The sequence below is a fragment of the Muntiacus reevesi genome, chromosome 18 (genome assembly GCF_963930625.1).
Source record: "Muntiacus reevesi chromosome 18, mMunRee1.1, whole genome shotgun sequence".
In the NCBI taxonomy this organism is placed as follows: Eukaryota; Metazoa; Chordata; class Mammalia; order Artiodactyla; family Cervidae; genus Muntiacus; species Muntiacus reevesi.
Genome location: NC_089266.1, coordinates 53866367 through 53918933, shown reverse-complemented (window position 1 = coordinate 53918933; position 52567 = coordinate 53866367). Strand labels below are relative to the sequence as shown.

At 42.3% G+C, this 52567-nt stretch overlaps 1 protein-coding gene across 3 annotated transcripts; it reads right to left on the bottom strand.

Annotated features, from left to right (window-relative positions):
- Window positions 1–6243: 6243 nt before the first annotated feature.
- COIL (coilin) lies at window positions 6244–35691 on the bottom strand. Of its 3 annotated transcripts, XM_065909930.1 has the most exons (8): window positions 35442–35691; window positions 15166–16267; window positions 14961–15047; window positions 14437–14484; window positions 11465–11534; window positions 8447–8535; window positions 7511–7597; window positions 6244–7202 (listed from the first exon to the last, which is right to left on the bottom strand). In XM_065909930.1, exons 1-8 carry the CDS (start codon window positions 35684–35686, stop codon window positions 7137–7139), a joined length of 1794 nt encoding a protein of 597 aa, XP_065766002.1. In that variant the 5' UTR covers window positions 35687–35691; the 3' UTR covers window positions 6244–7136. The 3 variants fall into 3 exon arrangements, with proteins under 3 accessions (XP_065766002.1, XP_065766003.1, XP_065766004.1); XM_065909931.1 differs by lacking the exon at window positions 7511–7597; XM_065909932.1 differs by lacking the exons at window positions 7511–7597; window positions 8447–8535.
- Between the last annotated feature and the right edge of the window lie 16876 nt (window positions 35692–52567).

Here is a 52567-nt window from a genome sequence, read left to right as displayed (position 1 = left end):
TATTACCATATTTTTAAGAGTTCTATTTCCTAATAGCCAGTCCCTCATGACTCCAGCCCTTGCTATAGTTAGTAATTATCTGGTTGAATTACTGTGTGTTCTCTCTCTCCTGATTGGATCGAGACTAATACAGTTGGCCTTGCAAGTAAAAGCTGAGAACAGTCACCAGGGAAGAAAACCGAACCATAACAGTCACTGCTGAGAAGAGAAGGAAGCAAGGAGAGCGGCGCGATTCACCGTCCTCCTCGTCTTTGTCAACAGCAAGAGCCCCCAGGGGAGGGGGTGCAGTTTGAAGAAGACAGTTTGGAATAGCTGCTTTTAGATACAAATAAAAATTGAAAATTAAACCAAATAGTACCTACATCTCCAGCAGGCTATTTTTTACCTGTGAAAAGTGTGATGTCATCCCTTCAGAACAGTTAAAGGAGTAGGAAGTCAATGACCCAACCAATTGAGGTTTGAAAGTAACTAAAAAAGAAGTCAACAGGTGATGGACTGACCATCACAGTGTCCATGATGAGGACAGCAGAGAGGAGATCAATCATATCAGTGATCGGGGTGGAACTGGAGAACTTGAAGCTTTCCCAAGTACAGGGGAAAGATCCAGTGTGAAACTGGACCAAGTCAGGATGTTTTTATACAGAGCTGAACACCTGAGAGCTCAGGCAGTTTAGAACTTCACAGTGGGGACTTCCCTCGTGGTCCAGTGGGCGAGAATTTGCCTTCCAAGGCAGGGGACATTGGTTCAATCCCTGGTCGGGGAACTAAGATCCTGCACACTGCAACTAAAGAGGCCCTTGCACAACTAGAGAGGCTCCCACACACAGCACACCCAGAAGAAGCTTCTCACACAGCACACCCAGAGAAGCTCCCCCACACAGCACACCCAGAGAAGCTCCCTCACACAGCACACCCAGAGAAGCTTCTCACACAGCACACCTAGAAAAGCTCCCACACACAGCACACCCAGAGTAGGTCCCTCACACAGCACACCCAGAGAAGCTCCCTCACACAGCACACCCAGAGAAGCTCCCTCACACAGCACACCCAGAGAAGCTTCTCACACAGCACACCTAGAGAAGCTCCCTCACACAGTACACCTAGAGATGGTCCCACACACCACAACCAGAGAAGCTCCCACACACAGTGCACCTAGAGAAGCTCCCTCACACAGCTCACCTAGAGAAGCTTCTCACACAGCACACCCAGAGAAGCTCCCTCACACAGCACACCTAGAGAAGCTTCTCACACAGCACACCTAGAGAAGCTCCCACACACAGCACACCCAGAGAAGCTCCCTCACACAGCACACCCAGAGAAGCTCCCTCACACAGCACACCCAGAAAAGGACCCACACAAAACACACCTAGAGAAGCTTCCTCACACAGCACACCTAGAGAAGCTCCCACACACAGCACACCCAGAGAAGCTCCCTCACACAGCACACCCAGAGAAGCTCCCTCACACAGCACACCCAGAGAAGCTCCCACACACGGCACACCCAGAGAAGGTCCCTCACACAGCACACCCAGAGAAGCTCCCACACACAGCACACCTAGAGAAGCTCCCACACACAGCACACCCAGAGAAGCTCCCTCACACAGCACACCCAGAAAAGGACCCACACACAGCACACCTAGAGAAGCTCCCACACACAGCACACCCAGAGAAGCTCCCTCACACAGCACACCCAGAGAAGCTTCTCACACAGCACACCCAGAGAAGCTCCCTCACACAGCACACCTAGAGAAGCTTCTCACACAGCACACCTAGAGAAGCTCCCACACACAGCACACCCAGAGAAGCTCCCTCACACAGCACACCGAGAAGGTCCCTCACACAGCACACCCAGAAAAGGACCCACACACAACACACCTAGAGAAGCTCCCTCACACAGCACACCGAGAAGGTCCCTCACACAGCACACCCAGAGAAGCTCCCTCACACAGCACACCCAGAAAAGGACCCACACAAAACACACCTAGAGAAGCTCCCTCACACAGCACACCTAGAGAAGCTCCCACACACAGCACACCCAGAGAAGCTCCCTCACACAGCACACCCAGAGAAGCTCCCTCACACAGCACACCCAGAAAAGGACCCACACACAACACACCTAGAGAAGCTCCCTCACACAGCACACCTAGAGAAGCTCCCACACACAGCACACCCAGAGAAGCTCCCTCACACAGCACACCCAGAGAAGGTCCCTCACACAGCACACCCAGAGAAGGTCCCTCACACAGCACACCCAGAGAAGCTCCCTCACACAGCACACCTAGAGAAGGTCCCACACACAGCACACCTAGAGAAGCTCCCTCACACAGCACACCCAGAGAAGCTCCCTCACACAGCACACCCAGAAAAGGACCCACACACAACACACCTAGAGAAGCTCCCTCACACAGCACACCTAGAGAAGGTCCCCATACACCACAACCAGAGAAGCTCCCACACACACCACAACCAGAGAAGCTCACACACACAGCACATCTAGAGAAGGTCCCACACACAACCAGAGAAGCTCCCTCACACAGCACACCCAGAGAAGCTCCCACACACAGCACACCCAGAGAAGCTCCCTCACACAGCACACCCAGAGAAGCTCCCACACACAGCACACCTAGAGAAGGTCCCACACACCACACCCAAAGAAGCTCCCACACACAGCACACCTAGAGAAGCTCCCTCACACAGCACACCTAGAGAAGGTCCCACACACCACACCCAAAGAAGCTCCCACACACAGCACACCCAGAGAAGCTCCCTCACACAGCACACCCAGAGAAGCTCCCTCACACAGCACACCCAGAGAAGCTCCCTCACACAGCACACCTAGAGAAGCTCCCACACACAGCACACCTAGAGAAGCTCCTTCACACAGCACACCTAGAGAAGCTTCTCACACAGCACACCCAGAGAAGCTCCCTCACACAGCACACCTAGAGAAGCTTCTCACACAGCACACCCAGAGAAGCTCCCTCACACAGCACACCTAGAGAAGCTTCTCACACAGCACACCCAGAGAAGCTCCCTCACACAGCACACCTAGAGAAGCTCCCACACACAGCACACCCAGAGAAGCTCCTTCACACAGCACACCTAGAGAAGCTCCCACACAGCATACCCAGAAAAGGTCCCTCACACAGCACACCTAGAGAAGCTTCTCACACAGCACACCCAGAGAAGGTCCCTCACACAGCACACCTAGAGAAGCTTCTCACACAGCACACCCAGAGAAGGTCCCACACACCACAACCAGAACAAGCCCATGAACAAGACCCAGCAGAGCAGCACAGCCAGAAAAAACAACAACCAGTTACCATGTTTTTGTTATTTACAGTAGCCAAGAAGTGGAACAACCTAAGTGTCCATCCATGAATGAATGGATAAAGAAATGTGGTAGTACATAGAATGGAGTATTGCTCAGCTTTGAGAAAAGAAGGGAATCCTGCCTTATGTGATGACATAGATGCACCAAAGGGCATTCGTTATACTCAATAAACCAGTACAGAGGGACAAATACTGCATGACTTCACTTACATACGATATCTAGAATAATCACATAGAAGCAAACAAACGATGGTTCCTAGAGACAGGTGGTATGGGAAATGAGGAGTTGTTGTTCAACGAGTATGAAGTTTGTTATGTGAGATGAATACATTCTAGAGGTCTGTTGTACAACAAAGTGAACAATACCTATATTGTGTGCTTAAAAATTGTGTTAAGAGGATAGGCCTCATGCTATGTTCTTACTACAAAAACAAAACCAAAAAAAAGGGTATGGAAAACTTTTGGCAGTAATGTTTTTTAACATTTATTTTTAATTGGAGGATAATTGATTTACAATGTTGTGTTGGTTTCTGCCATACAACATGAATCAATGGTGACAGATACATACTACTTTGATTATAGTGATGCTTTTAGAACTGTGTGCATGTCTAAACTCATCAAATTGAACACGTTAAAGATGTGCACTTTTGGTATATAAGTTGTATCTCAATAAAGTTGTTTTCTTTTAAAATTTTTTAATCCAAACCAAAAATATATATAAAAATTTGATTTTTTTAGAAAAGAGAACTTAATGATGAGTGGACAGCCTGAAGATGGATGAAACTGGGTCGTGGGACCAGAAAGGCAACTGGCCAGAAGATTCATCTGAGCTCCCAAGGACAAAGGCAGCAGAGGGGCGAGCACTCAGGTCAAGACAGAGTCGCCTTAGGAACAGCCGTCACTGCTCTGAAACACGAGGCTCTCCCTCTTCTGTTGGGTGGTCTTTGGCAAGTTATTCAATACTGAGTTGAGAAGAGTTAGCTGAGTCCCTATTTTGACCCAGAGAATAATCCTAGAATAATACTGACTGGCATCAAGAACAGTGCTTCTGGGACTTCAGTGGCAGAGCAGTGGTAGAGAGTCTACTTTGCAATGCAGAAGATGTGAGATCCATCCCTGGTCAGGGAACCAAGATCCCGCGTGCCGCGGAGCAACTGAGCCCCAATGCCCCAAGTACTGAGCCTGTGTACTCCGGAGCCCACGTACTGCAACTGGAGCCTGAATACTGCGAGGAAGACCCCTCATGATGCAACTAAGCCAAATATATAAATATTAAAAAAAAAAACAAAACTGTGCTTCTGGACCACGAGTCAAGGAGCAGTGAGGCAGATTTGGTCCTTAGCATGGACTTTTTGCCTATGTTTTCACCTCTCCTCTTATCTCTCACTCCTAGAATAATTGTTTAGAGTTTCCACATCTGACAGTTATAGCAGATTTCAAACAAGAAATAATTTACATTTTACATGATGATCCAGGGCACACATAAATTGTAAATTGTTTCTTTCATAAAGCAAACTGAAATTTACGGAATGTGGCACACTATTTTTCTACCCTATTTCATTTTTCAAAATGCAGGTAATGACCCCCTACACTGAAACCATGACTCTTCTGGTAGACTGCTATTCACTTTGAAAACCACCACCATAGAGGAAATGGTGACTCATGAACTGATTATAATCCAAAGAAAAGACATCCTGAGGTCTTTTTTATTTTTAAACTGAGGTCTAATTGACACATAGCATTAGTTTCAGGAGTATAACATATTCAATACCTACATACATTGCAAAATGACCACCACAAAAAGTCTATAGTCACCAGACAGTAACATTTTCTTCTTGTGATGACAACCTGTAAGATCTACTCTCTGAACAACTTTCAAATGCAGTATGCAATACAGTATTATTATCTACACCACACTGTATATTGTACCCCCAGGACTTATTTTATAACTCGAAGTTTATACTTCTGACTTTCTTTACCATTTTGCCCACCTTCAGCCCATGCCACTGACAACCACCAATCTGTTCTTTTAAGTTTGTTTTGAAATTCGATAGGTGAGATCATATAGTATTTGTCTTTGTCTGATTTAATTCATTTAGCATAATGCCCTCAAGATCCATCCATATTATCACAAATGGCAAGATTTCATTCTCTCTTATGGCTGAATAATATATGTATACACACACCACTTCATCCATTCACCCATTCTTCATCCATCCATGGATATCAATGACTCCATATCTTGACTATTGTAAATAATGTTGCAATGAATATGGGGATACAGCAATCCTTTTAAGTCAGTGTTTTTGTTTTCTTTGGATAAATACCCAGAAGTGAAACTGCTGGATCATATGATAGTTTTATTCCCAATTAAAAAAAAAAATTGGGGGCACCTCCATACTGCTTTCCATAGTGAATCTACATTCCCACCAACAGTGCACAGAGGTTTCCTTTTCTCCACACCCTCTCCAACAATGACTATTTCTTGTCTTTTGGTAAGAGCCATCCTAACGGGTGTGAGGTGATGTCTGGTTGTGATTTTGATTTCCCTGATGACTAGTGGTGCTGAGTACTGTTTTCATGCACCTGTTGGCCTTTACTACTTGTCTGGTTTCCAAACCATGGAAAGAAAGTGTGCTTACACCAGGACCCCAGTACCAGGATTCCATCATTTATGTTAATCTCACTCTTTCTGGAGTCATACTTCTCATTTAAAAATCAATAAATACCCATTTTGACAACATCTCCTTTGATCCAGTTGCTCCCAGATCTCATGAACTCCACTGAACTAAACCTTGCAACATCGAAGACTTTAGTCAAGGCAAACCTTCTTGTTATAGAAAATTTTAAATCTTTTGCATTACAAGGTAATAATCTGTAAAACTCAAACAAGATGACTCAGCACCGAAGTTTAGTTCAATATGATTTTATTTAAAAATCTGCAAAGCCAAAGGAGGGATCTGATGTTTTGTTAAAACAATTTTCACAGTATATATTTCAGCCTTTTTAGCTTTGTGTTGAATAACAACAGAAAAGGAAGTTTCTGTTCAAGACCCTCACTCCAGCACAGCACACTCAGCCAGGCACCCAGGATCGAGTGGCTGGGCGGGTCACCCTGGCCTGAGCTCACAGTGAGTCCTCCCCCTTGAATGGAGCCCCAGTTCTTCCCCAGGTACACAGACTTATTTTCACTGCTCTCCATAGGCCCTGAGAATCCTTCATCTTAAAGTTGAGAAAAGTGCGAAAGGATTCCTTAACTCATTGCCTGTAACAAACCCAGCTACTGGTTAACTCCCGACGATCACAAGTATAAAATACTTGAAATGTATAAGATGTTCCACATTGAATGGAACAACTTAAATTTTAAAAAATTAAGTCAAGTAACATGCTTTCATGTTTTAAAACGTTACTTAATAAAACTTACTGAGACAAGATATACAGCACTTTCTTGTATTTGGTATTACAAACTCCTACTGACGATAGCTACTTGATGGTTGAAAAAAATAAAAAAGAGAAGAAACCGTACATATTGTTTTATAAACAATGCCTGAAGGAATGTCATGTTGTAAATTTTGTTACTAAGATTAAGCCTGGAAAAAAAAGATCTACAAAAGCAACGCCCATGTTCTTTTAAATGATGAGGTAGATTTTTTCCTATGCAGCAAATGGAAGATAACTGAAAATGCACACAACTCACAAATCTTCTTTAAAAAAAAAAAACAGTTCAGGTTATAGTCACTTTCACAAATAAGACATTTATAAACCACGAGGTGGAGAGGTCATACTCGGGGAAGCTCCACACTTTATGTGTTACTCGGAGATTCGATAATCAGTCTTGGATCTATTAACTCTCTCCAAAAAACGCTTATCTGAGGAAAAACAGAAAATATTCAGTTTAGAGATGTCATTTTGAGGTCATATGAATTTTAGTCAGTTAAAAACTTCCATTTTCATTTGTGAAAAATGCTTAAGGATTGGAGGTAATTTGAGTCCCAGTAAATTCAGTTCAATTAAGGTAGAAGGCCTTGTTTACCTAGAACACAGCTAAGTTTTATATTAAACATATTTCATCTTTCTTTGATTTAGAGCATGAGCTGGGGCCAGGTGGTACCAGCTGGTTACCAAGGGGTCAGAAGGATTTGCCCAACCAGTCTCTATGGACAGGCAGTCTGCAGACCTCTTGGGAGGCAGATACGGTCCAGAGGGTTATCACTAGGCTGCTGACGCCCTTTCGTGCAGCTCTGTAGTTCTTTTCCTGTGCTGCCTAAAAACAGAGGAGTTATTTCGCATTTTACCAAGAGAAAGCAAAGCTAACGAAGGCCATCTGCATGAATAATGAGAGCCATCTAGTGTCCAAAAAAGTAATTACAGGCCCTACTTCAGGCCTCAGTTTAATAAGGCCTCCAAGAGGAAAGCCTCCAACATTTAATTTTCCAGTGTAGTTTCCAAGAATACATTTCAACAAAAAAGTGGGGCTGCATATATTGCAAATAAAGAAGTACAGGATACGGGGCCAAATCTGCACAGCCTACCACAGACCCTAAAAATGTGCTTTTGGAGTAAATCCCTGAGTGTCATCTATCCTAAAGACAAAGCAAAACATACAGTCTGGTTAGGGTTTCCACAAGTTTACATTTCAGATAAAACGTGACTTTGCAATACTAAAACTTCAGAACAATATCATAACATTTCAAGTATAAACACCTTAAGAAGCGGTTTCTTAAATATAAATTCTATTCACTTCAATGCTACCATACTCTAATGAGACAGCCATTCCAGCATCTCTGGAAGTCTGGCTGCCAACAAAGCTCTAAACCATATACTTCCTAAAATGGCAATTTAAGGACTTAAGCAAAATCAGAAGACAGATTCATCACTGTGTGTCATTCTTCAAAATTATCTGCACTATCCTAAGTCAGAATCGTGGTAACTCTTGGGAGGTAGCAGTGACTGTAAGGAGACGTGGTGGAGACTTCCGGGGACCCCCCAATGCTGGGATCCTCTCTGATTTTATATAGGCAGTGCAGAAAGCTGCAGCGTCACCTTCCAGACCACCACCAGCCAGTCAAGCGAATGGACGACCAAGCAATCCCAAGAAGAGAAGCGTGCCTACCCTCTTCTCCTGCGTCACAGCGTACTCCACTACCTCAGCTCCATTTTCGTTGTGATAAACCAAATCAAATTTCCCAGGTTCTTTCATGGCTGAAACCAGACGGTAGGAAGGAGAGACAATAAGTCATTTCCCAGTAGTGAAAAAGATCCTCTACAGGGAATTCATATCGTTAGAAAAACCACCACAAACAAACTGTCCATTGACGTGGAGGCTGGGTACACACACGAAAGCATGGAGTGCTCAGTGACAGGAGATGCTCTGAAAATCCTGTGTCAACACACAGAAGCTTCTCAGGTATGCATCAGGGACGATCTTTCCTTCACAGAAAAGCAATGAGCTGATACACTATCACTAGTAATCCCAGAAAAGAATGTGCAACCACAAGATAATCCCCCCAAAACTGGTTTGTTTCAACAAGAGAAGGTGATGTGAATTCTGCAAAATTCTTGCATCTTGTGTCTGCAGAAATTATACATGCTTACTTGGTAACACAGCAGTCCTCATTTTACATGGTAGGGTGGGGCTATAAAAATGACCACACAGGTTGAAATCATGCAAAACAATCTTAATCAATGGGGAAACTTATGACTGTCTCATGATCTTTAAAATTTTTTTGTCAAAACATTCAAACCTTTACTGTATAGGGGAATGAAAACACAGTAACACTGCTATTTATGTAGGACACTGACCTAATGTAAAGCAGAAAAAATGAGAATTAGAGACTGCTCCGTGTCCACACACACCCAGGGTGGTTTGAACAGTGCTCGCCCCTTTGCCATCTAACCACGTGCTGAGTGAGGATCTTTTCCACGCCTGGCACAGCCGTCATACTCCTTTCTGTTTGAGTCCACTTTCAGCACGTTACCCTTTGAGTTTTGAAGGTTATGAAATAGATCTGAGAGGTTTTTTTCACAGTTTTGTCCAGTTTTTTGCTTATGTAATTTCTAGGACATCCTTATTTCTTTCATCATGACCACTTTCCTCACTGATGTCAAGAAGTTCACAGAAAGCTCAATGTCAGCATTTCCACAGTGAGTTATTTCTTCTATGATTTCACTTAAATTAAACTTGGATGTTACTTTTCGCATCATCACTTGTTGTTTCCTTGTCACGCTGTCATTTCTGTTGACCAGTTCCCTACTTGATTGCCCGCTTTTGTAGAGTGACACGTGGGTTTGTCACTGAGGCACGGAGGCACCACAGCTACACACTTCGCTGTGGCGCGGGAGCCGAGCACCAGGTCACAGCACCAAAACACTGCAAGAAGCAAGGTGACTGTCACCCATCATAATGGGCACCTGCTACCGTGCAGCGATCTGTGGGCTGGAGAGCTGGTAGTACTTCACAGTTACTCACAGCTCACAGGGCCTTCCCTGGTGGTCCAGTGGCTAAGACTCCACACCCGCAATGCAGGGAGCCCAGGTTTGATCCCTGGTCAGGGAACTAGATCCCACACGCTACAATGGAAGATCCTGCAACTTAGATCTACAACTAAGACCTAGTGCAAAGAAATAAATATTTTTAAAAAGAAGAGTTAATATACCAAGTCACTGGAGACTGGTTTTATTTAACAAAACCATGGTAACTGAAATTCATGTATATTAGAACAATGCAAAGTGAGGACTGCCTGTATTTCTGCTAGAAAACAGATCAACTGTTTCTTGATGCTCCCAAAAAGAAAAGTTCTAATTGGATATCATCACTGTCAATCACCTGACAAGAAGTGATCAGGCTGTGTCCACAGAATTTGACCACGGACAAACCTCTGTCCAACATTCTTAAGGAGGATTTCTTCAAATGAAATCTAATCAGAAGAAAGCTGGAAAACCAGTGTAAGGTTTATTGTTTGTGTTTTTTCTGCGTGCCCTCATAGTTTGCAGGATCTCAGTTCCCCAACCACAGACTGAACCTGAGCCCCAGCAGAGAAAGTGTCAAATCCTAACCACTGGACCACCAGGGAAATCCCCTGAAAAATCTTTCTGAATGATTTCAATGTACTAGAGTCTTGAGTCTTTTACTATCTTATTTAAACATGAACAGAAAATAATTAATTCCTTAGAGTCTGCTAAAGAAAAAGGGATCTCCTCTATTCTCTGGCCAGGGACCCCTGCAAACACAACCCGAGTTAAGCCACACACAATAAAGGTCCTGTTATTCCAGGGTTTCAGAACCAAAAATGGGTGGGGTGATTCAGGGATAAAGCAGGGAACCATTTAAAATAATGCATGAGAGTATGGCTACACTTATATTTCAGACATTTTACTTTAACACAGAGAAGTATGTTCATTTGCCAACCTTTTCAAACAGAGCTAGTAGGTCTTATGAGTCCACTGACTGGAGCTGTCTTTCTTTTAGAAACTTTATCCCTAATGCATATATGCAATTTCCAGTTTTTGAGTTTTGAGGGGTTTTGTTTAGTTTTGTTTTCTGGCCATGCCACGCAGCATGGAGGATCTTAGTTCTCCGACCAGGGATCGAACCCACACCCTCTGCATTGGGAGTATGCAGTCTTAACCACTGGACTGCCAGGAGAAGTCCTGAGGTTTTTTGTTTTTTAAGTGGATGCAAGAATATAAGACTTGCAACACAATTTATGTGCAGAATCTTCTCAGATTTTTATCAAATTCCTCTCAAACTCTTATAGCTAACCCATCACATGTAATTCAATTTTCAGCAACGATCCTGAGTCAGCATTCAATTTAGGTTTCACAGACATAATTTTTTTTGCCATCAATTTTCATTAATTGATGTAATTTTATGAAATTACAAGTTACAATAAAAAGAACAACGTGCTTAACAGTTTGGGGAACAAACCCAACAACTCTCAGCAGACACGCAGCCCCACTGGTGGAAGCGCAGCGCAGCCCACCCCCAGGCCCTCTGCGATAACAGAGGCAGCAGAGAGCACCGTAACCACGGCAGCCGAGGAAGACAGCGCCTCCTGCATATAGAAGCTATTCAGAAACCAGTGCAGACGTGAAGAGCCTACGTTTTCAAATTTTTTTCTAGAAGACTCACCAGGTAAGGATGAAAGAATTTCTATGTCTACTTGCTCGGTCTCTGGGTTATGGCTTAATATTCTTCCTTCCTTTCAAAAAAAGAAGTCCAAGTCAAAAATCAACATGTGAAATATAATGAGTGTACTAAAACCACTTAAAAATAGTTAAGATGGTGAGTTTTATGTGAATTTTATTTCGACAAAAAATTTTTTAAATAAGTCAACATGTATTTGGAATAAAACTCCCATAGCAGACCACATTTCTCTGGTCTAAATTATCCCCGGAGCAAGCACTACACAGCTAGGAAGAACCCTAGAGCCCACAGCCTCTAGTTATCCAAACTAGCCTGCCCTGAGCTGTCTCCCTGACCTGCCCTCCAACCCCAAGGAAACCCGGATGGAAGCTCCTCACTCCTGCCCCTGCCTCCCGGCCACAGCCAGGTGCTAGCATCTGGAGTCCTGCCTGGCGTGGCATTCTCCTTTCTCTTGGGAAATGTAAATAATACTTCTCTTCAGTAGCACTGACTCTGCTGTGTTATCACTCAGTCGCCTCCATAAATTAAAATCCTATGGATACATATTAGACAGGGTCAGGGGGCTGGGGAGACTACATTCTTTGAAGATAGCTTTGACTTTAAAGACAAGCTTAATGAATAAAGCTAATGATCTAGCTGGATAACAGCAATTGACATCAAAGCAAAAAAGTAACATTGATTTTCACTCTTGAAATGGTTCTGAAAGCAACTTCAAAAAAGTCCTAAAAATACTGGAAACAAAGTAGCAAACAGCTTTCCAAAATAATAACTATAATGACCAATATCTATTTAATATGCATTTTAAAAAATCTATATCATCTAGCATCAATGATTGATACAGGTTGTGGGACATATAAATTCTATGTTTATTTCCATTTCCTCACACACTGCAGAATTAAATTAATCATCTGCGGTAGGGTGAAAAAATATCCTGGTTTGCTCAAGACAGGCCCATTTATGTTTCCTTTCAGTATAAATTATCAATACAATAGTAATCCTTTTCATTTGCAAGTGTTCTGATGTAGATGATAAGTTTGGCGGTCACCTATATTAAGGGACTAAGATGAAAAGGTGGAAATACACCAACTACTCAGAACTAACCAAGCAAATCCCTTCATGAACTGATTCTTCTTCTAGCCTGCTTTTGAACAAAGATTCTTACCAAGATTTTAAAAGACTTCCAAGGTATCAATTCAGATTGACTCACTGTTGTACCTTATCTATATTACTATGTTAACATATCAATTATTTCCTTTAAAAATGGACTTACATTCTGAATCTCACATCAAAATAAGAAAGTATGCATTTTAACAAGATTTTAACAAAATTTTGAATGGGTAAAAAAAGGAAAGACAACATGTAATTCTATAATCCCACTGAGTCACACTTTTGCCAAACTATGATGAAGCTCATATGCCAGTATTAAGTCCCACACAAATATTAAAAGAGGAAATTCCGAGGATAATATTTGTGAATTACCTATGGTTAACTGGTAAAGCAAAAGAAACCATATTAGATCATAGTAACCAACAGGAATGCCAGGCTGGATGAAGCACAAGCTGGAATCAAGATTGCCAGGAGAAATATCAATAATCTCATAAACGCAGATGACACCACCCTTATGGCAGAAAGTAAAGAGGAACTAAAGAGCCTCTTGATGAAAGTGAAAGAGGAGAGTGAAAAAACTGGCTTAAACTCAACATTCAGAAAACGAAGATCATGGCATTGGGTCCCATCACTTCATGGCCAATAGATGGGGAAACAATGGAAACAGTGACAGAGTTTGTTTTCTTGGGCTCCAAAATCACTGCAGATGCTAACTGCAGCCATGAAATTAAAAGACGCTTGCTCCTTGGAAGAAAAGTTATGACCAACCTAGACAGCATATTAAAAAGCAGAGACATTACTTTGCCAACAAAGGTCTGTCTAGTCAAAGCTGTGATTTTTCCAGTAGTCATGTATGGATGTGAGATTTAAGACTATAAAGAAAGCTAAGCGCCAACAAACTGATGCTTTTGCACTGTGCTGTTCGAGAAGACTCTTGAGAGTCCCTTGGACTACAAGGAGATCAAATCCTAAAGGAAATCAGTCCTGAATATTTATTGGAAGGACTGATGCTGAAGCTGAAACTCCAAAAGTTTGGTTACCTGATGCAAAGAACTGACTCATTTGAAAAGACCCTGATGCTGGGAAAGATTGAAGGCAGGAGGAGAAGGGGACGACAGAGGATGAGATGGTTGGATGGCATCACTGACTCGATGGACATGAGTTTGAGCAAGCTCCAGGAGTTGATGATGGACAGGGAAGCCTGGCGTGCTGCAGTCCATGCGGTTGCAGAGTCGGACACAACAGAGCAACTGAACTGACTGAACCAACAGGAATTCATAAATAGATGAAATAGATTCCCACGCCGAGAATAATCAGATTTCCTGGCTGAGTCTGTACGTGCGTGCTCACCCAGCAGGCTCCACTGTCCACGGGACTCTCCAGCAAGAATACTAGAGTGGGTTTCCATTTCCTACTCCAGGGGGTCTTCCCAACCCGGGGACTGAACCCACATCACCTGCATGTCCTGCACTGGCACATAGATTGTTTACCACTGAGCCACCTAGGAAGCCCTTTCTTACTAAGAGCTATTTTATTTTCTTTCAAAGATGAGGATCATAGGGGAGGGATACTCAAATAACTTTGTGTATCTAAGCTGATTAGAAAAAACTGAGTAAAAAAAAAAAACTTGTCATTCTCCTATATTCCTCCTGGGTATTAAGAAAAGTTACACTGGGAGACTTCAAAGTGATATTATTAAAAAGTTTACATTTTGATAATATTTTTATTTTCTTCTTTACGGCACTGTTCACTCCATAAAAATCTATGTTATTTGTAATTAGCAAAATTAAACATGACGTTAGCTTCTTTAATGTACTGACATTTGATTATTTGTAAATAAAGACCCTTACCTTGTAGTCAGAGACATCAGGAGAATAATCGGATGTTAGTTCCAAAAGCTAAAAAAGAAGAAAAAAACTCACAAATACAGATACCCCATGTTTCCTTTTCCTTACTCCTGAGAAAACAAAACATGCCATGTTCTGGGGCTTACTCCACCACTCAGGAAGCCCTGCCAAGAGCCTGTAGCAAAACAGGGCTTCAAGTAGGAAAGGTTCTTTGTGGGGGTTTGGGAGGTCTGGAGGTGACATGTAGAGTCTCTTTTTATTGAGCAGTTACTATGTTCCAGACACCAGGCTGAGTCATTTTTATTCACTCAGAAAATAACTACTGGGCACCTACTACATGCTTGGCAAGAAAACATGAAAGATATAATTCAGGAAGAGTTTTTATACATGTAAGTTAGTTTAATAATTCATTAAATTTTATTAGCATAAATTATATTAACTTACAAATGTAACCTAATGTGCTAATGAATAAGTTTATTTGGAAGAGGAATAAACTCCTTTGTTGTAACTGTTTTCTGAATATATACCTTAAATGCAATCCTTTCTCCAACTTGAGGGGCAGCTGCTAACAGTGGTAAGAGACTGTAGTCCTTCTTGTGTGTCTCTATGGGATTCTGAAAAACAGGGTTAGTCACGAGATTCTGTTACTGGTGGGAAAATGTGAACCCCGACATCAACTCCAGACACATAACATGAGGAAAGGGGAAGACATAAGCTCACAGTAATACTTGCCTGGATAATGGTAGATGAATTTGTCACCATTTCATTCAACTGTTGTTGCTTCTGACAGTCGGCGTTTCTATTTAAAACATAGGGAACAGCATGCCCTCGTCCTCGACCTCTCCCCCGCATACCCCGGCCCCTCGCTCCTTTCCAGGAAAGAAGGTCCTCTCCTCTACCCCAACCTCTTCCCAAACTGGCAGGGAGAGTCACGTTGGGAGGAGGACAGAGGACCTGTCTGCCACTGTTTGGGTCCGACTGCTTCCATCCAGCGGCGTTTGGAACCTGTGATGATGGCCCTGGACAATTTCTTCCTACAAAGAGGCCTACAGTCTTTAAGAACCCTGCAGTACACTCGGGGGTGCTCTTCGGGATCGCGCATTGATCGTCTGACTCTGAACTAGAGTCTGAACTAGAAGATGATGTTCTGGAGGTCTTGCTCTTGACGGGGGCAGAGGTAAAACCAGTTTTTGGAGCCACTTTGTTTGCAGCTGTGGTTTTCACAGAGGATCCATCCTTTGACATGTCAGTCGAGATTTTCTGTGAGGAATGTCTGACCTCCAAGATAACGTTGCTGACACCATCACTAGTTGATTCGTGGTAAGACTCAGACTCCGAGGAGGAATCAGGACTGTCTTTCGTACGGACGACCATGCCACCTTTCTGGTTGGCTTTCACAAGGCTGTTTCGAGCAGGAAGAGCTTTAGGGCTGCACTTCTGGATGGTCCACTCTTTCACAGACTGTGCTTTAGAAGACTTGGGAGTCTTGGCATGCTTTTTATATTCACGTTTCTCCTTTTTCTTTGGCAATTTTTTTTCAGCCTCTCCATCATCAACCTCCACCACATCACACGTGGCTTTGTTCTTCCTCTTGTTTTTTTTACCCACACTCTGCTCTGTGGCGGCTTTCGGTTCTAAATCCAAGGTCTTCTCACTGTTATTGTTCTCATGCCTCTTCCAATGCTTCTTTGAATTTTTGTAATCTAGTTCGGTTTCTTCATCTTCGTCCAACTTAAATGCCCGCTTCTTTGCTTTTCTAGGTAATAAACGAGTACTATCCCCATTACTAACTGTTACAGGACTCTCAGCAACTCCTGTCTCTTCTAATTTAACTCTGTTAAAAGAACAAGAGGGAAAGCTTTAGTAATTCATAAGCATGTCTCCAGGACATAGTTATAAGCTAATATGATTACATCAGGCAATGAAAAAAAGGTTAAATCACTTCAAGATAAAAGATTCTTTTTAACAAAATGATCTATGGCATCACTTATGGTCAACTTTCAAATAACTAGTTTTATTTATTGATCATCTACTGCATCCTAAAATTAGATTTTCTTTCATCTAAACACCATCGTGAAGTCGGTTTCTTTTCATTTTAAAACTGATCACAAAATTACAGTTCATACAAGTAATTGCCCAGGATCCACAGCCAGTAAGACACAGAAATGCAACTCAAGCTTGTCTGTCTAATTCCAAAGTTCACAACCTTTCCACTATGTTATGTGCCTACCCTAAATGGTGACAATGCTGATTACCCATTTTGTTTTGTAAGCTATTTTTTAAAAATCAGATTTCATTTTTATTTTGTTTGAATTTAGGAAAACACTGAACATGTTTTAAACTGTACTGACAGCCATTATAAAATTCTGTAACATTTGGTGATTATTAATTTCATGCTCAACCTGGCTTCCCTGATAGCTCAGTTGGTAAAGAATTCGCCTGCAATGCAGGAGACCCCAGTTCAATTCCTGGGTCAGGAAGATACCCTAGAGAAGGGACAGGCTACCCACTCCAGTATTCCTGGGGTTCCCCCTTGGCTCAGCTGGTAAAGAATCCACCTGCGATGTGGGAGACCTGGGTTCAATCCCCAGGTTGGAAAGATCCGCTGGAGAAGGGACCGGCTACCCACTCCAGTATTCTGGCCTAGAGAATTACATGAACTATATATATCCATGGGGTTGCAGTCAGACATGACTGAGTGACTTTCACTTTCACTTTCAATCTGACTAGGCCCTGGGGTACCCAGATATTTGGTTAAACATTGTTCTGGGTGTGTCTGTGGGGGTGTTTCAGAATGAGATTAACATCTGAATTTGTACACTAAATAGACTGACTGCCTTTGTGAGCATGCGTGTGTGCTAAGTCGATTCAGTCGTGTCCAACTCTTCGTGACCCTATGGACTGTAGCCCACCAGGATGCTGTGTCCATGGGATTCTCCAAGCAAGAATCCTGGAATGGGTTGCTGTGCCCTCCTTCAGGGGATCTTCCTAACCCAGGGATCAAACTCCCATCTCTTAGTCTCCTGCATTGGGAGGCAGATTCTTCACCACTAGTGCCACTGGGAAGCCCACCTTTGTGAGCAGATGGTCCCAATATGAATGGGACTGAGAATAAAAGGCTGATCAAGAGGGAATTCCCACCCCCTGCCTATCTTTGAGCTGGGACATCAGAAGAACTTCTCCTCATTTAGACTAGGAATCAGACAGAAATATACCATCAGTTCTCCTGGTTCTCAGGCCTTTGCACTTGGGCTGGAAGTTTATCATCAGCTTTCCCAGGTCTCCAGGTTGCCAACTGCAGATTTTGGGACTTCTCAGTCTCCATAATCTCATGAGCCAAGTCTTTACTGAAAACCTCAGTTCTACATCTGCAGCTATAGCCATGTCTGTGTCATCTCGTATTGTTCCTGTTTCTCTGGAGAACTCTAATACACAACTCATCCAAAAGTATTTTACTGTGGTAAAGGAATTCTGTTCCTCCATGAACTGGCAACAGTTGACTCTAATATGCACAGCCAGAGTGACAGAAACCTGAGTGAGCACACAGTGCTTGACACTGTGTGTCAAGCACACAGTGGGTGCTTAAAAATGCCCGCGAAAAACAAACATTATTCTTTCAATATATTTACATCCAGCTGTACCTTTCATCAAGTACTTTTAGTGACCAGGGAACAATGCAGACAATCATATTTAAAAATAAAGTACAACCAGTGAGTAATAAAATAGATTATAAGCATTCTTTAAATTTTTGAAGGTACATTAATCCTAAGGATTTATCTCAATGTGATAGTTGAAAAAACTCTTCAGTTATTCTTTAGAATACACAAATATACGGACACATAAAGATAAAATAAAAGCTACTGATACCAGAAGGAGGACACAGAGAGAAATAAAACTCTGAAATAGCAGGGGCTTACATAATAAAAACTCATTACGCGCTGTTCTCAGTCATGGACATCTGCACCTAGCAGCAAGGAAGTAACCCTTAAACTGGCAAAGGCTAGTCTGGCACACCGTGAATCTAAGAACTACTGAGGAACTTGCAGGATATGGAACTTTCCACAACATCTTTGATCAATTTCTTTTCACTTGTAGCAATGCAATGATTCAGGTTTCAATTCTGAGAAGATGATTAGTACCAAACTTTTCATCACACTTTGAAAATAGATGCAGGAAATCCACGCACCTATGGACACCTTATCTTTGACAAAGGAGGCAAAAAAATATCATGGAGAAAAGACAATCCCTTCAACAAGTGGTGCTGGGAAAAGTGGTCAACTACATGTAAAAGAATGAAACAAGAACACTTTCTAACACCATACACAAAAATAAACTCAAAATGGTTTAAGGATCTAAATGTAAGACCAAAAAACTATAGAACTCTTACAGGAAAACACAGGCAGAACACACTACGACATAAATTACAGCAAGACCCTCTATGATCCACCTCCTGGAATAATGGAAAAAAAACAAAAGTAAATACATGGGACCCAATTGAACTTAAAAGTTTTTGCACAACGAAGGAAACTATAAGCAAGGTGAAAAGACAGACCTCAGAGTGGGAGAAAATAACAGCAAACGAAACAACTGACAAAGAATTAATCTCCAAAATATACACACAGTTCATGCAGCGCAATACCAGAAAAACAAACAACCCAATCAAAAAGCGGGCAAAAGACCTAAACAGACATTTCTCAAAGGAGACACACGGACGGCTAACAAACACATGAAAAGAAGCTCAACATCGTTCATTATTAGAGAAATGCAAATCAAAACCATAATGAGGTATCATCTCAGACCGATCAGAATGGCCATCATCAAATAGTCTACAAACGTTAAATGCTGGAGAGGGTGTGGAGAAAAGGGAACCCTCTTACATCATTGGTGGGAATGCAAACTGGTACAGCCACTATGGAGAACAGTGTGGAGATTCCTTAAAAAAAAAAAAAACTGGGAATACAACTGCCATGCAACCCAGTAATCCCACTGCTGAGGATACAACCCAAGGAAACCAGAATTGAAAGAGACATGTGTATCCCAATGTTCACTGCAGCACTGTTTACAATAGCCAGGACACGGAGGCAACCTAGATGTCCACTGGAGATGAACGGATAAGGAAGTTGTCATACATATCACAGTGGAGTATTACTCAGCTATAAACAGGAACACATTTGAGTCAGTTCTAATGAGATGGATGAAACTGGAGCCTATTATACAGAGTGAAGTAAATCAGAAAGAGAAAGACAAATACTGTATATTAATGCATATATGTGGAATTTAGGAAGATGGTACCAACGATTCTACATGCAGGGCAGCAAAGGAGACAGACGTAAAGAACAGACTTTTGGACTCGGTGGGAGAAGGAGAGGGTGGGATATTTGAGAGAATAGCATTGAAACATGTACATTACCGTATGTAAAACAGACGACCAGTGCAAGTTCGATGCATGAAGCAGGGCACGCAAAGCCAGTGCTCTGGGACAACCCAGAGAGATAGGGTGGGGAGGGAGGTGGGGGGGGTTCAAGGTGGAGGGGGAACACGTGTATGGGACACGTGTATACCTATGGCCGATTCAAACTGATGTATGGCAAAAACCGTCATAATACTGTAACTATCCTCCAATTAAAATAAATAATAAGTAAAAAGAAAATAGATGTAAGATGTTCAGTCACTGTGGCTCATTAATTCACTGGAACACCACACATGCTGCATCCACTGCAGGCAGGACCCCTGGTTTTCAGAGGAGCCTTCAAGAGCAGCTTGAGCATCACCTCACCTATTCTCAAGACCAAGGATCTGTGGGTACTTGACCTGTGATTGCTGCAGCCTTGCTATCTGCTGCTACTGAAGATAATTTCAGTTTGGAATACACTAAGATTGAGAAACTAAATGCCAGCCGGGGAACAAGAAACGGCCCACTAGCCCAGCTACCCTTCTTTTCAGGGTGGACACTTTTCTTGGCAATGCTCTTCATTTCTCCACTTTGCTCACAGACAACGAATGTAACTGTCCGCTTACAAACAAAAGTGAATGAAGCTGTCCTTTTACAAAGAAAAGTGAACTACCTGTATAATCAGCAGTGAAAGCAGACTACCTGGATAGTTACCTGTCTTTGATTCCAAGAAATTTTTAAGACAGACTCCCTGTTCACTCAAACTCTTTGCAGGGCAAACTGGGCAAAACGTATTAAAATGTAAAGTATTCCCTTTAAATCTCCAAGTTCACTTTGAGGATTCTATCATATATAAATAAAGACTTGACCATTTGTACTGCCTGACACCTCCCCACTCCCAGTAGCCATTGCCTGCCAAGGCCAAAGTGACTGAATTCAAATCTTCTTCTGCCTTTGGTTAAAAGTTTAAAATATCATTACTTCAACTTTTCTCATCTGTGAAAATGAGGGTAATAACTATAGCACTCAAATGAGCTACTATATATGTTTAGAGCAGTGCTGGGCTAAAAGCAAGGGCTATCTAAATGTTAGCTCTAATTTTTATTAATACAATGAATGTTATTAGTCCTCTGAGGACAGGAGTTGGTGGGTTTTTAATGAACTTGTCCCATCAAATGGAGGCGAAATTCAAAAAAGTGGGTGTAAACAGGAATCTGCAATCTCTTGGGGTCCCATCTGTCTCCTGCATCACCACCTACAGAGAAGTAAGTTATCTGAACAAGGGCACACAGTTAATGAGTCGCAGAGCCAAAATTCGAATCCAGAGCTCTGAATCCAGACCCTGGTCTCTTAATCACTCTGCTCTCTATCACTCTCTTACCTTTCACACAATATTGAACAAAGGTAACCCACATATTCTTGGCATAAATACAGACCTGTACAACTTTTCTGGAGGCCAACCTGACAGTACTTATCAAATTTTAACATTTGACCAAGTAGTACCCCTTCTAGGAATAATCTTACAGAGTCATTGCTCAAGTACACAAAGATACAGAAGAATATTCACCATAGCAGTATGTATGAAATATGTATGAAATACTTTCATAGCAGTATGAAAACCCAAGGGCATTAGACAAGCACGCTCCTCAATATGACAGAGAAGAGCGCCCGGCATTCTACATTCCTCGAACCATCAGCATGCCACAAAATGAGATTTAGCTTCGAGAGACCCAGAGCTGCACAAGGAGCAGCAGCCTTAATGGCAAGGGCCTTCTCTGGCATCTGAGATTTCAGGGAACCAAACTGCTCTCAGCCTGGCTCAAACACTGTCTTCTCTTCTTCACTCTTACTGCCAGCCTCACAGACATGTCAGAGGGGCTTGGATGGCCATCCAAGGAGCTACTGATCACAGCAACATGAAATGAGAACTCGCCTCTAATGTTCTGTATTTAATAATAAGCATCACATGTCACAGGGTCCAAGAGCGACCGAGGAGAGAAGACACTTTTGTTTTCTCACAGAATGACTCTTCAACAGAGAGATCTCACCTCACCTGGTCGCTCTCCAAGCCAGGGACCGTGGCCAGGCCCCTGTGAAGCTCTCTTCAGGGAGAGTTATAGGCTAAATTGCGTCCCCTTAAAATTCTTCTGTGAAGCCCTAACCCAGAGTACTCTAATATGACTGTATTTAGATACACAGCCTTTGAAGAGGTAATAAAATTAAGATAAGGCTGTTAGAGTGGGCCCTAGTCCACTGTGACTGGTGTCCTTATGAGAGAGAAAATCTGGACACACAAAGAGACATCAGGTCATGTGCCTTTTTGTGACAACAGAGAAAAGGCCATGTGAAGACACAGTAACAGAGATACCCACGAGCCAAGGACAGAGGCCTCAGTAAAAACCTAAACTTGCCAACATCTTAATCTTAGATTTTCAGGTTCAAGAATTGTGAGAGAACTTTCGGTTGCTTAAGCCTGTGGTATTTCATTAGAGTGACCCTCACAGACTAAGGGGGCTGCAGGCAAATGGCAGTACATCCTCTTCCCAGGGGAGATAGAGACCAACTTCAGGAGGTCACTGTCAGCAGCCTGGGGGCAGAGGAAGTCAGATTCTGGGGGTTCAAAAGAAGGGGCTGTGAGGAAGTGACCGTGGCAGACAAGTGTGGTGATGCTCTTGAGCCTCTGGGGTTATTTCTCAGGATTCCCACAACCAGACTCCACGTTCCCTCATGAGAATTCTCTGTGCACTCCTGGAAATCCCAACAAAGCCCTTCTGCTGGTCAAACTCATCTATTCACCAAGTTAGTATTGCTTCTGTCTCCACAACTATACAGGGCCATCCAACATTTCCCTACCTACCCTTCAGGTTACTGCTGAATTCCCTGATCATTTGTGTTCCATAATGATCTCTCCTTTCTCAACCATCTTCTGCACTTAGCAGCAACATGTGGTATAATTACCCAGTCCACATGACACAAGAATATAATATACAGAAACACAAAATTATTTTGCTCTACTCCAAAAATACTAGGTACCTTTGAGAAAAGAGACTTTCTTCTGTAGCTCTGAAGAAAAGTGAGTCTGTCAGAGGAAGACAAGCAAATGACTGGGGACATGAAACCACAAAAACATACAGGACTTTTCCAAATTCAACTTTTTCCTAAGGTCTGCCCCATTTACCACTGAAGCCAGCTGCAGAGATATTTCTTGACATATGCAACTGTGCATTTTGGTGTTGAGGAAGAATTCTGCCTGCCATTGGTGCTGTATTTATTTCCTATAACAGCTTTCATAGTTTGCTTGACATTGCTAACTTCATTATAAAGAGTCTAATTTTCAGATGATTCATTAAATGAAGTATAACTGCAATTAGCTATCAGCAAGTTATTAATTCATGAAGCAGAAGAGAGATCAGAAAGTAAACATAACAGGAGAGGATGCAATATTTATAATAAATTGTCCCTGAACTGCAGAGAGAATGGAATGAATAAAAAAGAAAAACAACTTTTTTTGAAACCTGGACTATTTCAAATTGTCATTGGAAATAGCTAACAATATTAGTAAATCATAGTGTTTCTGCTTTTATAAGAAAAAAAGATACATACATGCACTCAAAGATACAATTGTTCCAAATTAAATTCCCTGATGCTATGAAAAAATCGTATGAATCTGACATACTCTGGGAAAACATTCAACATTCAGCAAAGGGCAAGCAGAAGAAAGTAGCCTGGTTCACAACACTAATTTTTTTCCACTATAAATGAAGCTTTCAAAATGAAGCCTTAGATTTTGTACATACAAAATCAATACACAGAAATCACTTGCATTCCTATATACTAACAATGAAAAATCAGAAAGAGAAATTAAGGAATCAATTCCATTTACTACTGCAAAAAAAAATAATGAAATACCTAGGAATATACCTACCTAAGGAGACAAAAGAACTGTATACAGAAAACTGTAAGACACTGATGAAAGAGATCAAAGATGACATAAACAGATGGAGAGGCATTCCATGTCCCTAGATTGGAAGAATCAACATTGTGAAAATGACTATATTACCAAATGCAATCTACAGATTTAATGTGATCCTTATTAAATTACCAATGGCATTTTTCACAGAACTAGAACAAAAAAATCTCACAATTCATATGGAAACACAAACGATCCCAAACAACCAAACAATCTTGAGAAAGAAGAATGGAGTTGGAGGAATCAACCTTCCTGACTTCAGACTATACTACAAGTCTACAGTCATCAAGACAGTATGGTATTGGCATAAAAACAGAAATACAGACCAATGGAACAAGACAGAGACAAATCCATGCACATATGGGTATCTAATTTTTGACAAAGGAGGCAAGAATACACAATGGGGCACAAATAGTCTTTTCATAAGTGCTGCTGGGAAACTTGACAGCTACATGTAAAAGAATGAAATTACGACACTTCCTAAAACACCATACACAAAGATAAACTCAAAATGGATTAAAGACCTAAACGTAAGACCAGAAACTATAAAACTCTTAGAGGAAAACACAGGCAGAATACTCGATGACATTTATCACAGCAAGATCCTACATGATCCACCTCCTGAAGTAATGGAAAGAAAAACAAAAATAAACAAATGGGGCCTAATTAAACTTAAAAGGTTTTGCACAGCAAAGGAAACTATAAACAAGGTGAAAAATCAATGTTCAGAATGGGAGAAAATAATAGCAAATGAAACAACAAAGGATTAATTTCTAAAATATACAAGCAGCTCATACAACTCAATACCAGAAAAACAAACAACCCAATTAAAAAGTGGGCAAAAGACCTGAACAGACATCTCTCCAAAGAAGTCACACAGATGGCTAATAAACACATGAAAAGACGCTCAACATAGCTCATTGTTAGAGAAATGCAAATCAAAACTATAATGAGATATCACCTCACAATGGTCAGAATGGCCATCATCAAAAAATCTACAAACAATAAGTGCTAGAGAGGGTGTGGAGAAAAGAGAAAACTCTTTAACTGTTGGTGGGAATATAAACTGATACAGCCACTATGGAAGATGGTAAGAAGATTCCTTAAAAAAACTAGGAATAAAACCACCATATGACCCAGCAATCCCATCACTAGGCATACACCGAGGAAACCAAAACTGAAAAAGACACATGTATCCCGATATTCATTGTAGCACTATTTACAACAGCTAGGACATGGAAGCAAGCTAGATGTTCACCTACATACACAAAATGGAATATTACTCAGCCATAGAGAGGAACACCTTTGAGTCAGTTCTAAAGAGGTGGATGAACTAGAGCCTATTATACAGAGTGAAGTAAGTCAGAAAGAGAAAAACAAATATATATTAACGCAAATATATGGAATCTAGAAAGATGGTACTGATGAACCTATTTGCAGGGCAGCAATGGAGACACAGACATAGAGAACAGATGTACGGACACGTGGGGTGGGGGAAGGAGGAGAGGACGGGAGGTAAGGAGAGAGTAACATGGAAACATACACACCACCATATGTAGAACAGCCAGCCAGTGGGGGGTTGCTGTATGACAGGGAACTCAAACAGGGGCTCTGTAACAACCTAGGGGGTGAGATGGGAGAGAGAGGTGGGAGGGAGGTTCAAGAAGGAGGGGACACAGGTATACCTATTGTTGATTCATGTTGATGTTTGGCAGAAACCAACACAATATTGTAAAACAATCATCCTTCAATTTAAAATAAATAAATCTACCATTAAAAAAAGGAGGCCCTAAATAAATCATTCCAAGATATGAATCTGAACTGAAACTGTTAGGGGAAGCACACTGATTGAAACCGCCCACCCTGGCCAGGCACCATAGTAACCATTTGCATGAGTTGTTTTATGACAGGAGGTCCTGATAAGGAACATGGAACTAATAAGCCACCACCAACCGGAAGAGTTCGGGAAAGGTCAAAAGGAGACACCACCTGTTCGCCCACTTCCCAGAATCCTTCTCTCTGGCATCCATCTTGGCTGAACAAGGCTACACCACCAGGAAGGACGCTGAGTCAGAATGATTGGCTAAGGACCACCTGGAAACTAATCCCATCACCATAAAAACCCAAGACTGCAGGCCATGAGACAGAGCTGTTCTCCTGGGTTCCCTTACCCTCCTGCTCTCCACCCGGGTGCCCTTTCCCAATAAAATCTCTTGCTTTGTCAGCACATGTGTCTCCTCAGACAATTCATTTCCTAGTGTTAGACAAACCCACTTTCAGGCCCTGGAAGAGGTCCCCCTTCCTGCAACAAATAGCGACTCTGGTGGGACTCTTCTTCGCTGAGACTGATATCCTGACCACTCGGGGTACTCAGGGGCCAGCTTGCCTGCCAATGGACCAGACCCAGTAGCCGCAACTGGGACCCTTTTGTCCCTGGTCTCCTCCTGATGCAGACAACTGGCCAGTGTGCCCCAACCAGTAAGGAAAAAGAGACTTTACTGACCTCTCTCCCCTTCCCTCTCTCTTTCCTCTCCTTAACCCTTCCTATCCTTCCCTATTTTTCTAGTCCCCTGGTACTGGACGCAGGAATCTGGTCGAAGGGCCTCAGATTGAGCTGAGGATTGGAGACTGATCACCTCCTCTTGGCAGAGAACTCAAATTCTGGCTCTGGTCTGGTCTGATTTCTGGTAGGGCCGAGTCCCAGTCCTCCCTTCTCTGGAGGTACAGGGTAAAGTCCCGTAACGCCTGGGTATCTGCAGGTGGCAGGAGACATCTGTAAGGCCACCCCTTTTGTCCCCTTCTCCCGCCTCCTCCCCCTTCTTCTTTTAACCTGGCTTTCTTTCCTCCCTTTGAAATCTTTGAAGACCTGATATATTTTCCTTTACTCTGTTAGTACTTCGATCTGAAGTTCTGTGTCTCTATAGGAGGTTTTCTGAGAGACTGTATTCTTGTATTTAAGGGAGTGTCTGATGAGGACTGCCAGGTTTATATATGTGTGTTTTAACTCTGTGTTCTGTGTTGTGATTTTTGACGGCCATGTTGCTTTGTCCGGCCACCATTTGATTTAGACCTGCTGCCATTTTGTTAGAACTTGATTTTCTTTCCCTGTGCCTTGAGACTAGGGCTCTCAGGAACACTTATCTAGACCATCTCTAACTCCTGAGATTGAGGAAAAAATGGGGAAAACCCTTTAAAAATTTTATTTATTCCAACTGTTTTTTATAAACTAGTAAATTTTACATTGTATTATCTAATTCATGACTAAACTTAGAAAAGAAGCTAGATCTTGCACTGTGTCTGTCTAAATATGTCTTGGTATGTCTTTGAGGTTAATTTGTAAATGAGCTCTATTTAATTGGCTTAAAGAAACGTTCAGTTCAGTTCAGTCACTCAGTCATGTCCGACTCCTTGCAACCCCATGAATCGTAGCACGCCAGGCCTCCCTGTCCATCACCAACTCCCAGAGTTTACTCAAACTCATGTCCATTGAGTCAGTGATGCCATCCAGCCATCTCATCCTCTGTCGTCCCCTTCTCCTCCTGCCCTCAATCCTTCCCAGCATCAGCCTTTTTGAATGAGTTAGCTCTTCACATGAGGTGTCCAAAGTATTGGAGTTTCAGCTTCAGCATCAGTCCTTCCAATGAACACCCAGGACCGATCTCCTTGCAGTCCAAGGGACTCTCAAGAGTCTTCTCCAACACCACAGTTCAAAAGCATCAGTTCTTCAGCACTCAGCTTTCTTCACAGTCCTACTCTCACATCCATACATGACCACTGGAAAAATCATAGCCTTGACTAGGCGGACCTTTGTTGACAAAGTAATGTCTCTGCTTTCTAATATGCTGTCTAGGTTAGTCATAACTTTCCTTCTAAGGAGTAAACGTCTTTTAATTTCATGGCTGCAATCACCATCTGCAGTGATTTTGGAGCCCAGAAAAATAAAGTCAGCCACTGTTTCCTCATCTATTTGCCATGAAGTGATGGGACTGGATGCCATGATCTTAGTTTTCTGAATGTTGAGCTTTAAGCCAACTTTTTCACTCTCCTCTTTCACTTTCATCAAGAGGCTCTTTAGTTCTTCTTCACTTTCTGCCATAAGGGTGGTGTCATCTGCATACCTGAGGTTATTGATATTTCTCCTGGCAATCTTGATTCCAGCTTTGGCTTCCTCCAGTCCAGCGTTTCTCATGATGTACTCTGCATATAAGTTAAATAAGCAGGGTGACAATATACAGCCTTGATGTACTCCTTTCCCTATTTGAAACCAGTCTGTTGTTCCATGTCCAGTTCTAATTGTTGCTTTCTAACCTGCATACAGGTTTCTCAAGAGGCACGTCAGGTGGTCTGGTATGCCCATCTCTTTCAGAATTTTCCACAGTTTATTGTGATCCACACAGTCAAAGGCTTTGGCATAGTCAATAAAGCAGAAGTAGATGCTTTTCTGGAACTCTCTTGCTTTTTCGATGATCCAGCAGATGTTGGCAATTTGATCTCTGGTTCCTCAGCCTTTTCTAAAACCAGCTTGAACATCTGGAAGTTCACGGTTCATGTATTGCTGAAGCCTGGCTTTGAGAATTTTGAGCCTTACTTTACTAGTGTGTGAGATGAGTGCAATTGTGCAGTAGTTTGAGCATTCTTTGGGACTGAAATGAAAACTGACCTTTTCCAGTCCTGTGGCCACTGCTGAGTTTTCCAAATTTGCTGGCATATTGAGTGCAGCACTTTCATAGTATTATCTTTTAGGATGTGAAATAGCTCAACTGGAATTCCATCATCTCCACTAGCTTTGTTCGTAGTGATGCTTTCTAAGGCCTACTTGACTTCACATTCCAGGATGTCAGGCTCTAGGTGAGTGATCACATCATTGTGTTTATCTGGGTCGTGAAGATCCTTTTTGTACAGTTCTTCTGGGTATTCTTGGCACCTCTTCTTAATATCTTCTGGTTCTGTTAGGTCCATACCATTTCTGTCCTTTATCGAACCCATTTTTGCATGAAATGTTCCCTTGGCATCTCTAATTTAAAGAAAGGTAAGCGCTTACAAATCAGATAATTCTAAATTAAACAATAAATTCCAGATTCATGTGAACTGGTAAACATTCAGTATTAAATACCTGATATTAATGTTTGTTTGTTGACCTATCTAATATAGACATGTCTTAGAGTAATTAATATTAACTAGAACATTTTCATTGTACCTAGGTTTAATATAAGTTAAATATTATCATATCTGTTACAAGTTTGTCAACAAGGACACTACCTCGAGTGAAGAAACTTCTAAAAAAAAAAAAGTAAATGAGATATGAACTTTTAGATAAGCTCTTTACGAATAATTATCTTTAGAAATATCTGCCTAAAATAGTCTCTCCAGATGGGCATAACTTGAATTTCTAAGGGTTGTGCTAAACAAAGTGTTGGAAGTCTATTGAATAGTTAGATCATTTCCAAATAAAATAAGATTTTGAAACATTTACTACTAAACACTAATTTCTTTTTACAGAGAAACAAAGAGATTTGGGACTATAAATGAATGTTTGGTGCCATTCTAAAATGTTCTAAGAAAGCAAGGGTTTTAGAAATTATCACTGGTATTTATGCTCACCAATCTATAAGATGCTAATATAAACGTTCTTGGTTGCTAAAGGAAAGTAGGAAGTGTGTTTTCAGTAAAAAAAAAAAAAAAAAGAAAAAAGAAAAAGAAAAAAGGTATGAAAAATTACTAAAAAGAGTTATGCATGATCAGGATTTTCTAAAATTGGATTACAGTTAGTTAGATAAATGGATTTTGTTAGGAATGATAGGAATGACACAGCATAAGAAAACTGGTTAGAGCCAACTAGGTCCAAGATGGCAGAGCTGACTTTCACTAGACCCTAAGCCTTGGTATTTATGCCCATTGTGACCTATCAAGAAGCTAAATGATACACCCATCAACAATGACTAAATCTGACCAAATGTTCTGCTGCTGCTGCTGATGCTGATGCTAAGTCGCTTCAGTCGTGTCCAGCTCCGTGCGACCCCATAGACGGCAGCGCACAAGGCTCCCCCATCCCTGGGATTCTCCAGGCAAGAACACTGGAGTGGGTTGCCATTTCCTTCTCCAATGCATGAAAGTGAAAAGTGAAAGTGAAGTCGCTCAGTCATGTCCGACTCTTAGCGACCCCATGGACTGAGCCTACCAGGCTCCTCCGTCCATGGGATTTTCCAGGCAAGAGTACTGGAGAGGGGTGCCATTGCCTTCTCCGGACCAAATGTTCTAAACCTTTTTAATTGATCTTTCAACAAAACTTCCTAAATCAAATTCTTTTGAAGTCCTTTTGACCTCTAGCTAACTTTGGGGTGCTTCTGAGGGCCCCTGAAACATCCCAAGAAGAGATATTAAACTGTGTTTATTTGCTTGGTTAAATTACATGAAAAAGATTATCAAATGAGTAATAAATCCACTCATGTTATAATGTATGGTAAAATTACTAATACAGATATCCTAGAAATTACATGGAGTTCTTAACATTTTGAAATGTCCTGGTATTCTAATGGAAAACCTGATGACTTTACAAAAGTTAACAAAAGGACTGAATGAGCGAGCAAATATGCTTATAATTTTTATAGTTTCTATCTGAAAAATTACAGGTTTGAATCTTATGTTTTCTGGGAGTAGGGAAAACTTTCCTCTCAAATTAATTATGACAATACTCTGGTAAAATTATACGTTATAAACAAAACAATTATATTTTCTATCTGATTCCTCCAGAAATTGGAAACTCTTAGGTTTACAGCAAGTTTATCAAATGAGTTAGGAAGGTTATCTCACAATCAGACCTTAAAAAGGCAAAAATTCACCTAGATTTGTTAGACAAAATCTGGGATAAGCCTTTGTTGTAAGTTTCCCAGCCCTGCTTTATTTTAAAAGTTCAGTCTGAGACTCTATAAATGTTTCAGCAAAATATAAAGTCTATGATCAATTATGGTTATATAGATCATCAGACTAAAATTAGTGGGAACAGATCCATTTTGCAAACAAACTAGTCTTAATTTGGTTATATTTGATAAAAACGAGGGTAATTTTAGGGAGAAAAAGATGTTTCAATAAATGTTAAATCCCAGTTTGTTAATGGAGGTCTGCATGTAGTAAGACTCATTTCTTGGATAGTTCTTTACTGTTATGTGGTATTAATGTAAAATTTAATTGAATTCTTAAAGAACACCCTAAGTTTGTTTCTGAAGCTTATCTCAGTAATCTATCTTTGGATGAAGATCAGATGCCTCATGACCTGCAACCAGGACTGGAAAAAGACATAATTTAAGGGACTGTCTCCAACCTGGATGGAAGGACTTTATCAGGTACTCTTAACTAGCTCATGCCCAATGAAACTGAAGGGTAATTAACTCTTAGATTAATTACCACTTCCAAAGGCCTCTACACTGGATTGGTCTATAGGGAAGACAGCTGACCTGATCTCACCTTAAAATGAAGCTCAAACAGAGGAGAAACTACACTACACCAGGATGAGAAGACAATGATATCAGAGGTAGACAGCTTGCCCAAGATGCTGGACCTGATTCATATGATCATTTATAATGTTTTCTTGACTTCTTAGACCTTTGTATATAAATCAAATGCTTTTCTATCATAGGCCTGATCCTATGCTAGTTTTAGAAATCAATCAATTGTTGGCTTTGTGGCCAATTACCTGTGTCTAGTTCTGGGTTACCTTGGTAAATTTCTCTCCTACAAGACTCTAACTGGTTGGCCCTGAGAAACTTTACTTTAAAAAATTATGATCATATTCAGGTCACTATTGATATTACTAGATGGGATCCCCTCACTGGGCCAATTAATAATGCCTGCTCTGACTCTGGCCATAAATTTGAGCTTTCTTCTATTACCCAAGCTCAATCAGAGCAACAAGCAAAGTTTCAACAAAGGAGGAAAAAATCTCCCACAATTATGGGATGGATTTATATAGATAACACCAGGCTATGGTAATTCAGGTTTAAAGTCTCCCCTGTGTTGGAAACAATTAAATCATACTGTTAGGTAGTTAGAATAGGGAAAAGGAGTCCAAAATAGCGGTGGCTAAAAGACAAGGAAGGGAAAAGCCCGGGAAAATAGAGCAGAGCAAGGTCAAAGGAAGGTCCGAGGACCGGAGTGAGGACTTCAGGTAGAACAGCGCTCCTGCCTAAGCCCAATTTGTATAGGACAGGCCCAGGGGGAAGAAAAAAACATATAAAAAGAGAAGCCAAAGGGTTTTCTCTTTCTCTCTCTCTTTCCCACGCATGCGTACGTTCTCTCTCTCTCCCCCGCGCGATGGGGCACTCTTCTATTCGCATCTTTGGATCGACGTGCCCTCACACCTCGAAGATGGATTTTCCTGCTATTACCTAAATAAATAGAGTTGTAACACTGAACTGTAACATTGATTTATTTAAGAGCTATAACACGGTCTGTCCGAGACCCGAAAGCTGTGACCCGCCGAGGGGGTTTTAATGTCCGTCACTCCAAATTTTTGTTGTGACCAGACAAAGAACCGAGGACCATACACTCGCATGACAATACTAAGGATAATCAGTCTAGTAACACTAGAAAACTGGGCTATGTGCCTTATAGATGGTGGTGCCAATATGTAATTTCCCTGGAAGATAAAGATTCTACAGAGTAGACTAAGTCAGATGACCTGAGATATACTGGGCTACATCTAATGGAAGCTCTTAAGTCTTGTGACTTTACTAATACTGCTGGCTATTTGTATTTCACCTATTTTACAAAATTGCTGTTTCTTACACTGCCAAATGTGTGTCTGAGGCCTCTCATATAATAATATATAGTCCCATATGAGATCGATGATGGTAACAGTGTAACTGTAGATATGGGAAGAAGCAACAAGAGGGAATATTTTCCTGGACCAAGAGGCTAGTAAGACAGGTGGTCCAGAGAATTTTGGATTCTATTTTATGGCCCAGTCCAGTAACAGCACATTGAGTGACCTGTCGACAAAATCTTTGCCAAACCTGAGAATGGACACTCTCAGCACCATGGGATTAAAGTGGTCATGAAATGCCCCCCCTCAAAATCACGGTCAAGTTTATGAGCAAAAACGGGCTCTGCCAACTGAAAACTGACACTTGCCATCTACATCTAGCAAGATTAAATCATAGCCACTGCTGGCTTTCAACACCCCTGAAAGGAGTTCAGGGTGAAAATCAGTTATTAGGCACTCTGTGTTCTGGGAAAAAGTGGCAGAACAGGCCTTCAGATAGTTAGATCTTCTCAAGAGAAGATTCTATGAGTTCCAATTCTTGCATCTTCTCATCCCTAGAAAAACACTGATGTCATTAATGGTGAAGTCTGCTTTGGCTATCAAGGGAATTTTTACAATTAAAATAGAGTAGTATGTTTTAGACATCCTGGGAAATAACTAGGTGATACTATGAGTATAATTTCAAATTAGACCTTGTATTGCTAAACACTTGAGTTTTCCAAAACGTGTCAGCCTTGGATGCCACCATTCTCAAAACAATGTCTGCTGGAAGCTAGTAGCTGCAACCTTACTTTTTATAAAACTAGGCAACTGGCTACCTGGCTACAAGTCTCCCCAAAGTGCTAGGTCCAGACTGGGTTTCAGACCTATTTTTCCAAAAAGAAATGAGATTTATTTTGTCTGTTAAAATTCCAATTATCCCTCCTCCAGCTACTTCTAATTGGGTCTGTTACAACAAAACGGCAGACCAAGGGATTGCGATTTTAATCATACAAGGCTCAGATCTAGGACTTGGAATTCAGGAATACTTCCAATTCGGTGTCTATTCACCAAGTTGAGGCAGTCCTATGCCCCATTTTGACAGGAAGTTATCATTGTCATAGTTGCCCAGTTCCCTAAATTAAAACAGCAGGACTCTGTGGGGCTCTGGAATACAGATATGTTCTATGTTCTCCATTTCTTGTCTGTAGGATATAGGTTTCATTCAGCCTCCTTGACCTTCCCTGAGTTCCAAAGGGTGGATTCAAACAATTGCTAATCAGGGAAGGGAGGGGATACAGAAACAGAGGAGAAACAATTAAATGGTGGTACAGCCTTGAGACGGGATCCTGGTTCCTACACAGAGAAATATGCATAACAATGTCTATGAGTTCTTCTACAGAACTGGAACCCCCACCCAGGTGGAGGATGGTAACTTCAGACTAAACACAAGATTCCTGGAGCACAGTTCTTTGCTTCACCACCAACCAATCAAAAAAAAAAAAAAAAAAAGTCACAAACTCTGCAGCCCTCACCCCAAATGTTGCCTCTTGTTTCTGGGGACCAGTGATGACCATCCTATTAGGTCTGTTTGGCCCCCATCTAGTTCATCTCTGAGAGAAGCCAAATGTTTCAAACTAAAGTGCTATCATTACAAGGGTGAATGCTGGTTTCAGTCAAGGCAAAAACTATACCTTGACTTAGATCAGGTAGAGAGAGACTTCCACTCTGCTAGGCAGGCCTACTCCCATGCACAGCAGAAAGAAGTTACAGAAGAAAGAGACCTCCGCCCCAATTCCCAAGAAGTATCTTGAGTATGAAGTCTCTCAGGGGGAGTTGTTAGGGGAAGCACACTGACTGAAACTGCCCACCCTGGCCAGGCACCATAGTAACCATTTGCATCAGTTGTTTTACAACAGGAGGTCCTGGTAAGGAACACAGAACTAATAAGCTTCCACCAACCAGAAGAGTTTGAGAAAGGTCAAAAGGAGACACCACCTGTTCGCCCACCTCCCAGAATTCTTCTCTCTGGCATCCATCTTCGCTGAACAAGGCTGCACCACCAGGAAGGACGCTGAGTCAGAATGATTGGCTAAGGACCACCTGGAAACTAATCCCATCACCATAAAACCCGAGACTGTAGGCCGTGAGACAGAGCTGTTCTCCTGGGTTCCCTAACCCTCCTGCTCTCCACCCGGGTGCCCTGTCGCAATGAAATCTCTTGCTTTGTCAGCACATGAGTCTCCTCAGACAATTCATTTCTGAGTGTTAGACAAGAGCCCAGTTTCGGGCCCTGGATGGGGTCACCCTTCCTGCAACAAAACGACTGTCTTACCATTTTACTGAGACACATGAGCCACACGTGAGCAAGTGACACAACTGCTCCTTGACACTCATTTCAGTGTCTTTTTTTTTAATTTCCAAAAACATATTGAAAACTTTGGTTTCCCAATTCAAACCCAAAAGGTCCCAAACACCTATTTAACTGAAGCCAAATGAGACAGAGAACTAGGCCCGCCAGGCGGTATGGCAGGAGCTCCGAGGCTGGAGAACCCGCACCTGGTGAAGACGACACGCCTGTTGGTGTCTGCTCGCCCGCAAGCCGCCAGAGCAAGGCCGAGTCTGAGGCAGGCCCGCGCCGCGCGCACCTAACAACGGCGCCTGGCTGAGCAAGCGCTCGGCAAACCGAGGCAGGCAGAGACGCGGGCCCTGCCCAGACAGCAGGCCGGGGCTTTTCCACGTTCGGTCCCCCACGCCTGACTAGACCGGCCAGAAGCCCCTGGTTCACAGAAGAGCCGCTCGTCTGGCCCCCGCCCAGGCGGCCCCTCAGCCCCGCGGCCTCCGGAATCGGCGGCGCCCCGGCGTGCGCAGGCGCGCCCCGGTCCCGCCGCGCCGCCCCGCCCGCGCACCTGAGGCAGTCGTTGTCTCGTACCAGGCGCGCGCTCTCGGCGGGGGGCAAGAGCGCCCCCTCCAAGTAGAGGCCCAGGAGGGCCCCGGAACTGAAGCCGAAGCGCTGGCGGATCAGACTGATGAGGTCCGTGACAACTCGGCATCCGTTCAGGTCGATGAGAAGCCAGAAAGACGTGCAGTGCGGGGCGCCGGGCGGCGGGTAATCGAATTGAAGCCGTAGCCTAACCGTCTCGGAGGCTGCCATCTTGCTCGATGCGCAACGGAAGCCGAGAGACTCGACCGGGCGACCGAGAGGCGTGCGCGGGGCCCGCCCCCGGGAGCCTATGAACGTGTGCCCCCTATTGGTGGGAGTGGCAACGACAGAACTCTGTGAAGGGCAACGCGGAGCGGAGGGGATTCCAGTCAGCTCAGGACGACGGAAGAGTATGAGAGATAGGCTTTAATTCCTTTTCTCTTGAGCACTAGGTAGGGGCCGAATTTAGTCCACTGTCTAGACAACCACTGCTCAGCAGTGCTCTTTTTCTAAGATATTTGCTCATATACGTAAAATAATGCAATCTGTTCTGGATTGAGTTATTATTTCTAGTGGGACATGGTTGATCAAAATAGCATGAAACACCACACATTTTGTCACATAATTATTAAACAGGAAAAATAAAATGGACATGGCAATATAGTTATTACCAAATGCAGCCACGTGGGTTTTTTTTTTAATCCCAGTCTTTGTGAATGAATAGTACTAAATAAGACAGTGTTCACCATCAGCTTTGGACCTATGTTTTTGGCCTGTTTTTATAGATGTCAATCTCTGAGAAAACTTGCTGACTTATGTAAGTAGATAAGTATGGAGGGACTTGCATTACTGTCAGTATCAGTCAATTCCTTAAACTCCTTCCAAGGTACATGCTAAACTCACCTAGAGATATGCTTTAAAAACTATTATTTAAAAACTATTATATCTGGATTTTTACAAATAAAGATGGCTATTATAATGGGAAAAAAAAAAACTATTTCCAGTATTCCATTAGCCCATAAACAGAAAATTGGATTAAAGATTTACTGAGCATGGCCCTGTCCATCAAAACAATACCCAGGTCCCCCCTCAGTCAGCCTTTCCCATCAGGAAACGTCCATAAGCCTCTTATCTCTCTTCATCAGAGGGCAGACAGAATGAAAACCACAATCACAGAAAACTAATCAAACTGATCACATAGATCACAGCCTGTCTAACTCAATGAAACTTTGAGCCATGTTGTGTAGGGCCACACAAGATGGATGGGTCATGGTGGAGCGTTCGGACAAAACATGGCCCACTGGAGAAGGGAATAGAGAAACACTTCAGTATCCTTGCCTGGAGCACTCCATGAACAGTATGAAAATGCAAAAAGATAGGACACTGAAGATGAAATCCCCAGGTCAGTAGGTGCCCAAAATGCTACTGGAGATCAGTGGAGAAATAACTCCAGAAAGAATGAAGAGACAGAGCCAAAACAAAAACAACACCCAGTGGTAGATGTGACTGGTGATGGAAGTAAAGTCTGATGCTGTAAAGAACAATATTGCATAGGAACCTGGAATGTTAGGTCCATGAATCAAGGTAAGTTAGAAGTGGTCAAACAGGAGAAGGCAAGAGTGAACATTGACATTTTAGGAATCAGTGGACTAAAATGGATTGGAATGGGCGAACTTAATTCAGATGACCATTATATCTACTACTGTGGGCAAGAATCCCTTAGAAGAAATGGAGTAGCCTTCATAGTCAACCAAAGAGTCAAATGCAGTACTTGGGTGCAATCTCAAAAATGAAAGAATGATCTATGTTTGTTTCCGAGACAAGCCATTCAATATCACAGTAATCCAAGTCTATGCCCCAACCAGTAATGCTGAAGAAGCTAACGTTGAACAGTTCTATGAAGACCTACAAGACCTTCTAGGACTAACACCCATAAAAGATGTCCTTTTCATCAGAGGGGACTGGAAGGCAAAAGTAGGAACTCAGGAGATACCTGCAGTAACAGTCAGGTTTGGCCTTGGAGTACAAAATAAAGCAGGGCAAAAGCTAACAAAGTTTTCCCAAGAGAACACACTGGTCATAGCAAACACCCTCTTCCAACAACACAAGAGAAGACTCTACACAAGGACATCACTAGCGGGGTGAATTCATATGCTGATGAGGGGGAGGATCATCCCAAACATTGGGGAACCATCCACTCCTCCCTCTTTTGACAGTGCCTTAGAGCTGTCCTTTTCTCCTTTGCAGAGACATTAATTTGCCAACAAAGGTCCGTCTAGTCAAGGCTATGGTTTTTCCAGTGGTCATGTATGGATGTGAGATTTGGACTGTGAAGAAAGTTGAGCGCTGAAGAACTGATGCTTTTGAACTGTGGTGTTAGAGAAGACTCTTGAAAGTCTCTTGGACTGCAAGGAGACCCAACCAGTCCATCCTAAAGGAGATCAGTCCTGGGTGTTCATTGGAAGGACTGATGCTGAAGCTGAAGCTCCAATACTTTGGCCACCTCATGCGAAGAGTTGACTCATTGGAAAAGACCCTGATGCTGGGAGGGATTGGGGGCAGGAGGAGAAGGGGACAACAGAGGATGAGATGACTGGATGGCATCACCAACTCGATGGGCATGAGTTTGAGTAAACTCCGGGAGTTGGTGATGGACAGGGAGGCCTGGCGTGCTGCGATTCATGGGGTTGCAAAGAGTCAGACACGACTGAGTGACTGAAATGAACTGAACTGAACTAGAGCTGTCCTGCCACCTCTGGGTGGACCACTGGACGAAACCCCGAGAGGGATTGTCAGAAGATCCTCTGACCAATCCTGAGAAAATCTGTTACACTGATGGAAGCAGCTTTGTCTTAGGTGGAAAAAGAAGAGTAGGGTATGCAGTAGAGTCTCCAATTTTGAGACCATAGAGGCTAAGCCTCTGCCACCAGGTACTTCAGCCCAATTAGCTGAGATCATAGCACTGACTCAAACTTTAGAGCTGGGAAGAGGAAAAATAATAGCTATTTACACTGACTCCAAGTATTCCTTTCTGGTGCTACATGTACATGTGGCTATTTGGAAATAAAGGAGCCACTTGACCACCCGAGGGTTCCTAATCAAATATGGTGATCAAACCTTAGACCCTTGGAGGCAGTCCATCTGCCCACTGAGGTTTCAGTCTCCCACTGTAAAGGACACCAAAAAGGGAGCACGGAAGTGGCACGAGGAAACCAAGCAGCCGATCAGGCAGCTAAGAGAGCAGCATTACAGAACCATGACCTAATAGGGCTTGCCACCCTAGTTCCACAGACTAATTTGCCAGAAACTCCTTCATATACTGAAGGTGAGACTCTTAAAACTAAGAGTGAGGGCTTTCAAGAAGATCATATGGGGTGGCTGCAAAAGGAGGAACTCCTTTTTCTGCCTGAAAACCTCCAATGGAAGTTGGTTAACTCCTTACATGCCACCACTCATTTAGGGGAAAAGGCCCTCCAAAGATTACCAGAAAGGTCCTTCAGAGGAACAGACCTCCAAACAATTATAAGGCAAGTGGTCTCATCTTGTCCCACTTGCTGATTAAACAACCCCCAAGGAGCTCAAAGACCCCAGCTGGCCCAGCCCATCCAGTGACGTAGGACCTACCCAGGAGAGGACTGGCAGATGGACTTCACCCAGATGCCAGTTTCTCAAGGGTATAAATACCTATTATTCATGATAGATACATTCACAGGATGGATTGAAGGCTTTACCACCCAGACTGAGAAGGCTGAGGAGGTGGTAGGAAAAAAAAAAAAAAAACTGTTCCATGAAATCTTTCCAAGATTTGATCTGCCCAGGTCATTACAAAGTGGCAATGGGACATCATTTACTTCTAAGGTCTCCCAAGGGTCTCTAAAGTATTGGAAATTACTTATCATCTCCATTGTGCCTGGAGGCCTCAGTCTTCAGGAAAAGTAGAAAGAGCCAACCAATTCTTAAAATCAGCGATAAAAAAGATAACCCAGGAGACCTCCCTGGGATGGAAGGAGGCTTTACCAATAGCCCTCCTCTGTACCCGCACTTAAGGAACAGGTTGGTCTTAGTCCTTATGAGATGCTGTATGGGAGACCTTTTGTTTATATCAATGACCTCTTCCTGGATCCAGAGGCTCAAACCCTCCAGTCTTATACCATGGCTATTGGGCAATTCCAACAGGATATACGCTTGTGGCATGTGAACTAGGACCCAAAAGATTCTAAGGAGTCACCACTATATGCTCCAGGGACTCAAGTCCTAATTAAAGTCTGGAAAGATGGGTCCCTAAAGGCTCAACTCCAGCCCACATGGGAGGGCCCCTACCCTGTAATACTTTCTACTCCCACAGCGGTCAAGGTGCCAGGACAGATTACTCACGAGTCAAGCTGTGGAAGAAAACAGAAGAGGACACTCAATACACCTGTGAGCCCCTGGGAGATCTCAGATACCTATTCAGGACTACAAATGAGTGCCATTCTAATGAACACCCCCAAAATTAAGTTTCTGGGGATAAGATTTCTCAGGACAGCTCTAAAGAGCCAACACAGCTTGGTAGGGACTGTACTCCAAAACAGGCAGGAGATAAATCTTCTAATCCCTGAACAAGGAGGGACTTGAGCCATCCTGGTGATGGGAATTTGGAATTGACTAATGCCCCCACTAGTCCTTGTTATATCATATTGATGCTGGTTATGGTTGTTCCATGTATTATCAATTGTCTAACCTGTTTTGTCTATGCCCAGGTTGACAAGCTACAACATGCAGTGCTAGTTCAGCAAAGATATAAAACTACAGCTGACCATGGAAAATATCACTCACCCTTAGATGGACACCGCTATAAAGACTCTGAGGCTTGAGACTAGCAAGGGGGGAGGCCCAATAACCTTTGCCATCCCAATTCAGCAGGAAGTAGCCAGGAAGACCTCAATGCCCCTATTCCCAAAGAATTGGGCCTCCATCTCTTGAGGGGAGAATGTTAGGTAATTAGACTAGGAAACAGGAATCTAAAATGGCGGTGGCTAAAAGACAAGGAAGGGAAAAGCCGGCAAAAATAGAACAAAGGAAGGTCCGAGGACCAGAGTGAGGACCTCAGGTAGAACAAACAGCACTCCTGGCTAGCCCAATTTACATAGGGCAGGCCCGGGGCCGGGGTGGGGGGGGGGGTGGGGGGACATATAAAAAGAGGAGCCAAAGGGCTCGCTCTCTCTCTCTCTCTCTCTCTCTCTCTCCCCCCCCCCCCCCCCGCCCCCGCACGCTGGTATGCTCCTCCACTCTCTTCTTTCCGCGTCTTTGGGTCGGCATGCCCTCATGCCTCAAGGATGGATTCTCCTGCTATTTTCTAAATAAAATAGAGCTGTAACACGGAGCTGTAACACTGATTTGTCTGAGAGCTATAACACGGTCTGTCCAAGACCCAACACGTTCTGTCCAAGATCCAAGAGCTGTGACGCGCCAAGGGCTTTAATGTCCATCACTCCAAATCTTTGTTGTGATGAGACAGAACTGAGGGGCATACACTCGCCTGACAATTATACAGTGGAAGTGACAGATTCAAGGGATTAGATCTGATAGAGTGCCTGAAGAACTGTAGATAGAGGTTCATGACCTTGTACAGGAGGCAGTGACCAAGACTGTCCCCAAGAAAAAGAAATGCAAAAAGGCAAAATGGTTGACTGAGAAGTCCTTACAAATAACTGAGAAAAAAGAAGTGAAAGGCAAAGGAGAAAAGGAAAGACATACCCATTTGAATGCAGAGTTCCAAAGAATAGCAAGGAGAGGTAATGAAGCCTTCCTCGGTGATCAATGCAAAGAAATAGAGGAAAACAATAGAATGGTAAAGACTAGAGATCTCTTCAAGAAAACTAGAGATACCAAGGGAAAATTTCATGCAAAGATGGGCTCAATAAAGGACAGAAGCATTATGGGCCTAACAGATCCAGAAGATATTAAAAAGAGATGGCAAGAATACATAGAAGAACTATGCAAAAAAGATTTTCATGACCCAGATAACCACGATGGTGTGATCACTCACCTAGAGCCAGACATCCTGGAAGGCAAAGTCAAGTGGGCCTTAGGAAGCATCACTACAAACAAGGCTAGTGGAGGTGATGGAATTTCAGTTGAGCTATTTCGAATCCTAAATTATGATGCTGTTAAAGTGCTGTACTCAGTATGCCAGCAAATTTGGAAAACTCAGCAGTGGCCACAGGACTGGAAAAAGTCCGTTTTCATTCCAATCCCAAGGAAGGTCAATGCCAAAGAATCTTCAAAATACCGCACAGTTGCACTCATCTCACACGCTAGCAAAATAATGCTCAAAATTCTCCAAGCCAGGCTTCAGTTCAGTTCAGTTCAGTCGCTCAGTCGTGTCTGACTCTTTGCGACCCTATGGACTGCAGCACGCCAGGCCTCACTGTCTATCACAAACTCCCAGAGATTACTCAAATTCATGCCCATCGAGTCGGTGATGCCATCCAGCCATCTCATCCTGTCATCCCCTTCTCCTCCTGCCTCCAACCCCTCCCAGCATCAGGGTCTTTTCCAACGAGTCAGTTCTTCGCATGAGGTGGCCAAAATATTGGAGTTTCAGCTTCAGCATCAGTCCTTCCAATGAACACCCAGGACTGATCTCCTTCAGGATGGACTGATTGGATCTCCTTGCAGTCCAAAGGACTCTCAAGAGTCATCTCCAACACCACAGTTCAAAAGCATCAATTTTTCAACGCTCAACTTTCTTCACTGTCCAACTCTCACATCCATACATGACCATTGGAAAAACCATAGCCTTGACTAGATGGACCTTTGTTGGCAAAGTGATGTCTCTGCTTTTTAATATGCTATCTAGGTGGGTCATAACTTTCCTTCCAAGGAGTAAGCATCTTTTAATTTCATGGCTGCAGTCACCATCTGCAGTGATTTTGGAGCCCCAAAAAATAAAGCTTGACACTGTTTCCACTGTCTCCCCATCTATTTCCCATCAGTAAGTAAACCATGAATTTCTAGATGTTCAAGCTGGATTTAGAAAAGGCAGAAGAACCAGAGATCAAATTGCCAACATCTGTTGCATCATTGAAAAAGCAAGAAAATTCCAGAAAAACATCTACTTGTGCTTTATTGATTACATCAAAGCCTGTGACTGTGTGGATCACAACAAACTCTGGAAAATTCTTAAAGAGATGGGAATACCAGATCACCTTACCTGTCTCCTGAGAAATCTGTATGCAGGTCAAGAAGCAACAGTTGGAACTGGACATGGAACAACAGACTGTTTCCAAATCAGGAAAGGAGTATGCCAAGGTTGTATATTATCACCCTCCTTATTTAACGCATATACAGAGTACATCATGAGAAATACTGGGTTGGATGAAGCTGAAGCTGGAATCAAGATTGCCAGAAGAAATATTAATAAATTCAGATATGTAGATGACACCACCCTTACGGCAGAAAGTGAAGAGAAACTGAAGAACCTCTTGATGAGAGTGAAAGAGGAGAGTGAAAAAGCTGGCTTAAAACTCAACATTCAGAAAACTAAGGTCATGGCATCTGGTCCCATCACTTCATGGCAAATAGATGGGTAAACAGTAGAAACAGTGACAGATGTTATTTTCTTGAGCTCCAAAGTCACTGCAGATGGTGACTGCAGCCATGAAATTAAAAGACACTTGCTCCTTTGAAGAAAAGCTATGACCAACCTAGACAGTACATACAATAAAAAACAGAGACATTACTTTGCTGACAAAGGTTTGTCTAGTCAAAGCTATGGGTTTTCCATTAGTCGTGTATGGATGTGAGTGTTGGATCATAAAGAAAGCTGAGCACAAAAGAACTGATGCTTTTGAACTGTGGTGTTGGTGAAGACTCTTGAGAGTCCCTTGAACTGCAAGGAGAACCAACCAGTCAATCCTAAAGGAAATCAGTCCTGAATATTCATCGGAAGAACTGATGCTGAAGCTGAAACTCCAATGTTTTGGCCACCTCATTCGAAGAGTTGACTCATTGGAAAGGACCCTGATGCTGGGAGGGATTGGGGGCAGGAGGAGAAGGGGACAACAGAGGATGAGATGGCTGGATGGCATCACCGACTCGATGGACATGAGTTTGAGCAAGCTCCAGGAGTTGGTGACGGACAGGGAAGCCTGGCGTGCTGCAGTCCATAGGGATGCTTAGAGTCGGACACGACTGAGCGATTGAACTGGACTCCATCTGTCAACAATTCAGTTAGGTTCAATAACATTAAGAACACAGAATTGGGAATTACCTGACTTGCAAAGGAAGTGTTTACCCAGTCATCAGAGTTGCTCACTTTCTCAACATCTGGGAAGGCACTACGAAGACTTAAGTGATTATTATACCACTTGCTCTTGCATTTAGAGGGTGCCTGGTCTATGCAGTTAAGATGAAGGGTAAAAATGACAATTCCATAAAAATAAAGATGTGATCAAAGACCCGTGTATTAATGACAGGTGAATAGAGAGACAAATGATTCTGAACTATTCTATATAGTTTTGTTAGCAATTTAATCTCATATATATGGAGATGCATTTTACTTCTGAATTATTTTTTGCTATAAATTCTTTAAAATACCTGCTATAGATATTTTTTCCACTTTTTCAATGAAATGTACTTCAACATATTGAGCAAAAGAAGACTTGAGTAGCCAAACAAAATTTATCATCTCTCTGGGGCTTCCCTGGTGGCTCAGACAGTAAAGAATCTGCCTGCAATGCAGGAGATGACCCGGGTTCCATCCCTGGGTCAGAAGGATCCCCTGGAGAAGGGAATGACTACCCAGTCCATTATTCTTGACTGAAAAATCCCAAGGACAGAGGAGCCTGGTGGGCTACAGTCCATAGGATTACAAACAGTTGGACATGACTGAGCAACTAAGCACTTAAAATTCCAAGTTGTATTGAAACATTGCATTCCAATTATGTTTATAAACATTTATTTGATAGAATTGGAACAGTATATCAACATCTAAGAAAGATGAGTTACTGCCAATACAGTGAAGCTGTTTTCTCAAATTCAGGCATTACTATCTTTCATGTATCAATGCTGTTATGTGCTTGATTTACAGCAAAATCCACTACATGTTTCCCTAAAGTTAATCTAAGTTTAATAATAGATGGTGAAAAAAGAAAACAAGTAGAGCATGTGCTGTAAGGCTATGTAGATGGGGTCGGGAAGGAGAAAGATACTTTTCTGTGGGGAGAAAAGAAACGGGTGCACAGGCTCATTGTCAGGGAATTGTCTTTAGGAAGGTGTCCCATTGAAAAAGGGAGATGAACTGAATTTTCTTGAAAGCACACATCCTTTTAGGGGAAGAACACTGACTAAAACCGCCCACCCTGGTCTGGCACCATAGTAACTGTTTGCATGAGTTGTTTTAGGACATAAGGCCCTGGTAAGGAACACGGAGATAACAAGCCACCACCAACTGGAAGAGATCAGGAAAGGTCAAAAGCAGACACCACGTGTCCAACCACCTCCCAGAATCCTCCTTGCTGGCATCCATCTTGGCTGAGCAACGTGTGCACCACCAGGAAGGGCTCTGAGTCAGGATGATTGGTCAGAGACAACCCAGAAACTAATCCCATCACCATAAAATCTGAGATCGTGAGCCACATGGGAGAGCTGTTCTCCTTACCTTACTGCTCTCCACCCAGGCACTCCTTCCCAACAAAATCACTTGCTTTGTCAGCCCAAGTGTCTCCTTGGATAATTCATTTCCGAGTGTTAAAGCCCACTTTCGGGCCCTGGAAGGGGTCCCCCTTCCTACAACATACCTACCTCTTCTTGGTGTGTTATACCCCTTAGGACACTCCTCAAGACTCCAGGCTGAAAATTTGAGGCATTTTTCATCCATGATTTCTTTAGGTACTTTTCCAGTCTCTCTTTCTAGAACTCCAATGGCTCAAATGTTAGAACTCTTTATTATAGTCCTTTGTGGCTCTTCTTTTTTTTCTCAGTTCAGATTTGGCATTTTATATTGTTCTATCTTTTAATCCACTGATTATTTCCTCTGTCACCTCCATTCTGCTGTGGAATCCTTCCACTGAGCTTCTTATTTTGTTAATTGTATTTTTCAGTTCTCAAATTTCCTTTTAATGACAACCTAGAGCAAATGGACAACTTTCTAGAAACATACAGCCCACCAAAACTGAATCAAGAAGAAACAGATGATTTGAATAGACCAGTCCCTAGAAATGAATCTGTAATAATAATAATTTTCTTAAAAACTCCTAACAAGCCCATCAGCAGACGAATGGATAAGGAAGCTGTGGTACATGTACACCATGGAATATTACTCAGCCATTAAAAAGAATTCATTGGAATCAGTTCTAATGAGATGGATGAAACTGGAACCCATTATACAGAGTGAAGTAAGCCAGAAAGATAAAGACCAATACAGTATACTAACACGTATATATGGAATTTGAAAAGATGGTAATGATAACCTTATATGCAAAACAGAAAAAGAGACACAGATGTACAGAACAGACTTTTAGACTCTGGGAGAAGGCGAGGGTGGGGTGTTCAGAAAGAACAGCATTGAAACAAGTATACTATCAAGGGTGAAACAGATCACCAGGCCAGATTGGATGCATGAGACAAGTGCTCAGGGCTGGTGCACTGGGAAGACCCAGAGGGATGGGATGGGGAGGAAGGCAGGAGGGGGCATTGGGATGGGGAACACATGTAAATCCATGGCTGATTCATGTCAATGTAAGGCAAAAACCACTACAATACTGTAAAGTAATTAGCCTCCAACTAATAAAAATAGATGGAAATAATAAAAACTAAAAAATTTTAAAACTCCTAACAGAAGTCCAGACCAGGTGGTTTCACAGGCCAATTCTACCAAACAAACAAAGAAGAACTTACACCAATTCTTCTCAAACTTTTCCAAAAGACTGAAGAGGAGGGAATACTCTCAAAGACAGTCTGTGAAGCCACCATCAAACTGATACCAAAACTAGAACAAAGATACCACCAAAAAAGAAAATTGTAGACTAATATCTTTGATGAATATAGATGCAAAAATTCTCAACAAAATATTAGTAAATCAAATCCAACAATTCACAAGAAAGATCATATACTATGAACAAGTGGAATTCATCCCAAATTCACAAGGGTGGTTCAACATTTGCAAATCAATCAATGTCACACACCACATTAACAAAAGTCAAAAACCACATGATCATCTCAATAGATGCAGAAAAAGCATTTGACTAATTTCAACATCCATTCATGATTTTAAAAAAACAAAAAAATCTCTTACCAAAGTGGGACTAGAGGGAACATATCTCAACATAATAAAAACTATTTATGACAAAGCCACCACTGATAAATTACTCAACTGTGAAAAGCTAAAAATCTTCCTGCTAAAATCTGGAACAAGACTAGAATGTCCACTGTCACCACTTCTATTCAACATAGTATTGGAAGTGCTAGTCACAGCAATCAGAGAAGAAAAAGCAAGCAAAGTATCCAGATTGGAAGAGAAGTAAAATTGTCACTATATGCATTTGACATGATACTATATATAGAAAACCCTAAGAACACCACACAAAACCTACTGTATCTAATAAACGAATCCAGCAAAGTAGGAGGATATGATTAACATTGAAAAAAATCGGTTGCATTTCTTTATAGTAACAGTGAAATATCAGAAAGGGAATGCTAAAAATTAATACCTTTTAAAAATAGCACCAAAAAACAAAAACCCTAGGAGTAAACCTGACCAAGGAGGTGAAAGATTTATGTGCTGAGAACTATAAAACAGTAAAGAAAATTAAAGAGGATTCAAAGAAATCAAAAGATAACCCATGCTCTTGAATTGGAAGAATTAACATTGTTAAAATGGCAATACTGCCCAAAGCAATCTACAGAGTTAATGTGATCCCTAACAAAATATCTATGACATTTTTTCACAGAACTAGAACAAATAATCCAAATATTTATATGAAACCATAAAAGACCCAGAATTGCCAAAGCAATCCTGGGGTTGGGGGTGCAGAAAACAAAGCAGGAAGCATAACTCTCCCAGGCATCAGAAAATACTGCAAAGCTAAGGTAATCAAACAGTGTAGTATTGGTACAAAAACAGACATATGGCACAACAGAACAGGACAGAGAACACAGAAATAAACCCACATGTCTATGGTCAATTACTCTCAACAAAGGAGACAAGAATATAGAATGGGAAAAAGTCTGTTCAGCAATGGTGCTGGGAACGTTCGACAGCTGCATGTAGATCAGTGAAGTTAGAACACACCCTCACACCACACACAAAAATAAACCAAAATGGCTTAAAGACCTGACCCCAAGACATGATACCATAAAACTCCTAGAAGAGAGCATAGGCAAAACATTCTCTGACATAAATCATACCAATGTTTTCCTAGGGTCAGTCTCCAAAGGCAATAGAAATTAAAACAAAAATAAATAGATGCAACATAATCAAACTTACAAGCTTTTGCACAGCAAAGGAAAACAAAAAGACAACCTTCAGAATGGGAGAAAATATTTGCAAATGATGCATCAGACAAGGGCTTAATCACCAAAATATATCAATACAAACAGCTCACACAATTTAACAACAACAACAAAAAAATGCCATTGAAAAATGGGGAGATGCCCTTAACAGAATTTCTCCAAAGAAGACATATAGATGGGCAGTAGGCACATGAAAAGATGTTCAACATCACTAATCATTCAGTTCAGTTCAGTCACTCAGTCGTGTCTGACTCTTTGCAGTCCCATGAATCGCAGCACACCAGGCCTCCCTGTCCATTACCAACTCCCAGAGTTTACTCAAACTCGTGTCCATCAAGTCGGTGATGCCATCCAGCCATCTCATCCTCTGTCGTCCCCTTCTCCTGTCCCCAATCCCTCCCAACATCAGGGTCTTTTCCAAAGAGTCAACCCTTCGCATGAGGTGGCCAAAGTATTGGAGTTTCAGCTTCAGCATCAGTCCTTCCAATGAACACCCAGGACTGATCTCCTTCAGGATGGACTGGTTGGATCTCCTTGCAGTTCAAGGGATTCTCAAGAGTCTTCTCCAACACCACAGTTCAAAAGCATCAGTTCTTCGGCGCTCAGCAGCTTTCTTTATAGTCCAACTCTCACATCCATACATGACCACTGGAAAAACCATAGCCTTAACTAGATGGACTTTTGTTGGCAAAGTAATGTCTCTGCTTTTTAATATGCTATCTAGGTTGGTCATAACTGTCCTTCCAAGGAGTAAGCGTCTTTTAATTTCAACAAATTAACAAATGCTGGAGAAGGTGTGGAGAAAAGGGCACCCTCCGACACTATTAGTGGAAATGCAAGTTGGTGCAGTCACTATGGAAAAGTGTGGAGGTTCCTCAGAAAACTGAAAATAGGTTTTAGTTTTAGATCAATTACCATATGATCCAGAAATCCCATTCCTGGGTGTATACCCAGACAAAACTTAAATTCAAAAATACACATGCACCCCTAAGTTCATGACAGCTAAGACATGGAAATATCCTAAATATCCATCGACAGAGGAAGGAATAAAGAGGCTATGTCCTATATATAACAGTGTATTACTCAGTCATGAAAAAGAATGAAATATTGCCATTTGTGGCAACAAGGGTGGATCTAGAGATTATCATACTAAGCGAAGGAAGTCAGAAAGAGAAAGGCAAACACCATATGATATCCCTTATATGTGGAAACTAAAATAAGACATAGGACTGCCCTGGTAGTCTGGTGGTAAGAATCTGCCTGCCAATGCAGGGGGCATGGGTTTGATCCCTAGTCTGGGAAGATTCCACGTGCCACAGGGCAACTAAGCCCACGTGCCACAATTTCTGAGCCTGCTCTCTAGAGCCTGTGCTCTGCAACGAGAGAGGTCACCACAGTGAGAAGCCAGCATATCACAGCTAGAGAGTGGCCCCTATCCACTGCAAGTAGAAAAAGTCCTCTCTCAGCAATGAAGATCCAGTGCAGCCAAAATTAATTAGTTAATTAAAAAACTGAAACATAAACAGACTCACAGACATAGATTTCTGGTTGCTAAGGCAGGAGGGTGCTGGGGAAGGGAAGAACTGGGAGTTTGGGATTAGCAGATGTAAACTATTACATATAGAATGGATAAACAACAAGGTCCTACTGTATAGGAGGTCCTCCAGGAAACTATCTTCAATATCCTGGGATAAACCATAGTGGAAAAGAATATTTTAAAATAATGTCTATATGTGTATAACTGAGTCACTTTGCTGAACAGCAGAGATTGGCACAATATTGTAAATCAATTATACTTCAGTAAAAAATTTTTTTAAAGAAACAAAAATAAACACAAGAAAATTTCCTTTTGGTTTTTCTTTGCATTTTTTATTCCTTTGCTGGGACTTTCTATTTCCCTGCTGAGTCTTTCTATCCTTTCATTCATTTCAAACGTGATTATCCTGTCTGCTTTATAGCACTGGTCAGATAATTCTAACATCTTCCTTATCTCAGTGTCAGCATCTATTAACTGTCTTTTTTCAGTCTGATGTCTTCCCGGTTCTGGGTATGAATTTGAAGAAGCTGGAATCTGAACATTTTCACATTATGGTCTGACATTCCAGATCTTATCCTGCTGGCTTTTTCTGACACTGCTCTGGTGGGGGAGGGGAGGTACTGCCAGGTGGGGACTGAAGTCCAAGTTCCTTACTTGGGCTCTGTTAACACCCAAAGGTGGGAGTGGCAGGGAGGCCTCATTGCTGCTGCCAATGGTGGGGCTTCCTTATATAAGGCCCTGTCCTGGCTGACAAGTATAAATGGATTTAAGCGAGCTCATTTGTCTCCAGCTCCTAATTTATTTTTATATGAGTTTGGAAATTTGAGAAACAAGCTGCATTCTGATACATCCCATGTATAGAGTTGGATCCCTGTTGTAGCACTTACAGGAATTAAACTTAGAAACTGAAGCTGAAAATAGGGAGCATGAAAAATAGCTTTGGCTTCTCTGGGTTTTCCTCACTCCTAAGAATTATTTCTAGTCCATTTCTTCTCCTGTATATTCCTGTCCTCACTCAGCTTTGTCATGCTGTTTATATCTTCCCTCCTCCTTGACTTGTGGGCTTTGTTATGATTCCCTGCCTGCTATAATCCTGTTTGAATTTTGGAAATCAGTTGCTGTACCCTTTAGCCCTACTCCTTCAGGAAATTAGCCCTGAAGAAGAGAAATGACACTTTTGTTGCAATTATGCAACAGAATTGCCTGCCACACAGATCTGGTAATGAGACTGCCTGCCTACACCTCTTTCCAGATTTCACACCACCAGCAGTGAATTGGTAGCTGTCAGGGGCTTCCCTGGTGACTCAGTGGTAAAGAATTCACCTACCAACGCTTGTCAATGCAGGACATGCAGGTTTGATCCCTGGGTTGGGAAGATCCTCTGGAGAAGGAAATAGCAACCCACTCAGTATTATTGCCTGCAAAGTCCCAGGGACAGAGGATCCAGGAGGGCTAAACAACAGCAGTAATCAGGATCCCACCTTCTGATCCAGACTTACCCAAGTCTCCTTGTACTTTTTCTCCAACAGTCCCCCTATGACTGTGTGTGTTGGTGTGTGCTGAGTCGCTCATTTGTGTCCGACTCTTTTCAACCCCATAGACTGTAGCATGCGAGGCTCCTCTGTCCATGGAGATTCTCCAGGTGAGAATACTGGAGTGGGTTGCATGCCCCCCTCCAGGGGATCTTCCCGACCCAGGGATCAAACCCAGGTCTCCCACATTGCAGGCGGATACTTTACCATCTGAGACACCAGGAAGGCCCAGACTGTAGCTCCCTGAATGTGCTGTGGCCTCTGAGGCCCTGCATACAGTAAAAGTATAATTTATCCTAAACTTGGAAAAAGGAAAACTGCTGTTTGCCTCTCTGACATCATGGCAGAGTAGTTTCAACAGGCCCACATGGCTCTCACAGGGTACTCTCAAATACGACCTCATGGGCCTATTTGGCCAACCACCTAATACAGCCTGATCTCCAGTCTCATGGAGTCCACAGATTAGTGAGGAAAAGAAAATTAAAATAAATAACTGCACAAAAGGTTATTTGAAAACGATTATGATGAGCAGTCAGTCCAGTCACTCGGTCATGTCTGACTCTTTGCAAACCCATGGACTGCAGTACACCAGGCCTCCCTGTCCATCACCAACTCCCAGAGCTTACTCAAAGTCACTTCCTTTGAGTCGGTGATGCCATCCAATCATCTCATCCTCTGTCATCCCCTTCTCCTCCCACCTTCAATCTTTCCCAGCATCAGGGTCTTTTCCAATGAGTCAGTTCTTTGAATCAGGTGGCCTGATTCAAATCAGGAAGCTGAAGTACTGGAGCTTCAGCTTCAGCATCAGTCCTTCCAATGAATATTCAGGACTGATTTCTTTTAGGATGGACTGGTTTGATCTCCTTGCAATCCAAGGGACTCTCAAGAGTCTTCTCCAACACCACAGTTCAAAAGCATCAACTCTTTGGCACTCACCTTTCTTTATGGTCCAACTCTCATATCCATACATGACTACTGAAAAACCATAGCTTTGACTAGATGGCCCTTTGTTGGCAAAGTAATGTCTCTGCTTTTTAATATGCTGTCTAGGTTGGTCATTGCTTTTCTTCCAAGGAGCAAGCGTCTTTTAATTTCATGACAGCAGTCATCCTCTGCAGTGATTTTGGAGCCCCAAAAAATAAAGTCTGTGACTGTTTCCATTATTTGATTGCAGAGGCAAATATCAGTAACCTCAGATATGCAGATGATACCACCCTTATGGCAGAAAGCAAAGAAGCACTAAAGATTTAGCCTCTTGATGAAAGTGAAAGAGGAGAGTGTTTAAAACAACATTCAGAAAACTAAGATCATGGCATCCGGTTACATAACTTCATGGCAAATAGATGGGGAAACAAATAGATGGGGTCACAAAGAGTCGGACAGGACTGAGCGACTGAACTGAACTGATTTAGAAGTAACCTGACCCTCATACAGCCCTGCACAGTTTTGTTTCCTAGCTATAAGGGGAGTTATTTGGTACACCCTAAGATAAAAATGACCTACACACACACACACTCGCATCCTTTTTTCCCTTCCCCTTCCTCTAAT

Coding starts and splice junctions, on each gene's coding strand:
- COIL (XM_065909930.1), bottom strand. CDS start 35,686: ATGGCAGCCTCCGAGACGGTTAGGCTACGGCTTCAATTCGATTACCCG. Junction 16,268..35,441: donor CGAGACAACGACTGCCTCAG/GTGCGCGGGCGG, acceptor TTCTTTTAACAG/AGTTAAATTAGAAGAGACAG. Junction 8,536..11,464: donor AATTCTTTCATCCTTACCTG/GTGAGTCTTCTA, acceptor GTCTGGTTTCAG/CCATGAAAGAACCTGGGAAA.